Source organism: Mesoplodon mirus (genome assembly GCF_964341445.2).
Source record: "Mesoplodon mirus genome assembly, chromosome: 2".
NCBI lineage: Eukaryota > Metazoa > Chordata > Mammalia > Artiodactyla > Ziphiidae > Mesoplodon > Mesoplodon mirus.
Window position 1 is genome coordinate 97,714,143 of NC_138977.1, and position 72,089 is coordinate 97,786,231.

Consider the following 72,089-nt stretch of genomic DNA (forward strand, 5'->3'; position numbering starts at 1 on the left):
TCTTGAGCATTTCTAGGTTTTAGTTATTACACTATGGATTCTATGTATATTATCTCACTTTTTCACCAGAATGTTGTGTTACAGACTAAGTTGTGTTTCCCCCAAATTCATAGGTTGAAGTCTTAGCCACCAATGTGACTGTATTTTGATATAGGGCCATTAAAAAGATAGTTAAGGTTAAATGGCTTAAAAACTCCATCCATGTGGCAACATAGGAAGTACAGGAAGGTAAATATATCAATAAGGTTTGTTATAAAAGTAGGAAAGAAGTACTAAGGTGTTACAAACTTGAGAAAAATGAGAAAAGCACACATTTTGAGTAACAAGCAATGTAGGCAAGAGGGGAATAAACAGTGGACAGGGAAGAACTGACAAGCCAGCTTATGACACACAGATTTCTAGTTCTTAATATATATAACACTCCAGTTCACTGGTACCCTCCAATACAAAGAAGGCTCTGGGTTGGTCTGTTTTGGTGTAAAACCTTATTAAAGTTCTCTGGAAAACAAGAGCCATCTATCCCATGCCGTTACACTTTAACAACACAAAGGATTAACAGAAACATTGAAACTAAATTTTACCTTTAAATATGATAAGATTCTTAGGCGAGGTTCACATTTCCAATAATCTCTATAAGTAGAATTACTGTTTAGAAATTTGTTTTCCCTAAAGAAAATTTCCTCAGTTATATAATTGTTTAATATTTGAATTTGTTTTCTCATAAGGTACCCCTATATCCATATTAATTTATAATATTTCTTATTTTCATTCATCACTTATGCTATTACTTTTAAAAGATTTGGTGGATAGTATTAAGTTATAGTTTCCATGGCTTCCAAACATTAGTTGTCACCAACTAATGCAGAAGAAAAAAACAACTAATTTGTTTTCAAAATACCAAGAAAATTTAAGCTCAGATAGCCTATTCTGTGTTCTAAATGAAGAAGAAAAAATGTTAAACAAAATAGGTCTTTGTTCTTGGATGTCATTTTAAAAGAACTTCATGCAGTTTTACAAAGAACCCACTATGAATAAGCAGCTATTAATGAAGTTACACATGGGCTCAGCTGGAGACACCGAAGGGTTATATGTGCATGGATCCAGCCAGCCCAGTTAGAAATTATGTTCGATTTCTTTCAGACATCACAGCTGGTACAAAGTACTAATAAGGAAATCTATTATTTCAAGATGTGCACCAACAATCATAATTTTATTGTTTTACATTTTATCTGTAGTATAGGCAACCACTACAATGTTTGGTGAATAAACATGAACTATAACAGAAAATGAAGACACATGGCTAGTACAGTTTAAGAGGAAACATAGCTGGTTCTCATTTTGGATTTAGTTTTTTTTTCTATACACACTCTTTCAAGCTGTGTCACTAACAATTCAGTTCAGACCTATTGACCTGTAAATATAATTACATATTTGATCACTAAATTAACAAAGTAAATTAACTTTTAATGAGTGGTATTATTCATTATACCTTGAAAATATAAAAATCTTTACTAAAATCCATGTGTCATTCCACACTGACTTCTTGTTAAATGGGCATTTTGACCCAGATAATCATACGGTTGCCAAGGAATGCTGAAATTGCTGTATGCTATGAATCATTGTCTAAAATAAAATGAAAAAAAATATTATATAATTAACTCCATATGGCTTTTCCTTTGACTCATTTGATATAGGCCAAATTCTCACACTTTTCTCAATTAAACATCTTGAAATCTATTTAACAAACTTTTAAAAGTAACCTTGTAAATTTCATATAAGAATGTATAGAAATATGTAGTTAACATTCTGTGAATAATTAAAACTCATTTGTTAGTTGATGATTTATCTAGAAAGTCAAAAATACAGTTAATAATATTTCAAGTTCCAGAAAAAACAAAAAATAAGGGTTTATAATTTTTAGCATGTTTAATGAAACACAATGCAAATTGCCACAGAGCTTTAATATTATCTTGTATTTTAAAGGTATTTCAGTTAACTTATTTAACTTATTTAAAATTATCTGAAAATTAGATAACACTATTATTTTAAATACACCTGAGACTAGAAATGAGATGTGTTTGGTTTAATTTTAGTTCTGCCACCAAATAAATAAATCTGTATTTGTAAAATACTGATATTGCTGATTTATCAGCAATACCATTTATATCATTTATATCATTTTAGAATATAATACACTATCTGCTAAGAAATCTTTATCATAGTCTATTAATTACTCAAATCATATTTAGACTTTCTAAACAATTTTAGTTAACATATTTTGAGATGGGTAGGGAGATTCTGATTTTGTGAAGTTCCTTCCACATATATTATTCTGTTATTATATGATAAAAATGCCTCTAAGTTATTTCTGACCTGGAGGTTAAATAAGCATAAAATTTTAAATATATAATTTATTCTAGTGACTTCAAAACTTCTTAATCACAATCTGTAAGAATTACATTTTATATCATGAACCAATATATAAACATGCACTCACATACACACAATTATATATGTAAACTACACAGAAAAAAATGTCATGCCTGAAGTGTCCTCATATTCCTTCTAATTCTTTTCCTTTTTTTCAGCTTATTTAGATTTAATTGTTATAGAGCGGGGTATAAGGTTTAAGATGTACAGTATAATGGCTTATGTTTTCTTCTAATAGTTTTATGATTCCAGGATTTATATTTAAGTTTTTAATTCATTTCAAGTTAGTTTTTATGAGTGGTATAAGGGTCTAGTTTCAGTCTTTAAGATGTGAATATGAAATTTTCCCAGCACCATTTATTGAAGAGACTGTCTTTGCTATAATGAGTATTCTCAGCTCTCTTGTCAAATATTCATTGACCATATATGCATGGTTTTATTTCTGGGCTCTTGATTCAGTTCCATTGGTCTGTGTGTCTGATTTTTGCTAGTACCATACAGTTTTGATTACTATAGCATTATACTATAGCTTGATATCAGGAAGTGTGATGCTTCCTGCTTTGTTCTTCTTTCTCAGGATTGCTTTGGCTAGTCCTGATCTTTTGTGGGCCCATGTAAATTTTAGGATTGTGTTTCCTACTTCTGTAAAAAATGCTATCGGAATCTTAATAGGGGTTGCTTTGAAAACATAAATGGCTTTAGATAGCATTGAGATTTAACAATATTCTTCAAATCCGCAAATAATTTTCCATTTATTTGTGTCTCTTTGATTTCTTTCATCACTGTTTTGTAGTTTTTACTGTAAAGATCTTTCACCATCTTGGTTAAATTTATTCCTAAGTATTTTATAGTTTTTGATGCTACTGTCAATGGGGATTATTTTCTTTATTTCTTTTTCAGATAATTTATTGTTAGTGTACAGAAAAGCTCCTTTTTTTTAGGTTTAAAACCATATCCATATTTATTTATTTATTTATTTTGTTTATTTATTTTTCACACACACACGCTGTATTTTATTTTTACAAGAGATAAGTAAACTGACACCAAGCATTGTAAACGGATGACCACAACAAAAGCAACAATGATTGCAATTACCAAACATGAAACACACTCATACTATGTCATAATATTGACATTCAGTCCAGTAATCCTCTACTGTAAAAGCTCCTTTACTTTGCAGTGAAAATTTATTTATATATTTTTTGCCTCTGAGTCCTTGTGGAATTTCTTTTTTTCCCAGTACGTGGGCATCTCACTGTTGTGGCCTCCCCCGTTGCAGAGCACAGACTCTGGATGCGCAGGCTCAGTGGCCATGGCTCACGGTCCCAGCCGCTCCGTGGCATGTGGGATCTTCCCGGACCGGGGAACAAACCCATGTCCCCTGCATTGGCAGGGGGAACCTCAACCACTGTGCCACCAGGGAAGCCCCGAATTTTTTTTTTTATTATTCAAACAGAAAGTCACAAAAATTATAATCATCCTCATCAGTTCACTCAGTCCCATGTAATTAATTTTTTGTTTCATCTTAATCTTTGTTAGCACTTTTATGAATTCATCAGTTTCCCATTAGAGTTCTGAAGATGCTTATTCATTCAGTTCAGCAGTATATAGTCAGTTATCAGAAACCTGTACTTGTCAGAGACTTTTCAATGAATACCTTGAAGATTAAACCCTTTTATAGGAACATTCTTTTTTGCTTTATAACAAATTTAATCAGTTATACATATACATATGTTCCCATATCCTCTCCCTTTTGCGTCTCCCTCCCACCCTCCCTATCCCACCCCTCCAGGCAGTCACAAAGCACCGAGCTGATCTCCCTGTGCTATGTGGCTGCTTCCCACTAGCTATCTACCTTACGTTTGGTAGTGTATATATGTCCATGCCGCTTTTTCACTTTGTCACAGCTTACCCTTCCCCCTCCCCATATCCTCAAGTCCATTCTCTAGTAGGTCTGTGTCTTTATTCCTGTCTTACCCCTATGTTCTTCATGACATTTTTTTCTTAAATTCCATATATATGTGTCAGCATACAGTATGTGTCTTTCTTTTTCTGACTTACTTCACTCTGTATGACAGACTCTAGGTCCATCCACCTCATTACAAATAGCTCAATTTCATTTCTTTCTATGGCTGAGTAATATTCCATTGTATATATGTGCCACATCTTCTTTACCCATTCATCCGATGATGGACACTTAGGTAGTTTCCATCTCCAGGCTATTGTAAATAGGGCTGCTATGAACATTTTGGTACATGTCTCTTTTTGAATTATGGTTTTCTCAGGGTATATGCCCAGTAGTGGGATTGCTGGGTCATATGGTAGTTCTATTTGTAGTTTTTTAAGGAACCTCCATACCGTTCTCCATAGTGGCTGTACCAATTCACATTCCCACCAGCAGTGCAAGAGTGTTCCCTTTTCTCCACACCCTCTCCAGCATTTATTGTTTCTAGATTTTTTGATGATGACCATTCTGACTGGTGTGAAATGATATCTCATTGTAGTTTTGATTTGCATTTCTCTAATGAGTAAAGATGTTGAGCATCCTTTCATGTGTTTGTTGCCAGTCTGTATATCTTGTTTGAAGCAATGTCTATTTAGGTCTTCTGCCCGTTTTTGGATTGGGTTGTTTGTTTTTTTGTTATTGAGCTGCATGAGCTGCTTATAAATTTTGGAGATTAATCCTTTATCAGTTGCTTCATTTGCAAATATTTTCTCCCATTCTGAGGGTTGCCTTTTGGTCTTGTTTATGGTTTCCTTTGCTGTGCAAAAGCTTTTAAGTTTCATTAGGTCCCATGTATTTATTTTTGTCTTTATTTCCATTTCTCTAGGAGGTGGGTCAAAAAGGATGTTGCTGTGATTTATGTCATAGAGTGTTCTGCCTATGTTTTCCTCTAAGAGTTTGATAGTGTCTGGCCTTACATTTAGGTCTTTAATCCATTTTGAGCTTATTTTTGTGTATGGTGTTTGGGAGTGATCTAATCTCATACTTTTACATGTCCCTGTCCAGTTTTCCCAGCACCACTTATTGAAGACGCTGTCCTTTCTCCACTGTACATTCCTGCCTCCTTTATCAAAGATAAGGTGACCATATGTGCGTGGGTTTATCTCTGGGCATTCTATCCTGTTCCATTGATCTATCTTTCTGTTTTTGTGCCAGTACCATACTGTCTTGATTACTGTAGCTTTGTAGTATAGTCTGAAGTCAGGGAGCCTGATTCCTCCAGCTCCGTTTTTCGTTCTCAAGATTGCTTTGGCTATTCGGGGTCTTTTGTGTTTCCATACAAATTGTGAAATTTTTTGTCCTAGTTCTGTGAAAAATGCCAGTGGTAGTTTGATAGGGATTGCATTGAATCTGTAGATTGCTTTGGGTAGTAGAGTCATTTTCACAATGTTGATTCTTCCAATCCAAGAACATGGTACATCTCTCCATCTATTTGGATCATCTTTAATTTCTTTCATCAGTGTCTTATAATTTTCTGCATACAGGTCTTTTGTCTCCTTAGGTAGGTTTATTCCTAGATATTTTATTCTTTTTGTTGCAATGGTAAATGGGAGTGTTTCCTTGATTTCACTTTCAGATTTTTCATCATTAGTATATAGGAATGCCAGAGATTTCTGTGCATTAATTTTGTATCCTGCAACTTTACCAAATTCATTGATTAGCTCTAGCAGTTTTCTGGTAGCATCTTTAGGATTCTCTATGTATAGTATCATGTCATCTGGAAACAGTGACAGCTTTACTTCTTCTTTTCCGATTTGAATTCCTTTTATTTCCTTTTCTTCTCTGATTGCTGTGGCTAAAACTTCCAAAACTATGTTGAATAAGAGTAGTGAGATTGGGCAACCTTGTCTTGTTCCTGATCTTCGTGGAAATGGTTTCAGTTTTTCACCATTGTGGACGATGTTGGCTGTGGGTTTGTCATATATGGCCTTTATTATGTTGAGGAAAGTTCCCTCTATGCCTACTTTCTGCAGGGTTTTTATCATAAATGGGTGTTGAATTTTGTCGAAAGCTTTCTCTGCATCTATTGAGATGATCATATGGGTTTTCTCCTTCAATTTGTTAATATGGTTTATCACTTTGATTGATTTGCATATATTGAAGAATCCTTGCATTCCTGGAATAAACCCCACTTGATCATGGTGTATGATCCTTTTAATGTACTGTTGGATTCTGTTTGCTAGTATTTTGTTGAGGATTTTTGCATCTATGTTCATCAGTGATATTGGCCTGTAGTTTTCTTTCTTTGTGACATCCTTGTCTGGTTTTGGTATCAAGGTGACGGTGGCCTCATAGAACGAGTTTGGGAGTGTTCCTCCCTCTGCTATATTTTGGAAGAGTTTGAGAAGGATAGGTGTTAGCTCTTCTCTAAATGCTTCATAGAATTTGCCTGTGAAGCCATCTGGTCCTGGGCTTTTGTTTGTTGGAAGATTTTTTATCACAGTTTCAATTTCAGTGCTTGTGATTGGTCTGTTCATATTTTCTATTTCTTCCTGATTCAGTCTTGGCAGGTTGTGCATTTCTAAGAATTTGTCCATTTCTTCCAGGTTGTCCATTTTATTGGCATAGAGTTGCTTATAGTAATCTCTCATGATCTTTTGTATTTCTGCAGTGTCAGTTGTTACTTCTCCTTTTTCATTTCTAATTCTATTGATTTGAGTCTTCTCCCTTTTTTTCTTGATGAGTCTGGCTAATGGTTTATCAATTTTGTTTATCTTCTCAAAGAACCAGCTTTTAGTTTTATTGATCTTTGCTATCGTTTCCTTCATTTCTTTTTCATTTATTTCTGATCTGATTTTTATGATTTCTTTCCTTCTGCTAACTTTGGGATGTTTTTGTTCTTCTTTCTCTAATTGCTTTAGGTGCAAGGTTATGTTGTTTATTCGAGATGTTTCCTGTTTCTTAAGGTGGGATTGTATTGCTATAAACTTCCCTCTTAGAACTGCTTTTGCTGCATCCCATAGGTTTTGGGTCATCGTGTCTCCTTTGTCATTTGTTTCTAGGTATTTTTTAATTTCCTCTTTGATTTCTTCAGTGATCACTTTGTTATTAAGTAGTGTATGGTTTGCCTCCATGTGTTTGTATTTTTTACAGATCTTTTCCTGTAATTTATGTCTAGTCTCATAGCATTTTGGTCGGAAAAGATACTTGATACAATTTCAATTTTCTTAAATTTACCAAGGCTTGATTTGTGACCCAAGATATGATCTATCCTGGAGAATGTTCCATGAGCACTTGAGAAAACTGTGTATTCTGTTGTTTTTGGATGGAATGTCCTATAAATATCAATTAAGTCCATCTTGTTTAGTGTATCATTTAAAGCTTGTGTTTCCTTATTTACTTTCATTTTGGATGATCTGTCCATTGGTGAAAGTGGGGTGTTAAAGTCCCCTACTATGAGTGTGTTACTGTCGATTTCTCCTTTTATGGCTGTTAGTATTTGCCTTATGTATTGAGGTGCTCCTATGTTTGGTGCATAAATATTTACAATTGTTATATCTTCTTCTTTGATCGATCCCTTGATCATTATGTAGTGTCCTTCTTTGTGTCTTCTATTAGTCTTTATTTTAAAGTCTATTTTGTCTGATATGAGAATTGCTACTCCAGCTTTCTTTTGGTTTCCATTTGCATGGAATATCTTTTTCCATCCCCTTACTTTCAGTCTGTATGTGTCTCTAGATCTGAAGTGGGTCTCTTGTAGACAGCATATATATAGGTCTTGATTTTGTATCCATTCAGCCAATCTGTGTCTTTTGGTGGGAGCATTTAGTCCATTTACATTTATCCTTACATAAACCCTTTTATAGGAACATTTTTGCAAAAACATCGGAGTACACCCAGAACTGTCTGTAAATGACAAAAAACTTAATAATGGCCACGGTTAAAGATTTGATGAAAGTTCATAATAATGCAATTGACAAGGAAATTTAGTTATTTCAGAGATATATATTTTAAAGTAATAACTAGAATTATGACTTATAACATTATACCAGAACATATAAGATTTTTAGAAATTTCATGTAATGTCTGAAACATTTATTTTAACATATTTCTATACAAATAACCCCAAAAAGTTTAGTATTAATTGTTTGTTTTGTTTCTTTCTTTGTACTGCAGGTTCTTATCAGTCATCAATTTTATACACATCAGTGTATACATATCAATCCCAATCGCCCAATTCAGTGCACCACCATCCCCACCCCACTGCGGTTTTCCCCTCTTGGTGTCCTTACGTTTGTTCTCTACATCTGTGTCTCAACTTCTGCCCTGCAAACCGGTTCATCTGTACCATTTTTCTAGGTTCCATATACATGCGTTAATATATGATATTTGTTTTTCTCCTCTGCCTTACTTCACTCTGTATGACAGTCTCTAGATCCATCAATATCTCAACAAATGACTCAATTTCATTCCTTTTATGGCTGAGTAATATTCCATTGTATATATGTACCACATTTTCTTTGTCCATTCATCTGTCAATGGGCATTTAGGTTGCTTCCATTACCTGGCTATTGTAAATAGTGCTGCAATGAACATTGGGGTGCATGTGTCTTTTTGAATTATGGTTTTCTCAGGATATCTGCCCTGTAGTGGGATTGCTGGGTCATATGGTAATTCTATATTTAGTTTTTTAAGGAACCTCCATACTGTTCTCCATAGTGGCTGTATAAATTGACATTCCCACCAACAATGCAAGAGGGTTCCCTTTTCTCCACACCCTCTCCAGCATTTATTGTTTGTAGATTTTCTGATGATGCCCATTCTAACTATTGTGAGGTGATACCTCATTGTAGTTTTGATATGCATTTCTCTAAAAATTAGTGATGTTGAGCATCTTTTCATTTGCTTCTTGGCCATCTGTAGGTCTTCTTTGGAGAAATGTCTATTTATGTCTTCTGCCCATTTTGGGATTGGGTTGTTTATTTCTTTAATATTGAGCTGCATGTACTGTTTGTATATTTTGGAGATTAATCCTTTGTTGATTCGTTTGCAAATATTTTCTCCCATTCTGAGGGCTGTCTTTTCATCTTCTTTATGGTTTCCTTTGCTGTGCAATAGCTTTGAAGTTTCATTAGGTTCCATTTGTTTATTTTTGTTTTTATTTCCATTACTCTAGGAGGTGGATCAAAAAAGATCTTGCTGTGATTTATGTCAAAGAGTGTTCTTCCTATGTTTTCTTCTAATTTTATACTGTCTGGTCTTACATTTAGGTCTTCAATCCATTTTGTCTTTATTTTTGTGTATGGTGTTGGAGAGTGTTCTAATTTCATTCCTTTACATGTAGCTGTCCAGTTGTCCCAGCACCACTGATTGAAGAGACTGTCTTTTCTCCATTATATATGTTTGCCTCCTTTGTCATAGATTAGTTGACCATAGGTGTGTGGGTTTATCTCTGGGCTTTCTCTCTTGTTCCATTGATCTGTGTTTCTGTTTTTCTGGAGTACCATACTGTCTTGATTACTGTAGCTTTGTAGTATAGTCTGAAGTCAGGGAGTCTGATTCCTCCAGCTCCGTTTTTTTACCTCAAGACTGCTTTGGCTCTTCGGGGTCTTTTGTGTCTCCATACAAATTTTAAGATGATTTGTTCTAGTTCCATAAAAAATGCCATTGGTAATTTGATAGGGATTGCATTGACTCTGTAGATTGCTTTGGGTAGTATAGTCATTTTCACCATATTGATTCTTCCAATCTAAGAACATGGTATATCTCTCCATCTGCTGGTATCATCTTTAATTTCTTTCATCAGTGTCTTACAGTTTTCTGCATACAGCTCTTTTGTCTCACTAGGTAGGTTTATTCCTAGGTATTTTATTCTTTTTGTTGCAATGGTAAATGGGAGTGTTTCCATAATTTCTCTTAAAGATTTTTCATCATTAGTGTATAGGAATGCAAGAGATTTCTGTGCATTAATTTTGTATCCTGCCACTTTACCAAATTCATTGATTAGCTCTAATTGTTTTCTGGTGGCATTTTTAGGATTCTTTATGTATAGTATCATGTCATCTGCAAACAGTGATAGTTTTACTTCTTCTTTTCCAATTTGTATTCCTTTTATTTCTTTTTCTTCTCGGATTGTCATGGCTATGACTTCCAAAACTATGTTGAATAATCGTGGTGAGAGTGGACATCCTCGTCTCGTTCCTGATCTTAGAGGAACTGTTTTCAGTTTTTCACCATTGAGAATGATATTTGCTGTGGGTTTGACATATATGGCCTTTATGAGGTTGAGGTAGGTTCCCTCTGTGCCCACTTTCTGGAGAGTCTTTATCATAAATGGGTGTTGAATTTTGTCAAAAGCTTTTACTGCATCTATTGAGATGATCATATGGTTTTTATTCTTCAGTTTGTTAATATGGTGCATCACATTGATTGATTTGCATTTATTGAAGAATCCTTGCATCCCTGGGATAAATCCCACTTGATCGTGGTGTATAATCCTTTTAATGTGTTGTTGGATTCTGTTTGCTAGTATTTTGTTGAGAATTTTTGCATCTATATTCATCAGTGATATTCTTTAATTTTCTTTTTTTGTACTACGTTTGTCTGGTTTTGGTATTAGTGTGATGGTGACCTCATAGAATGAGTTTGAGAGTGCTCCTTCCTCTGCAATTTTTTGGAAGAGTTAGAGAAGGATGGATGTTACCTCTTCTCTAAATGTTTGATAGAATTCACCTCTGAAGCCATCTGGTCCTGGACCTTAGTTTGTTGGAAGATTTTTGATCACAGTTTCAATTTCATTACTTGTGATTGGTCTGTTCATATTGTCTGTTTTCTTCCTGGTTCAGTCTTGGAAGGTTATACCTTTGTAAGAATTTGTCCATTTCTTCCAGGTTGTCCATTTTAATGGCATAGAGTTGCTTGTAGTAGTCTCTTTGGATGCTTTGTATTTCTGCAATGGCTGTTGTAACTTCTCCATTTTCATTTCTAATTTTATTGATTTGAGTCCTCTCCCTCTTTTTCTTGATGAGTCTGGCTAATGGTTTATCAATTTTGTTTATCTTCTCAAAGAACCAGCTCTTCGTTTTATTGATCTTTGCTATTGTTTTCTTTGTTTCTATTTCATTTATTTCTGCTCTGATCTTTATGATTTATTTCCTCCTGCTAACTTTGGGTTTTGTTTGTTCTTCTTTCTCTAGTTCCTTTAGGTGTAAGGTTAGATTGTTTACTTGAGATTTTTCTTGTTTCTTGAGGTAGGCTTGTATAGCTATAAACGTCCCTCTTAGAACTGCTTTTGCTGCATCCTGTAGGTTTTGGATTGACATGTTTTCATTGTCTTTTGTCTCCAGGTGTTTTTTGATTTCCTCTTTGATTTCTTCAGTGATCTCTTGGTTATTTAGTAACGTATATTTTAGCCTCCATGTGTTTGTGATTTTTATGGTTTTTTTTCCTGTAATTCATTTCTAGTCTCAGAGTGTTTTGGTCAGAAAAGATGCTTGATATGATTTCAATTTTCTTAAGTTTACTGAGGCTTGATTTGTAACCCAAGATGTTATCTATCCTGGAGAATGTTCCATGCACAATTGCGAAGAAAATGTAATCTGTTTTTGGATGGAATGTCCTATAAATATCATTTAAATCTATCTGGTCTATTGTGTCATTTAAAGCTTCTATTTCCTTATTTATTTTCATTTTGAATGATCTGTCCATTGGTGTAAGTGAGGTGTTAAAGTCCCCCACTATTATTGTGTTACTATCGATTTCCTCTTTTAGAGCTGTTAGCAGTTGCCTTATGTATTGAGGTCCTCCTATGTTGGGTGCATATATATTTATAATTGCTATATCTTCTTCTTGGATTGATCCCTTGATCATTATGTATTGTCCTTCCTTGTGTCTTGTAACATTCTTTACTTTAAAGTCTATTTTTTCTGATATGAGTATTGCTATTCCAGCTTTCTTTTGATTTCCATTTGCATGGAATATCTTTTTCCATCCCCACACTTTCAGTTTGTATGTGTCCCTAGGTCTGAAGTGGGTCTCTTGTAGACAGCATATATATGGGTCTTGTTTTAGTATCCATTCAACAAGCCTGTGTCTTTTGGTTGGAGCATTTAATCCATTCACGTTTAAGGTAATCATCAATATGTATGTTCCTGTGACCATTTTTTAATTGTTTTGCATTTGTTTTTGTAGGTCCTTCTCTTCTGTTTCCCACTTAGAGAAGTTCCTTTAGCATTTGTTGTAGAGCTTGTTTGGTGGTGCTGAATTCTCTTAGCTTTTGCTTTTCTGTAAAGCTTTTGATTTCTCCAACGAATCTGAATGAGATCCTTGCAGGGTAGAGTAATCTTGGTTGTAGGTTCTTCCGTTTCATCACTTTAAGTATATCATGCCACTCTCTTCTGACTTGTAGAGTTTCTGCTGAGAAATCAGCTGTTAACCTTATGGGAGTTCCCTTGTATGTTATTTGCCATTTTTCCCTTGCTGCTTTCATTAATTTTTCTTTGTCTTTAATTTTTGCCAATTTGATTACTGTGTGTCTTGGCGTGTTTCTCCTTGGGTTTATCCTGTATGAGACTCGCTCTGCTTCCTGGACTTGGGTGGTATTTCCTTGCCCATGTTAGGGAAATTTTAAACTATAATCTCTTGAAATATTTTCTCTGTTCCCTTTCTCTCTCTTCTACTTCTGGGACCCCTATAATGTGAATGTTGTTGTGTTTAATGTGGTCCCAGAGGTCTCTTAGGCTGTCTTCATTTCTTTTCATTCTTTTTTCTTTCATCTCTTCCACAGCAGTGAATTCCACCATTCTATCTCCCAGGTCATGTATCCTTTTTTCTGCCTAAGTTTTTCTGCTATTGATTTCTTCTAGTGTAGTTTTCATTTCAGTTATTGTATTGTTCATCTCTGTTTGTTTGTTCTTTAATTCTTCTAGGTCTTTGCTAAACATTTCTTGCATCTTCTCAGTCTTTGCCTTCATTCTTTTTCCGAGGTCCTGGATCATCTTCACTATCATTATTCTGAATTCTTTTTCTGGAAGGTTGCCTATCTCCACTTCATTTAGTTGTTTTTCTGGTGTTTTATCTTGTTCCTTCATCTGGTACATAGCCTTCTGCCTTTTCATCTTGTCTATCTTTCTGTGCATGTGGTTTTTGTTCCACAGGCTGCAGGATTGTAGTTCTTCTTGCTTCTGCTGTCTGTCCTTGGTTGGATGAGGCTATCTGAGAGGATTGTGCAAGTCTCCTGATTGGAGGGACTGGTGGTGTGTAGAACTGGCTGTTGCTCTGGTGGGCCAAGCTCAGTAAAACTTTAATCTGCTTGACTGCTGATGGGTGGGGCTGGGTTCCCTCCCTGTTCATTGTTTTGGCCTGAGGCAACCCTACACTGGAGCCTAACTGCACTCTTTGGTGGGGCTAATGGTGGACTCTGGGAGCCTTCACGCCAAGGACTACTTCCCAGAACTTCTGCTACCAGTGTCCTTGTCCTCACGGTGAGCCACAGCTGCACGCTGCCTCTGCAGGAGACCCTCCAGCACTAGCAGGTAGATCTGGTTCAGTCTCCCCTGGGGTCACTGCTCCTTTCCCTGGGTCCTGATGCACCCACTAATTTGTGTGTGCCCTCCAAGAGTGGAGTCTCTGTTTCCTCCAGTCCTGGCAGAGTCCTGCAATCAAATCCCACTATCCTTCAAAGTCTAATTCTCTAGGAATTCCTCCTACCCTTGCCATACCCCCAGGTTGGGCAGCCTGATGTGGGGCTCAGAACCGTCACTCCATTTGGTTGACTTCTGTGGTATAAGTTTTCTCCAGTTGGTGAATCACCCACCCAGCAGTTATGGGATTTGATTTTATTGTGATTGCACCCCTCCTACCATCTCATTGTGGCTTCTCCTTTGTCTTTGGATGTGGTGTATCTTTTTTGGTGAGTTCCAGTGTCTTCCTGTCGATGATTGTCCAGCAGCTAGTTGTGATTTTCGTGTTCTTGCAAGGAGGAGTGAGTGCACGTCCTACTCTGCCATCCTGATTCCTCCTCCCATATCCAAATTTTTAAAAAGCTACTGGTTTTTATAAGTTATTTTGTATCTTGTAACTTTACTGAGTTTGATTATATTTAGCAGTTTTATGGAATCTTTAGGATTTTCTATATATAAAATCACATCATCTGCAAATAGAGACCATTTTACTTCTTCTTTTCTAATTTTGATACCTTTTATTTCTCTTTCTTAGTAATTGCTCTGGCTATGACTTCTGTACTATGTTGATTTGGAGTGGTAAATGTGGGGACACTTGTCTTGTTCCTGATCTTAGAGGAAAAGCTTTCAATCTTTCACTATTGAGTATGATGTTAGCTGTTCATTTGTCATATATGGCCTTTATTACATTGTGGTACATTCCTTCCATATCTAAATTGTTAAGAGTTTTTATCATTAACATAATTATTTTACTTTAAACATTTTCTGGATCTTCATCGTCTTGTTTTCTATATCATAGGCCAGCAGATACCTTTCAGGTTTATGTTTTTCAGTCTAACTAACTTTAATTTTTCCTTATTACTTTACCTCCATTCATATGCAATATCTCCAAATGAGTCATCATAACTGACCTAGAAAGAAATTAAGAGACTTCCATTTTCCTGTACAGAACATAATGAGCTTAGAAATCATCACCCCATCTTAACAACAAGTAAAAATCTGAAAAAAAAACCTTAAGAAATCAATACTTCTTAGATCCATCTGAGAAGTTAGGTCACAGGGTAAACCACTGGCCCCCAAATTAGAGAGAAAGATATGTGAATACAGAAAATCACAACCTACCAGCAAAGAAACCCACAAGCATAAGCATCTGGGACAACCAGTGCCAAGGTAGGAAAATCTAAACTGTAACTGACAAATTGCTGGAGGCTCAATGTGGACAATTCCAAAAGTTAAAAACTTTAGTGGGGGGGGGCTTCCCTGGTGGCTCAGTGGTTAAGAATCTGCCTTCCAATGCAGGGGACATGGGTACGAACCCTGGTCCAGGAAGATCCCACCTGCCACAGAGCAGCTGAGCCCATGCGCCACAACTACTGAGCCTGCACTCTAGAGCCCAGAAGCTACAACTACTGAGCCTGCATGCCACAACTACTGAAGCCCACACACCTAGAGCCCATGCTCTGCAACAAGAGAAGTCACCACGATGAGAAGCCCACGCACCACAATGAAGAGTAACCCCTGCTCGACACAACTAGAGAAAGTCAACGCTCAGCAGCAAAGACCCAACACAGCCAATGAATGAATGAATTTATTTAAAAAAAAAACTTCAGTGGGAATGAGTTCTTGGGGGTCTCCAAACTTTTGTGAGATTTACCTCTAGGATTTCTACCAGGTTTTCTTGGTGAAGATTGGAGAAAAATTCCCTTGTGATTCCAGCAGTAGGTGAGGAAAAGTAAACATTTTGAAATGCATCTGGGTGTGCTGTTCTTCTAACAGGACCTGCCTTGAGGAGGAACTATTTTGCCAGAACCTCACATATTGCAGTTTAATCAAAGTCTAACTGAACATGAAGGAAAAGAAAAACCCAATTCCAGACTCCTCTAGCAATCCTGTCCCACTTAATGATGAGTGTGGAGGAGGAAGGAGCAAGTGAGGGAGCAAACAGAGAGCCCTTGTGAAGTTCACAGCCCAGTGGCAGAGGCTCACTAAAAGACTAAGATTTAACCGTAGGAATACATAGTGCTTCCCTTCCCTCCATACCTGAACACCGTATTGCTAATGGGCTATTTACTGAGTTCCTTTACTGAGTACATCATTTCTGGCTTTTAACAAAAAATTACAAAACACACTAAAAGGCAAAAATCAAAGTTTAAGGAGACAGTGTAAACATTAGAACCAAATTCAGATATGGCAGGTATTTTTAAATTATCAGACTAAGAATTTAAAGCAACTATCATTAATGTGCTAAGGACTCTAATGGAAAAAGTAGCCACCGTGCAGGAACAAATGGGTAACATAAGCAGACAGATGGAAATTCTAAGAATCAAATAGGAATGCTAGAGATTAAAAAGAAAATAATATCACAAGGTTTTATCTAATATGGTAGTCTTAGAAATCATTAAAACAAAACTTTTGTATACTAAGATAAAACAGTATTTCAAGGAGAACTTGATAAGCTACATTTGAAAACAAAGAACCACAGATATTAATTATTAATTAAATATATTTCAATGTGTCAAATTATCAGACGCTGAGAAATATTACCAAAACATGCTTGAAAATGAAGGAAAGAGCAAAAATTTATAAAATAAAGTTGAAATAGCTAATGCAATAGCAAATATTGAATAGTTTCAAAGTAATTGTAAAGTGTGTCATAATTATTCACCTATATATCTATCCTTTCAAGATTATAGGTCATATTTCCAGAATTAATAGTAATGTGTCAGACTGTATCAGTTTTTCATATTCCTAATTTACAACTTAAGGAAAGATATGTTTTTGTAGATAAAATAAGAGAAGGAACAGAAGCATGAGGAAAGCATGATTCAGTGCAAAAGACATGAAAAAGTTTGATTACATTACTTTCAGTAAAATATTTTACTTCATAGAACAAAATGCAAAGCATGAAATAAACTCATCTTTAAAACAATAATGATGAAGTTTCTGCCCAGTGTCATTATAAGGATTCCTGGTTTAATCTAATTTAATCTTCACCATCATTATATGAGTGTTGGTTAATGGAGTGCCTACTCCAATTCTTTTGATTTTACAAATGAGTAAACAGAGTTTAGAGAGTTAATATCCTCTCTAAGGTCATAGATTAAGTAAGTGGAAGAGCTGGATACAAACTGAAGTCATCTGACTCCAGAGCCTGTACTACTTATAGGCTCTATTTATTAGTGCCTGAAATTACTGCAGTATACCTACATGATGGCTGAACTCCCTCAGCTTGTTAGTCTTCTCTGAAACTGTACAATTTAAGGAAGTTTTAGGAACTTCTCAGGCACCTAAGCTGTGGATTATCTAGCCATTGTTGGACTAGTGTTATTCCCTAACTGTTCTATTTACCCTGTCACTCCTTCTCTGATCCATCATCTACAATACCACAGGAATAACTTAACTGATTGTGTTACCCTTGCCTATAAATCTTCAGTGATTCCAATTGATATTTAGAATAAACAATACAGAATCAACTTGTTCTAATGAAAATAATTATATGCTTTGCAAGATTACACTGCTACAGCTATTACAGCTATATCCGGCCTTCATGGAAATAATTGATTATTTCATAAACTTAAATTGGAGGAAGTCCACTTGAGTGGAATACAGATTGATACATGATTCTTCACTACAGAAACTTCCACATCAATTTTCATTTGCTAGTCACATTTCTTCTTTGTGTTCCCAATATATAACTCATGGATGGGTGATGAATAAATTGGTGAATGAATTAAAATATGGCATATTTTAAATTTAAAAAAATTATATTAATCACTATTCAGATTATATGTGATATACCCATATGCACATTTATATCTTAATACTATGAGATGAAAATATAATCATTAACCAGTCTCTTCAAAAAGTATAAGTCTCTTTATAAAGTATAAGTAGAGAGTCTTCTTAAAATATTGCCATGGAAGAAGAAACAATTTAATTACAAAGTAGCAATTACTTTTTATTGAAAAAATATAGATTGAAATTTAAGTATATATAGAAGTTTCTCTTTTGGAGAGATTTTCTTATGGAAATGCAAATCTTTCTGAATATTGGTTTATTTAATGTTTAAAATTTTAGAATATTAGTTAAAAAGATTAAATGTAAGGGGGGGAACTTTAAAATCTTAGAGTAAAAGATGTTGAACTTGAACCTCAAAGGAACTGTAGATGAGAAACCTTCAGTCACGCTCAAGTGAGTGTTGCTTTAGTTACCAAAGCAGAGAACTGAAGCCAAAGAAGTAAGAATGAAGAACAATGTTAAAAGAGCAGAGAGATCTTGGACAACAGAAGCCAAAATGCTCCAGTCATATGTATTCTGTCTGGCAGAAAGTCAAACTCCAGTTGTGTCAGAGAGCCATAAGAAGAGGGTGAGAGAAAAGTTAAAGAAACAGACATTGGATTCATTCATTCATAAATACATTTGAAAATAATTCCTTTAAAACATACAGGCCCCAGCTGAAGACTGTGCCTATCAAAGGACAGTGGTACAGTGTGTGTGTGTACTGTAGGACAGAGAAAAACAAGAACAGTGGTCTCAGTAATGAACTATATACTCCATCATCTTCCTGAAATAACAGAATATTTTGATACTTACGGAGAAAAACAGTGTTGAGGTGAACATTTACTTGTCATCATTTTCAGCTGACATACTGATTTGTCATATGTTGAAATGATGACAAACTAGGAGTATATTAATGCAAAATAATATGCCATATATGCCATAATATGCCATATATGCCATAATATACACCATAATATGCCATAATATGCCAAGACATTAGGTTTACTCAAATTCTCCTGAAGCAATGTTTTCTGCAGCATTTAAAAAAATTGTTCCTGCTCAAGTTAATAAAATTTTGTTTAATACAATCCCACCTACCCTTTCATCATTCCTTAAATATGAACATCTCATCCTCTACATTCTGATTTAGACATCAGCTTGATTCCCCTACAGTAACTGTGGCCAAAAAAAAAAAAAAAGTCAGTTGCCTATTCAACATCTGTTTCCCCTTTTCCTTCCTTATAGATGCTGATTTAGTTGGCGTGGGAAAAAAATATGCCCTGTTCCAGGCGCTTAATTAATTGGTTTAAGCCAACTGTATTAATTTCATCCCTCCTTGAAATTCTAGGAGTAATCAAGTGAAAAATATTTGGACAATGAGCATAAAGGGCTTAGGAAAGATTTTTAAATCTCTAACATAAATGGAGAAAAGAAAGTCAAGCAGCATTTTCCTCCATCCACTTTTGTCAGGATGCAATGCTTGGAGTGCTACCAAGAACAGGGTGAAAATATAGAAGACCTTAGCCTCCTGTTGATATGTTGAGTTTCTGAACTAATCCTCTAAAATGTTTGTCTCACACATCACTGATAAGTGAAGTCTACATCATTTAAGTTACTTTCAGGGTAGTCTCTTACTTGAAGCTGAAAGCATGATAATTGGTATTACTTCAATATTCTTTAAAAACCAGGTGAATAGAAAGAGAAAACTTTTTATCAATATTAAAATGTTTATAGATACATTATTTGAGATTTATAATTGTTCATTCAATATATCATTACCATACAGGCTAAAAATATTACATTTCACTCTATTGCCCTATTATGCTATATTTTTACCCCATGGAAACAAGTTTTATTCTATTGTGTTGTAAGCATCATGAGATCAGAGAGTGGATGCTGTACTGCACTGACCAGATAATCCCTTACAGATTGAGACATACATTCCCTCAGCCGCTGGGAAAGTTATAGGCTATCAGTTCACAGCTAAGAATTTCCTTGGCCAGGAGAGCTGTCTCTTCCAAGAATATGCCCTGTCTTGAGGGCAGAACATCACTGAAGAATGATCCCAACTTCAGTGCTCCCTGTGGGATTGGCTGAATTCTCTGTTGTCTTTGTATCAAAGTTCAAATTTTGTCTTAGTTCAATCTTGCCTCCCTCTCTCTCTCACAGGTGTTTCTAAGAGCACACTGGAATAATCCACCTATTTGCAGATTCCGATTTCTGGGAAATCTGACCTACAACGTTTGGTGCCAGGAGTCATAGGAAGCAGATTCTAAACTGGCTTTTGGAAGCTGGATTTCCAGTCGAGTCAGCTCACTGGTAAGAGGAATACTGATAGCCCTTAGCATGTAGTCTTGGTGAAATTGTTGAAGCTCTCACTGGTGATAAACTGGGATTGTTATACGAATGTAAAGGAATACACTGGCAGATAGACTATCTCAGGTGTTTGTGAAGTTTGGGGAAGAAAAGGTACTTATAAGAACTATGGAAATGGGGGGATTATTTTGGAGGTGTGTGTGTATAGACAATAAAAGGTGATCACTCATCAACTTAAGGTGAAATGTGAGGGTGACATGGTTCCCTTGGGAGCTTATTAAAGAGACTACCATCTCCTGCAACCAAACAACAGAAAACTTAAGATCTTACCTAAAATTTTCTTATAAGGGTAGTATAGCTAATAGATTGAAATCAAGGTCCTGGTTAAGAATTAGACTCAGAAATTTGGAATAGAAGCATTAAGATTATCGTATTCAAAATTTTTGAAAGCCTAGGTCCCTCTGAACCCTCTGGGCTTACAGAAGTAATGCACTTCTCTCAGTTAAGTTAGTATCCCTTCCTTCCATGAAGATGATTCAGAGGCCCCTGCCTTAACTGACAATATGCCTCTCACCTTCAGGCTCTATCCTCATCTTTCATCCCGGCCACTTGACCAATAACTAGAACTAAGTGGCAATATAATTAGGTCAGGAAAATGTCAGGTCTGCTAAGAGAGAAGTGATTATAACCCAGAAGAGCTGTAGTACATGTACCAGCTGAGTAGAGAAAACATGCTTGAGAAAGGACCCTGAGGGTGCTGGATCAGGAGGGTGGTATATAAAGTTGGATAAATGACAATTTATCAATATGGGGGCACTCTACCACAATATGGACTTTAACACGCTGATAAGGCCCCAGGACACAGTGCTAATACAAAGCTAGGATGGCTTTTGGAAGCAGCAGTGATTGATGACCTGTGCAAAGCAGAAATGCCAGAACTGCCATGGTAGAGAATAAAGGAAGAGATCATGGGCTCAGAGAAGCTGACATGCCAGTATAGATGTACAGCATGAAGCTAGAAAATCCACAAACTAACATCAATAAGAGAATCCAGAGGACACTCCATTTATTACAGTGATAAGGAATGCTCTAGGGAGAACACACTAGCTGTACTGATAATCTCAATAGAGGCTGTCCTCTGTAGGCTAGGGATGAAAGTAGATGATGCTATTACAGAACTGGGTCCCCTAATAACAGAGGCCAAGTAGAGGCACAATAACTCAGCATAATTATCAGATGAGTGGCCGTGTCGGATGCCATCCAGGGTAGTCTGAGATACACAGCACAATGAAAATGATTACTAGAACAGAACAACCCTAGGAACAAAAGAGAAGGGCAACAAAGATGTTAATGTATAAGAAATCAAGGTTAAATATCAGGAGCTTAGAGCAGTTGATCCTCAAAAATTTGAAGACTCTAGCCAATCAGGCTTTGACTCTCTTGACTGAGAGACCAGATTCCCCAAGAACAAGGACCCTGCAAGACTGCAGCAAATGTACAAGGTAATAATCTTACATTCCTTCCCCAATGGGACCTATGGTCATTTATTCATACAAAGTGTGCATGGATAAAAAGGGAGCAGTGAATACTGTGACATTTGAAGGACTGTTGGGTACAGGGTCTGAGTTGAAATTGATACGCTGTGACCAGAATCGTCAGGAGAAGATAGGTTGTTATTATATTATCGGGCCAAGAAAGAATATGTTTGCCATGTTACTGATCCATAGGAGCTTCTATGGGTATTCTCCTGCTCAGATTTTATCATAAATTGACAAATATAGCAGGTACAGCATGAGAAATGCATAAGTGAGGGTGCAGAACTTTTAGGGATGAGGGTCTGGGTCACCCCACCAAGTAAGGCACCTAAGACCATCAGAGTTTCTAAACAAAGATGAGGAGACTCTAGGGCTTCCCTGGTGGCACAGTGGTTGAGATTCCACCTGCCGATGCAGGGGACACGGGATCATGCCCTGGTCCGGGAAGATCCCACATGCCGCACAGCGTCTGGGCCCGTGAGCCATGACCGCTGGGCCTGCGCGTCCGGAGCCTGTGCTCCGCAACGGGAGAGGCCACAACAGTGAGAGGCCCACGTACTGCAAAATAATAATAATAATAATAAATAAATTAAAAAGAGGAGGAGACTCTAGAATGAGCAGTAGAGTAGAGAAAAGATGAGTATCAGTTGTTGTCCTAAGACAAACTATGGTGGGTGGTTTATAGTTTGTCCCATTAACCTTTCTCCTGTTATTTTGCCCAGGAATTGGAACTAATCAGAATTCCAGAGTATCACTTCAAAGATGGAATCAGTTGAATATGTGAAGCAAATGGGTCTTTGTAGTGCAAAGGGTGAATTATGGTAGATGCTATAGTGTTCCTTCCAGATAACCCTTAGGACTGAGGCATTCATTTTCCAAAAACTGCCCTCAACCAAAGCGAACTGCCTCACCTGAGGTTTTCTCCTCTTCCCAGGGTCAGTCTTCATCTGTGTCCGGTAAACACAAGGGAATGAAATCTCAATCACTTTCCCTAAAGTAAGGGCATCTCAGATTCAGAGCTTCCTGTATAGCATTACCATCTCCTTCATCCCAAGTCTCTCGTGCTTCACTTTATAATAGGAGTTGATGCTGAGAATACGCCCTAATAAACAACAGGCATGCAAATCTCCATCTCAGAGTCTGTTCCCCAGGAAAAACTACTTAAGACGGGTTATTCATTTTTACTTTCAGAATTCTTAGAATAATTTTGGACATACTGTCATATAATTATGCTGAGGAAACTCTAAATACTAAAGTTAAAATGCACAATTCCTTTCAAAGTTACCCATTCAAACCATATTTAAGGAAGTCCAAATAGTATTTTCTTTTTTTTTTTTTTTTCCTTTCGGTACACGGGCCTCTCACTGTTGTGGCCTCTCCCGTTGCGGAGCACAGGCTCCAGACGTGCAGGCTCAGCGGCCATGGCTCAAGGGCCTAGCCGCTCCGTGGCATATGGGATCTTCCCGGACCAGGGCACAAACCCGTGTCCCCTGCATCTGCAGGCGGACTCTCAACCACTGCGCCACTAGGGAAGCCCGCAAATAGTATTTTCTTTGACACGGAATATAGCCAACATCTCTGATAATTATCAGAGAACAAGTATTTGAGTATACATTATAGTTAAAATTAGATGCCAGACATCTTTGGTTATACTTAAAGATTGACTCCTTTGTGAAAGGAAGTATGATGTACAGCCCAGGACAAGTATACCTACCCAGAATGACTTACCTTATAAAAAGTAAGGTAGAAAAGGGAAAGAGGATGAGATGTTGCTAGATACACTAGACTAAGAAGAACAAAGAAAGGATATACTCACAGCTTGGACTAAATTTAGCAGACAGAGGGAGTTATATGTCTTGAATTTTGCTTCCCTTGCCTCTGCCAAGGAGCACACCCCTTCAGCCTAGAAAAAGGAGGATAAACGTATAATCTGAACAGAAACTAAAGATGATTGAGGAAATAGTAAAATAAACTCACGTGTTCTTCAGTGAGTTCAATCTCCAACCACAGAAACAATCCTACCAGGTCACCACAAAGATTTGTAGTGAGACTATAAAGGCATTGGTAGTAATTTTTGAGTAATCATGGCTAGCTGGAAAGTGTGAAAGAAAAGGTATGGGAGAATGATATTTCAGTTTTTGAAAGGGCAAAAATAATAGAAGAATTTACAGACCAGTGAACCTGGAACCAGACCAAATCTTCAAATGGATTATTTAAAGAAGAGCCTGTAAATATTTGGAAAGGGAAGTAGACATGGTTAGATATTAGAATGCTAGACTGACATCAATTCCTATATTGATTCAGACATTAGAATGACAGATCAAGTGAACCCCATACACAGAGTAGTTCAGAATTTCAGCAAGACATTAACAAAGTCTCATGGGAATTATACACACAAGATAAAATCCATGAGCTAGATGATGGTGAAGTTCGAAATTTCATGTAAAAAGAACAATTCAGGTCAATTGGGAAGAAAAAGTCTAGAGCACTATGGCTCAAGCTGCATCCACTACAAAAACTTAGGACACACTTTTTATGTATTTACCACAATGATATACATGGCCCACATATCACCTTTAAGCATAGTAACAAATTGAGAAAGAGACAAAAAATTCAAAATCCAAAAGACTTCTATACATTATCAGGATAATATTAACCCAACAAAAGAGATTATACATAATTAGCCATATATTTAAATAACAACATTCCATCATGAGAACACTAGCTTACTGTTGCTGTTCATGTTAAAGAGATTGATGACTAGAAATATTAACTAAATCACTATGAAGAAGCGTCCCAAAAGGATAAGTCACAGGTCTGTCACATTGACAGTAGGATTATTATACAAATCAACACAAAGATAGTCCCAACTATGGACTTGTGAAAGTGAATCTTGAATTCTGTGTATGGTCCTAATTGTCATTAGTTAAGAGAAAAAGAAAGAGCCCCAGCATTTATTATATACCAAGCACTATGTTAAAGTCACCAGAGCAGCCAATGTTATTTCATTTAATTTTTATAATAATTAACTGAGGTAGATAAAATTATTTGAGTTTTACAGCTGAACAAACCAAATCTCAAGTTGTTTAATAAATTTGGCCAAGCAAACAAAGCTGTAAGTAAAGGGAGTAAGATTTAACCAAAGTCTGTCAAACTCTGAAACTTTCTAAATTAGAGTTCCTGATATGAAACTCTATGTCCTTAATAAAGAAACACAAACCCATGGAAGGTATAGCTTCTATAACCTATAATAACTGACCTCCTAGCACTTCTCTTACTTTCATTGTGATACTGTAAGAGTCATAATTCTCCTGCTTCGAGTTAGGATATTTTTTTTCCCCTACACAGCTTTCTTCTGTCTCCTACACAACTTCTCTCTGTCTCTTTCTCTCTCTGTCTCTCCACCCTCCCCATGAGTGTGAATAAATGCTAAAATATTATTTATAGGAAATAAAATTATGAGACAAATGCATATGTCCTCAACTGTTTTCATTTCATTCAGATTCATATCTACAAGTTAATGTATATAGTCATCACGATTCCTTAAGTAAGCTTATTCTATATATTTTCAATATCAAACAAATTGAAACATATTGATAAACTGCTATAGATTCCTTCATATTATTTAATTGCAAATATTTTTATCAAGTGATGTCTTGGGGATTCTTTCTGTAGCTTGTATGTTTACACACATATATACAAGTTATTTTACAGTTGTTTTTAAATTGCAATTTCTTGAGTTTTATCTGGATCACTGTAGTATAAAATCCAAGTGAAAGTGATGAGTGAGAATACTGCAAGCCCAAATGCCTAATCTCCAGGACAGACCTTTAGGTTAATAAAGACAATTGAGAACCATTTAAGTAGCTAGCCAGTAATGACCAAGGTAAACAGGTTGATTTTGAGTCTACTGGTTTTAAAAAAATGTATAATATCTATAACAGAAGACATTTATTTTTGACATGAGGTCTCTTGACTCATAAGACTGCAGGCTTCAGGAAGGTTACTACATTTATATTTAACCTCAGTTCACAATGCACTCCTGCAATCCTTAGAGGTTGTTCATTTAGGCCTTAAATACAAAGGCTACCACTCCTTCAATTCTGGCCTACTACCTAGCTTCAGGGTGCCTGGCCTACACTATTTCACCATGCTATTTACTGTCTTGCCCTTTGCATTTAACTGGATATTCCCTCACTGAAGACCCTGAGGCATTTTAATAGCAGCATATGTTGCCTGGCTGACTCAAGAGTAATACTTTTCAAAATTTGTATTTTAAGTTCTGCTGCTTGGTAAGAATAGCTTACAAAATGTTCATGTATTTACACAGTGTTTAGAAAAGGTTCTTTTACTTTGATGTGGTAGAGAATGTGATTCACCATTAAACTAGTACATATTAAGCTAGTACTAAAATATTTAAATCTTATATTAATAAGATTATAGCAACCAGCAGACTTATGATGTTTTATAGCTTGTAAGTTCTAACAGAGGCAGTGGCTTCATAAACCAGAAAATAACTCAGCTATCAAAATCCTAATCCTCAAGGGATGCATATTTGAAATAGAAAGTTTGTGTTATTCACTGTAGAAAAGAATTATTAAATGCCTAAGTATAGCATGAAAATGGAAAAATTTTCCAGACTTTAAGCATGTACTGTGTTTTTGTTGCTGTGGCCTATGATGTTTTATTTATTAATGATTTATATTTATGAACTAAAGTAAGATAACTGTAATCTGTTAAATATGAATTTAAGTATGTTTTCTTCAATTTGTGAGAAAATGGAGCCCAAGAAGCATCTCATATTGGTTTACTTTCAAAGAAAAAGACAAAAAAATACTATGAAAAATTGTAGTGTTTCTCTGTTGAAAATAGGTTTGATCATTTTTCAATCCTTAAATATTTCTTGTATTCTCGTGTAAATTGCTTTACTCGATATAAATAGTAATGCTAACTTATTACAATTTGTGTTATACTTAAATTGCTCAGCTAACTGTAGCCTCTGTGCTTATTAATGTATTTAGAAGTGCTGTCATTGACAGCACATAGGAACCATATATGGTACTTGCTTCCATTATACTCCTGGAGTATGTTAACAGCTGTTGTCAGCACAGGAACCAATACAAATGAAAATCTAGCTTGAGTTGTTTGAAAAGTGAAAATTATTACAGTGATATTAATGATGAATATACAAATTTAGAATTATGTATAACATTATATATATATATGGTTGCCACTTACTATTGATGAATGATACAAAAACCCAAAACTAATTCAAGTATCAATGATATGTCTCATCTATGTTGAGCTCTTAGTTCTAACAGAACCCCTGTGAGGTAGATATTTTTATTATCCATTTTACAGATTAAAAGTCTGAAATTAAGAATTTAAGGAAAATTCCCTTAATCAGCCAGTAGATAAATGAAGTAGTCAAGATGAAAAACAAGGTTGTTGACTTTAGCAGTCCTGTTCTTGAATACCCCCTCATTTTATTCTAAACAGAGCCTTTCTTCTTTAAGGATTCCTATATTTAATGAAATATTTTTTTAAGAACACAAAGAATATGTGTGTGTGTGTGTGTGTGTGTGTGTGTGTAATGAATAAAATAGCTACAGCAAGAAAAAAGCCTCATGAAGAATGATTTAAGTTCTGGGCAAAATAGGGTGATTTAGAGTGAGTCTATAAATAAAATAATATAGAATCAAATCTTCAAATAAAGCTATATCACAGTTTTCCCTCATACACTGATTCACAGAAAAGGTATTTATTTGGCACCTCATTAGATACTTTGGGAACAGATGAGGATTAGTCAGGTACCAGCCCTATCTTCAAAAATCTTACTATAATAAAAGAAATAATGTATTACACAAAGAATAAGAGTAGAATATAATAATGAAATGCAAAAGAAAAGTATAACTATCAATAAAACAAATGCAGTGGGAATTCTAACAGAGAGACATCTAATTGGGGGATGAAGAACAATTTCATTAGGGAAAGAGGAAAAGTATCATTTCAGCTAGCTGTGAATATGGGTATATCAAACTGGAAGGAAAAGAATGACCAAAGAGAATGAGGCAGTATTTCAGTTTAATAAGATGTATTAAGGGGCATAGGAGAAGGTAATTTTAAGGAGGTTTGGAGGCTGGGAGGCTGGTGTTTGAACTTCCCTCCCTTTTTAGTGGGAAATCCTATCAAGATATTTTTGCAGGAAACTAACATGTTCAGAACTGTAACTTTATGACAAGGATGGATTTTCCTCCAGTTTCCAATAGCATGTTTCTCTTTTCCATCTGAGACTTCACCAGAAGAGCCATTAATGTTCATGTTTCTAGCAACATTCTCTTTATGATAATATTATCATATTAATAGCAAATTAATATTCTCTAAGGTGGTAGAAACTTTTGTATAGTTCTCTTTATTTCTTTGAGTCCTCACCAGAATTACCTTTAATGTCTCTGTTTCTACCAACAGTCCCTTCAAGGCGGTCTAGATTTTAATGTGCTTCCTAGCACTTTCACCCTCTATCTGTTACCTTTAAGAGAACATATTCTCTTTGCGAATGAGAAATATCTCCATGCGTTTAATAAAGCCACTTCCACATTTGAGTATTTGGCACAGTAGCACTCAACTTCCCAGCACTAAAGTCTAAATTTGTTTCCTAAGACAAATTTGGTGAGTTAAAAAAACAGAATCTTTGTCTCACAGTTGTGGAACGTAGAAGTTCAAATCAAGTTGTCAGCAAGACCATGTTCTCTCTGAGGCTTGGGGTGGTGAGGGAGGCGAGAATTCTAATTTTGTTTCTCCCAGCTTCTGTTAATTATCAGCAATCATTGGCATTCCAATCTTTGTTTCCATTTTTTAAACTTTTTTATTGAAGTATAGTTAATTTACAATATTCCAAGTGTACAGCACAGTGATTCAGTTATACATATATATATCTATTCTTCTTCTGATTATTTTCCATTATAGGTTATTTCAAGATATTGAATATAATTCCCTGTGGTATACAGTAGGTCCCTGTTGTTTATTTTAGTTATAGTAGTGTGTATATGTTAATCCAAAACTCCCAATTTATTCCTTTCCCCCCTTTCCCCTTTGGTAAGTTTCATAATTTTCTTTTCTATGTCTGTGAGTCTGTTTCAGTTTTGTAAATAAGTTCATTTGTATCACTTTTCTTAGATTCCACATATAAGTGATATCATATATTTGTCTTTCTCTGTCTGACATACATCAGTTAGTATGATAATCTCTAGGTCCCCATCCATGTTACTACAAATAGCATTGTTTCTTACGGCTGAGTAATATTCCTTTGCATATACATACATATGTGTGTATATGTATATACATATATAAATATCATATCTTCTTTATCCATTCCTCTGTTTATGGACATTTAGGTTGCTTCCATTTCTTGGCTACTGTAAATAGTGTTGCTATGAACATTGGGGTGCATGTATCTTTTCAAATTATGGTTTTCTCCAGCTATATGCCCAGGAATGTGATTGTTGGATCATATGGTAACCCTATTTTTAGAGTTTTAAGGAACCTCCATACTGTTTTCCATAGTGGCTGCACCACTTTACATTCCCATGAGCAGTGTAGGAGGGTTCCTTTTTCTCCACACCCTCCCCAGCATTTATTATTTGTAGACTTCTTAATGATGGCCATTCTGACTGGTATGAGGTCATACCTCATTGTGGATTTGATTTTCATTTCTCTAATAATTATCAAAGTTGAGCATCTTTTCATGTGCCTGTTGGCCATCTGTATCTCTTTGGAGAAATGTTTACTTAGGTCTTCTGCCCATTTTTTGATTGGGTGGTTTGGTTTTTTTTTGATGTTGAGCTGTATGAGCTATTTGTATATTTTGGAAATTAATCTCTTGTTGGTAGCATTGTTTGCAAATATATTCTCCCAGTCCGTAGGTTGTTTTTTCATTTTGTTTATGGTTACCTTTGCTGTGCAAAAGATTGTAAGTTTAATTAGGTCCCATTTGTTTATTTTTGTTTTTGTTTCCAATACTCTAGGAGATGGAGCCAAAAAATATTGCTGTGATTTATGTCAAAGAGTGTCCTGCCTCTGTTTTCCTCTAGAAGTTATATAGTATCTGGCCTTACATTTAAGTCCTTAATCCATTTTGAGTTTATTTTCATTTATGGTGTTAGAGAATGTTCTAATTTCATTCTTTACATATAGCTCTCCAGTTTTCTTTTCACCACTTATTGAAGAGCCTGCCTTTTCTCCAGTGTATATTCTGGCCTCCGTTGTTGTAGATTAATTGACCATAGCTGTGCGGCTTTGTTTCTGGGCTTTCTATCTTGTTCCACTGATCTATGTTTCTGTTTTTTGTGCCAGTACTATTCTGTTTACTGTAGCTTTGTAGTATAGTCTAAAGTCAGGGAGAGTGATTCATTCATTCAGCTCAATTCTTCTTCCTCAAGATCATTTTGGCTATTCAGGGTCTTTTGTGTTTCCATACTAATTTAAAAATTTTTTGTTCCAGTTCTGTGAAAAATGACATTTCATTGAATCTGTAGATTGCCTTAGGTAGTATGGTCATTTTAGCAGTATTGATTCTTCCAGTCCAAGAACACAGTATATCTTTCCATCTGTTTGTGTCGTCTTCAATTTCTTTCATCAGCATCTTATAGTTTGTGGAGCACAGGTCTTTTGCCTCATTAGGTAGATTTATTCCTAGATATTTTATCCCTTTTTTTTTTTTTTTTTTTTTGCAGTACGCGGGCCTCTCACTGCTCTGGCTTCTCCCATTGTGGAGCACAGGCTCCAGACGTGCAGGCTCAGTGGCCATGGCTCATGGACCTAGCCACTCTGCGGCATGTGGGATCTTCCCAGACCGGGGCACGAACCCGTGCCCCCTGCATTGGCAGGCAGACTCAACCACTGCGCCACCAGGGAAGCCCGATATTTTATTCTTTTTGATGTGATGGTAAATGGGATTGTTTCCTAAATTTCTCTTTCTGATATTTCATTCTTTCTTTGTCTCAATTTTACATGGCCTTTTTCCGTGTGTGTTTGTGTCTCTGTGCCCAAATTTCCTTCCTCTTATAGGGACATGACTTATATTGGATTTATGGCTTATCCTGATCTTAACTTGATTACATTTGGCAAGACCCCATTTCCAAATAAGGTCACACTCACAAGTTCCAAATGAACTTAAAGTTTGCAGGGACACTCTTCAATTCAGTATAGAAGTTAATAAAACTGTCTTGAGAAACTTATGGAAATTCCTTTTGGAATAGCCTAACTCTAAAATTTTAACTTTCCCAGCAAAAGGATTTAGACAACTCTTGTCAACATTCATTAATCCTTTTCTAAAAAAAGACAGTTCAGGCTTTATGTAAGTCTTAAGTCATGTTTGGTTCTTCTTTTTTATGGAAGAGAGCCAAACATGAGGGTTTAGAGGGCCAGGTCCGGATTCTCTTACTTTGTAAAAGGAAAAAAAAAAAAACTATTTTAATGAATAAATTCTCAGAAAAATTGACATCAGCAACAAAAATCTAAATTCAGTCTGAGGTAGGAGGCCGTTCATGCCTCTGGGGGTATCAATTACCTTTTAAACACCAGCTTGATCAAACCAAACAAAGAATACAAAGCATCCCAATCTCTCTTCTTCTCAAGCCATTTTATTGCAGAGGTTGCTTGGCTTCAAGGATCTGTGCCCTGTGCCAAGGGTCTTTGTGTAAACATCAGGTTTTGTTATGGGTCTATATGACAACAGATCTCCTTCCTTTCCAGGTGATTGTGTTGGCACCCAAACATGAGCTGCCTTCATCAGTCACAAATCAAATTCCAATACCAACTGGACTGAACATTCACTAAAGAGAGACTTCCCGAAGGGAAAAGAATTGGCACATGATATGCCAGACAGGCTGCCAATACTCTCGTTTTATTTCTGTGCATCATTTTATGCTATTCCATTATAATGTGTGACTGGTCACTCAGAGATTACACTTCCCTTTCAGTACATTCTACCCAAAGCAAATCGAAGATGTCACACTATGTACATTATGAAACTTAGGTCTGCTGATGCAATAGCAAATTAACAAAAACATAAAGAACCATTTATAGTTACTAGGATGCCATTCATCCATTTAGGTATTTATTAATTCTTTTAATAATTGCATGTCTCCTGCATGCCAGGTATCGTCACATATGAAGAGATTACAAATCTGATTTCATTATTCTTAAAATTTAGTTTTAGAAAAATAACAAATTTTATTTTACAGGATTTTTAATTGTTTTAGTCTTGTACATAAAACACTAACATAATGGTTGATTTATCTACCTTGAATAAATAATTTGTCCAGACACATTCTGCATGCAAGGAGTTTCTGGAATGTTAGCACAGACAAACCTCTTGTGGTATACATTTTCGATTAAAACAATGCAGGAAACCCTCATACAATTAAAAATAATTCACCTTTGTCATAGTAACGTTAAGTATAATTTCAAACTTCAGGAGGGTCTACAACATTGCCTATTTTACTGGAAATGTCCACCAAGAGTAGATAAATCATCATCCTGCATCTTGAAAAATGAAATAGAATTGTCTTCCAAGTAACTTCAACCATTCATTCATTTTATTTTGCTTGTTATGCTATTATGGTGATTTTGTGTCATATGCCATGCTAATTTATTCCTGTACTTTAAAAAAATAAAAATAAATTAAACTGGTGAATAAACACACAATTTGCTAATTAGCATCATAACGATTATCATAATATGGCAAGGAAAATCAAAGAGAAGTAACATATAATCTTTATTTATTATCAATGTGAAGAAAGCATAATGGCACTAATCACCTGCAAGAAAATCCTCTATAGAGATGTCTGAATCTATCAGATCTTTGTTCCTGCTTCATTAACACCCATTAAGATCTGTGCTTAAACAATACTGTTGTCTTTCAGTATAGTTAAGGAAAAAAAAAACTTACAAAGAAAAAAGAGAAAAGGAGAAATAAAAATTTAAAAGACATCAATTCAAAAATTTCACCTTCCTTAATTTCATCAATTAACTTTCTACATAATGAAATTATAAATCCAAAATTCACTTTTTTGGTGACTTGAATTGTCACCTTTAAAATGTGGTCAGTGTGTTACACATCTATGTACAAATCCTTAGAGCTAAATCATTTTTGTTCACACACTTCTGAACAAATAACAGTGTAAATCTCTTCCATTTCAGTTCACAAAATGCTGCTGCTTTTCTCTTTTTTGTCTATGACAATTTATTGTAGGTTATATAGCAAGGACAAAACGAAAAGTAGAGGATACAAAATATGGACCCTAATTCAGAATAGGTGATTAACTTCTTCAGTTGAACGGAATATGAAAATGTAATTCCGGATTTTCTTTTTTCTTTTTGTAGTTGTACAAAAAAAGGAATTTTGATTGCGATTGACTCCTAAGAGTAAAATGAATCTGTATTGTTTTAATTTAGACTATTCATTACTCAGTTGCCATGATTTCCTCCAGTTATGTTTGTAGTACAAGATTTCATCCTTCAAAAATTTCTAAACAACAGAGTTTAAAAAAATATGTTTTGTGATTATTATATTTTAAATAGACATTCATTCAAAACAGTTCTTGTTTTTCATTAAAAGATCTCCAATTTATGTCTTCAAATGACTAGGTTTTTTAAATTTTTATTTACTTGAAAATTTTATTTTACTAAGCAAGCTGCTTAATATTAATGTTATGAAATAATAGATAAAAGGAGATAGAAAGTGAAATGTTTTCATATTAAATGATGTAATTTTTCTTAACATTTGCGTTTTCTTATTGCTTTATTTTTGTATATAATCATTGTCCATATATGCAGATAATTTTCTGTAATCCTCATCAGAGTTACAGTTTTTGCTATAGAGTTCATGTGTATTCTTTTAAAAATGAATTCCTATTTAGTTATGGTATTTGTTCTATAGTTATTATTTTATTTTTTTTATTATATTTAACTGTTATTTCTGGTGTGGAAAATTCACTTTTTCTATTTGCCTGATTTTCAACAAACTTACTAAACTTTTAACTATAAAGTTTTTCTGTAGTTTCATATATATATATAATCATATAATATGGAATATTAGTTTTCCTTATTTTCCTATGTTTATATTTTTCAGTTAATTTTCTTGTCTTACTGGGTTGGCTAAGACCTCCAGGAAATTATTGAATAAATATTCAAAAATTTATGAATAGAAATCAATGGTATTGGCTATTTTTGCCTATTTCTTGATTTTATAGGTAATTATTTTTATATTTCCTCATTGAACATAACATTTCCTATAAATGTCAGGCTGACATTGTTTATAAGGTTATGGAAGTTCTCTCCTTGTCCTAATTTGCTATTTTTCTCATGATTGGATGTTGAATTTTATCATAGGATTATTTTCTGAACCTATTCATTTAATCATTTTTCCTACCTTTTTAATGTCAATGTATAATACATTACAATGTAGTCAACATTTTTTTTTTCTAATTTTAAACCACCTTTGTATTCCTGGGCAACACCAATATGGCTAGAATGTAATTTCATTTCAAACCACTGATACAGTCTAATTGCTATTATTTTATTAAGGATTTTTGTGTCTATGTTTATGAACTTGTCTGCAATCTTCTGAATTTCCTTATCTGGTATAGTAGACAGCCTTTAAAATGGTCTCCTGTGAATCCCTGGCTCCTAGTAGTCACACATTTGTGTAACCCTTCTCTTTGGTTGTGGACAGAGTATTGCAGAAGGGATGGGATGCCACTTTCAATATCAGGTTCTAAAAATATTGTGACTTCTGTCTTGGTTACTGTCATGCATACTTCTCTCTCAGATACCTGTCTCTGGGAGAAGCAAGCTTCTATGAGGTGAGTGGCCCTATGAAGAGAACCATGAAGCAGGCAATGATGCCCTTCTCCAGTGATCAGCATGTACTCAACGCCTGCCAAGAGCCACAGGAGTGAACTTGGAAGTGGCTAGTTTTCCAGGTGAGTCCCGAGGTAACTGCAACCCCCTGCTGACATCTTGATTGCAGCCTAGAGAGAGATCCTGAGTCAGAACCTTACAGATAGGCATCTCTGAGATTCATGACCCACAGAAATAGATAATAAATGTTTATTATTCCAATCACTAAGATTTGGGGAATTTTTACATATGGTTTTAGAATTAAATATATACTAGCATTAAAGAATTTGAATTCCCTCTTTTTCTACTTCCTCTACTCTTTTTACTCTCTTGATGAGTTTGTAAAATATTAGAACTGTTTCTTGATTGTCTGATAGAGTATGATACACATTCTAAACTAGCTCAGATTTGTGTTTTCTTTGTTGGAAAATTTTTAATTTTTCATGATTTAATTTTAAATGTAGTGAGAGAAGGAAATGCAAAACCGAAGTGTGGATAAGCTAGTGACTTTTTAAAAATTCCACAAGAGTTTTGTTGTTGTTACTGTTGTTGATATTGTTGTTTCTGCCTTTTCAAATTTCATGTTTTATCTCCATCCAAAGCTAAGTACAAGATAGAAAAGTACCCAACCTATCTGTGTTTACTGGGTAAGTTTTATTCTGACTCACCTTTTTTTTTTTTTTCTTTTTCTCAGACTGTGGCATTTTCAGAATCATGACTTTATATGTGTGTGTTGAAGGTGCAGGGTGTGGAAAGGGAACTTTTATCTAGCTTTTCATCCTAAGAGTGAGGATAGTTTAACCACAACCACATCCAAAAAACTTAGTCTTCGGAAGCTATTAAGCTACTTGATTCTAAAGATGCAGTCCAAAAGTACTGGGGTTCATCACCATGTTATCTCCTTGGATTGATGTGTATGATTAATTCTAATCTTCTAAGTGATTCCCCTTTTTTTAAATTTCATCATTAATTACTTGATTAAAAATATGTGTGGTCTAATGTTTTTGTATATTTTATAACTAAACAGTCAGTGGATATCTAGAAATCATATTTCTGTAAAATAAATTTTCTTCCCTTGTTTTGTCTCTTATAAAATCCTACTTAAAATTTGTGGCCCAGCTATGTCTTTTTAAACCCACCTAAATTCTCTCAACTCCTCTTTGTTCTCAAGACACTTAGCACATCCCCAAATTTTAGTTACTAGTAACAAAGTATGGGAAATAGAGTGTATCATCAGAAATAGGTTAAATAAGAGAGAAGCATTTTTAATCACTAAAAATGCCATATTACCCAGTTGAAGCTACAATTCACTTGTCCAGGTACTAATAACAAAATGAAAAAAAAAAATTAGGGTAGTCTGATGAAGACCAGACATTAGGCTTTTTTGTAGTTCATTATTAATCAACTGGATCCAAAAATAAGTTTATGAATTTGGCATAATTATAAGTTCAAAATTTTAAATATATTTCAAATTGTTTATAAAGTACAGATTTTGAGGGGCAATATTTTAACATTTGACTAATGTTAGGATTTCAAAAAGAATTCAGCAATTTATAAATACACTGGATAACGAATTCCAAATCTTAGTCCCAAGAGGAGAAGGAATTTTTGCCTAATATTCTCAAAATTTTGCAGAGAATATTTTATAAAGAGAATACTTTATAAATGTGAAACAGTTGGAGAATACTAATTACCAAATCCAAATAATCAAAATCTTCCTTTTGGTCCATATATATCAAAAACATATGAGAATCTAAGAGAAAACATCTATTAAGTAATCATCAAGGGAATGTTTAATCTCATTAGTCCAAAAGGAAACATAAATGCTGAGCTGAATATATATCAGCATAAATGCAAATCTGAAGGCATATTTGAGAAATGTATAATGCAAATATTCTAAAGCCATAATAATGAAAAGATAATTTTTTGTAAATAATTAATTGAAAATAAAACATAAAGGCTATTATTAAATAGTTTGCTAAATATTTATATTAAAAGCATGTTACATATGTACTATTCTTTTCTAGCTACACAATCTTTTCTTTTTGCGAATCATTCTGTATTCCACTAACAAACTATGCCTGGCTTTATCTTCAAAGTCAAACCCATGATATTAATATTTTCTATTTACCTGCTTATTTACTTTGCCAATTTTACATTGAGTGAGGACATGAACTTTAGTTATGTAGTTTAGTGCCATAAGTTTGTACCTGGCACAAAACCTAACATATAAAAAAATTTGCACCAAAGACAATAAACTAAACTCATTTTATGTAGGGTACACATGTGTGGAAATAAAAAACAACCAAATGAGTACAGGCGAAGGTTATTTATTCAGAGCTTGTTCTAGCAAAGGAGTCAACCATAATCGCTTGCATTTTGACAGAATCTCAAAGGCAGACAGAGGAATGGGGGAGCTTTGTGGTGGAAAAGAGGGAAGACTTCAAGTAGGCCCTGATTGGAGGCTGTTGGCATGAAGAAGGTGTAGACAAGCTTCCTGAAGGGTGCATCCTCTGTGTTTGGGTAGGAGTGCATATTTAGCTTTCTCTGGTTGGTACTAAAATGGAAATAGGACAAATATTAGGAAAGCAATCAATTACTAGTCAGGTCCTGGCCACTTGGAGCCAACTGTTACAGGGGTTCTTGTTTGTCTATATAGATTATTTTTTAGAGATAGTGGTATGACTTCCTTTAAGTTTGACTTATAGATAATAAGATGGCTTCCTGGACTAGTTACTGTAGATAATGAGCTGGTTTCCTGGGCAAGTAACTGAAGATTGTGGGTCAGAGTCCTATTTTTATATATAATCTGGCCATCATCTGTTTTTATACCTAGTCTCTCACAAGCATCTAATTAAGAACATAAAGATTTTAACAGTTATTGTCCTGATATATAATACTTTACCAAAAAAAAAAAACCTTTTAAAAAATCTTATATCTATAGAAAAACATAGAAATGCAATAAAAATAAAGCATGAAGTCCCTCAGTGACAATATTTGATCTAACTTCAGCTGCTATATACAAGCAATTTCAAAATTCTATTTTGGACCTGTATAAGATCATGAATCTTCAAAAACTTCTAAAAGTAGACCAGAATAGATAGGTTTCAGACATAAAAATGGGAACAGTAACTATACCTGAAAGGAAGAAAAAGATACTGGACTGGCATTCATCTGTGTTAAGCTAGATATTAAAACATATAGATAAACCTTGATGTGGAATATATTGGTTTATTATGAATCACTGGTAAGTGGTTCACATGACTTTATCAGACTCTAGGACAGCAGGAAAAGCTGGTTTAGCACAGCTTTTTGTGATTACCAAATCATAGAGGTTAGCTTGAAAAATGCTGGTTCTGTTACTCTTGTTTAGATACCAGTGAGCAAGAAAATCTTTTTCATAAAACTCTGCATCTGGTTTGTGTGTCACAGATAGTTTAAAAAATTAATATGTAAATTGTGTTAAAATAAAAAACATCCCAGATAAGAAGAAGTGGATTTGGTAACAATGGCCACAGAAGTCTAAAAATCTCTTCCTTGTCAATATTGTGGTATAAATACATCTTGGCAAAAGAGCAAAAAGTGAATTAATTTCAACTCTATAGAAAAACAATTAGCAAATTTCAAATGGTATTTCATTTCGCCCAATTTTCAGAGAAAATTTTTTTAAAACTTTGCCTTGATTGTAGTTTATATTCATATAATATATATGCAATTTAAATCACAAGAGGCAGTAATAACAATCCCTCCATCCTCTAATGAAGACCCCAAATACATTTGGCTAACCAGAAATAAAACAGGAAATTTTTGTTTCAATGCACTCTACTTATCTTGATTTATTTTCTTTTCCCTTGAGATGTGCCTCTTCAGTTCATGCTAACTCATGTCTTCCCAGAATGTCCCAGCATAGACTTATCCTTCAGCAAAACTCTTCTGTGTAGCCCTAAATCATACATACCTTTCCTAAGATTTCCCCCCATCAAAATATACAAACTTCCACTTTTTCATTCAGAGTATGGTTACTTTGTTAATATTATTCAAGTTCAGGAAGGGAACATTTTTAGGGGCAAACATAATTCAAGATGCTGGCTCCATAATAAGAATGAACATAATTCCTGCTGTCCTGGAATCTGAGAAAGTCATTTGAGCTACTTATCACTGATTCATAATAAGCCAATGTATTCCATGTCAGAGTTTATCTGTATGTTTTTAAAATACACTTGTAATTAGTCTAATATTTATCAACTTTATACAATGTGCCAGCTGCTTTATTAGGTGCCTTGAAAAATTATCTCATTTATTGTTTATATCTGGAGGAATAGTGATCTCCACTTAGCAGATGATAAAACAGAGTGTCTAAAGGTTAATTGCTTTGTAAAGTTTGCACAGGCAGTAAGCAGTAAAACTGTTACTCAGTCCAGTTCTTTTCTGATCTTCTGATTCCAATGTCAACATTCTTTATACCCTCCCTACTGGCTTGTGCTATAACACAAAAAAGTGAGATAACTTATGAAGCTCAAACATGGCCTGGAAGGAAAATATGTTAAGAATAGAACTATACTTCCTACAATCTTCCCATAAATTTTATTGCCTTCCAGATATAGTTGAAACTCTAAACACTGTAGTACATCAACATCCATTTTTACTTTTTTGGAAGTTAAACCTATAAAGTTATAAGTGTTTCTCAAGTTCCAAAAGCTACTCTACACACAGATGCAAAACTAGGATTCTGTTCTCCTGACATACTTTGCTCTGAAAGCTACGAGGCCATTATGAAGTCATACCTGTGGTAGGATGATTCTCATCTTAGGAAGAAGTGTGTCTGTGTCATTGTAAATGCTCATTTTTTAATATAATGCCCTCTAAATTAACATAAGTGTGACAGGCTGTTAGATCCAGGCACAATTCATGTGCCTTGAAATACATCTTCTTAAGTGCTTGCTTATATATTTAATAATAACCATTTACATGTTTAAGTATTCACAACTTGAAGAATTCCTGAGAAGCAGGAGAAGGCCTGAAAACTTGAATGCAGTGATTACAAAACAAAGATTTTGTTTGACTCTTTACTAAATAAATGCTCCAATGTAAGCAACTTTACATAATGAAAAAGTAGAGCATTCTTATTCCAAGCAAAAGATGAGGCAGCAAGGTTTTAGCTTAGAATTAATCAAAAGGTTCCTTAATTTCAATAAAATCTGTCCCTCTTTTGTTATATTTAGTATTTTAATAAGGAATTAATGATCAAAATTAAATTATTTTAAGGTTGGTTAAGCAGAGGGACTTAATAAGAGTAAATTTTGCTCTTGGTAGAAGGATAATAAATTCAAAGCTATATCTCTTGTCATAGTGCAGTTTCAAAGGGTTATTGAATATTTCATGACTAGAGATCCCAATGTCCTCTCCATAGAGAATCATTAAAAAGTATATCATGGGCTTCCCTGGTGGCGCAGTGGTTGAGAGTCCGCCTGCCGATGCAGGGGACACGGGTTCATGCCCCAGTCTGGGAAGATCCCACATGCCACGGAGCAGCTGGGCCCGTGAGCCATGGCCGCTGAGCCTGCGTTTCCAGAGCCTGTGCTCCACAACAGGAGAGGCCACAACAGTGAGAGGCCCACATACCGCAAAAAAAAAAAAAAAAAAAAAAGCAAGAAACAGATTCTTCCAAAAACCTTTCTGATTTCCAAAAAGAAATCAGTCCTATGATATGTTGGAATAACAACTTGACTTCAGCCTAGTGAAACTAATTTCAGACTTCTGGCTTCCAGAACTGTAAAAGAAAAGATCTGTGTTGTTGTACGCCACCAAGCTATGGTAATTTGTTACAGCACCAATACAGTGGGAAACTCATAAAGAGTGTGACTTACAAGTTTGTAATTTGCATGTGTTTCAGCAATATAATTAATTAATTTTCCTGCTTGCTTCTTTTTCTTTACCTCCAAATCTCCAAGGGATGCTTCCTTCTTCTAAATTAGCCCCTTATGATACAGAAGTGATGCCTTCCTAGTACTGTTCCCTTGGGCCCCACAACCTTTCAACTTTCTTCCTTTTGATTTCTCAAGAGCTACTATTCTGATATATCAGACATCAGATTTCTTCTCAGTATTTATCATTCAGTGTGTGATCTGTCTTTCCAAAAGCAATTGTACCTGTGATCCATCACACCTACATGTGGGATCTGGAGTTGTTTCTGGTAGATTGGGATATTTATTTTTCACATGTACAGGTAGTTTGAAGTTCACAGTGTTCTCCATCTCATAGTTATGTTGAATATATGAGTTATTGTTTTATTGGTGGGAGTGGGTAGAGAGATTTAAATTTAGTGTATTACCACTATTCTGTGATAAACCAGAAATCCAAGCAGTGCCCACTGACTCCTTGATATGAATGACGATGATTTTGCTGTCTTCAACACTTTGTATCATTAAATGAGGATTTCACATATATATTACTATGTTTCTATTGACTATCCCTATAATTGTTAATGATATTCTTGAACCTCTGTCAATATACGAAAAGTTCTTTTTGGATCTACACTTTGTCAGATAATGTTATCTGCCCATATTTTCTCAGCTATGCATCTGATTTCACTTTTACATTGTCATGGTGATAATCATTTACCTTTTGTTCTCCAATAACTTACTTTTTCTTAAGTTTGCTCTAAAATTTATCTCCCAGTAATTTATGTTCATATCATTATGATTTTATGACTCTTACTCAATATCAAATTGTGAGTTAAAATTATATTTCTGTATCCATTAGAAAAATATAAGCCTGTCCCTCTAAAAGAACCTTGTACCTAGGATCAAAGCCAATTGGAAGTTTTGTTATTCTAAGTGATGCCATATTTTAGAAAATTAGTGATTCTTGTACATAGTTTTTCTAAATCCTTTGTTTTTCTTATTACACCTAGTTAACACAAAATACACCTAATTCGTTTCTTAGTTTTCCTGGGATATATTCCAAAATAGTTCCCTAAGAAAAGGTACATGTCAGGTGAAAGGACTAAGTCCACAATGTTTTGTGAATTGTAGATGAGAATTCCTTTTTCCTTAGGATTTTTAAAAATATCATTGCAGTGCCAAAGAAATCAGTTTTACGTCATATTTAAATTTGAATCTGCTAAAACCACCATTTGTTTTTCTTAAATATCCCAATAGGATAAAAACTAGACACAAGAGACTGATATTTTCCACTAATAGAAAAGCCTAAACTCTTTTTATAGACCCAAGTAAGATTAACACAGTTCATTAACTTATTTTCCTATAAGAATCTATAGATTAAATGAACAATGTTTTGCATTAAGACCCTTTTTGCACTTGCCTAATATATTAATAGCAACCTGTTTTTACCATGCTCCTGAGATTATAGAATTTAAGTATCTGTATCTTACCAGTATAACAATATTTTATGTCCAAGGCCAAATACATTTAAGACAATTAATGTAAAATCAAAGAATTCGGCTAATATTTAGGATTTCCTTTGTCTTTAAACATCTAGTGGCCCTAATAGGAAGACATATACCAGTCTGTTCTTTGTTGTTATCCAGAAAATTTGTTTAATTTCATTTAGCTTAACGTTATTTGGTTTGGTTTCTCTGGAAGCTTTCAGAACCTCTTCTTAATTTTTGGTGTTATGAAATTTCCTGTTGATATAACTAAATGTAGGTATGTATTCTGTTACTATGCTCGCACTAATTTAGATTTTTAAAAATTGAATATATGCATTCAACTTTGAGAAATCCCCTTCTTTAGTTACCTTCCCGCTACTTGCAAAGAAAACTGGGGTTTTTTTTTTCTGATAATGGCCCTCTTGGATTGACGCACCATGTCCTTTATCTTCTCCCATTATCTATCTCTGTGTTTTGTTTTTTTATTCTATATTCTGGGATATTTCTAAAATATATTTTTCTTTCTTTATTTTGATTTTTCAACTTGGCTGTCTTCTTTTAAATGTGGAAAAGCTGTTATCTCCTTAAATTTATTTTTTAATATAGCAGTTCTTATATTTATGAAAATAATTATGCTTGAATTTCTCTGAATATGTTAATTTAACTAAAAAATAACCATAATTTTTTTTCAATTTTTTGAACAGTTTCTTCTGGAGTTCCTTTCATTTTTCTATTTATTTCCATTGTCTTTTATATTAGTCTTTGTTTTTATATGCCTGGGGATCCTCAATTTTCCATTATGAAAGACTGGCCTATTGTTGGGTGTGTAGGAATCACTTTCTTTAAAGTTATCGACCTGATTGGAGTGCTGTATACACAAAAGGCATGCCAATCTCACAGGTCTTATTTTAGAATAGGCTTCCTATCAGGCAGCAATTTGCATCCCTTCAGACTCACACCAAATTTGCTTTGCTATTTTGTTTTCTTTTTTTAATATCTCATTCCCCTAAAATATTTTTATCCTCAGTTTCCCTTCCTACTCATTTACTGTATTTTTTAAAATCTGGAACAGCAATATATACATTAAAAGCTTTACCATTCTCCAATTTGCTTTAATATTTTGACATATATCTCTCTTTTCTGCCTGCTTCTCTCTTCTAAACTCCACAGACCTAAGAGCATCTTGGGGGTTCCAATGCCACACTTTTTTGTTCCTCTGCCACCACCCACTTGGCAGCCATTTCTTTTCTGCTTAACCTCAATCATTCCCTAAGTTTTTCTTCCTACAGAAATGTGCTGAAATATCTCATCCACTATTCACTATTGAATAGCCTACCAACTTCCCCTTCTCTTTGCAGAAATTGAATCATTTTCATAATTTTTTAAACTTTTTATTTTAGTAGAATTAGAGGAAAAACTGAAGCTAAGTACATGCGCCTAGTTCGCCATTTTGATGTTAAACATGCCTTTTGAAACTGTGTGGCTAGGGGTTACTGACTGATCTTATAGGACCCCCAGAAGATGCAAAATTTAAAAAAATAAGTATTTGGAGAAACAGTTAACCTATATGCAATGAGGAGAAATACTCAAATTCCTTTCTCAGTAAGATTTATATGGCTTCAGCTCTGATGATGATGCTGTCATTCCAGAGATCACATAGCAGGAGTCTGCCTTGAACCAATATCACCCAGCACCTTTCTACATAGCTTGCAGTGTCAAGATTCAGATTCCTTGTCTCTCCCAAGATTGCACTGTGTGATTCTAAGAAGTAGATGCTGACTTTAGCCGCTATCACAGATCACCATAATTCTCCCCCAGGCTGCAAAACAAGCATCTATACGTTAAAAATGCAAAAAGCTTCAAAATGAATCTGTTATTTCCAAACATCTAGAAATTCTGAGGCATCCCTTGAAAACTACATCTGCTACTTCTCTATCATTAACATTATTGTCCCTGTATCTTCTAATTCCCTGTCATCTTCCCCAAACAACCTTATACACAGGAGTAAAACATTTACATCACTAAGTCTTAATTTGAAGTTTTCTATTTTTAAAATAGATATACAGAGGTATGCATAGTGCAGTAGAATTTTGCAAAGGAGGATTATCAGTTAGGGTGATATTAAAATAAATAGAAATGGTTAGCTGTTTCAATTTGTTTCAGTGGGGAATTCCTGTTAGAGTGCACCACTAAAACTTCTTTACTGTAAGACAGAAATAATAGCCTGTTTCTTTTGTCTTCTCAAGACCTGAAAGCAATAAACCACCTAATTCTTAAATATGAAGGGTTGCTCCATGTACACTGAGTATAAAATTTTAATTATGTTATTGTTTAAGTGCTTGTCAATGATGGAAATGTTGTGAAGGAAAATTACTCTGGGTAAATTTTCTGAGAGTATTCATTAGTTTTCTTGTAGTTTATTTCTCCATCTATATGTATACTATAGTTGAATATTGTTGATAAATCTGTGGAAAGACAATATTCTTGTTTTAAGTATGATGGAATAAAATTCTTTCTTCATTATAAAAATATGTATACAACAATTGTAATGTTTAAACTATTAGAACACTGAAATATGCATACATTAAAACCAAATGTTATGCATAGTATCTTCCCTGGAATATTGAACTTTTCCTAAATAGTACTTCATTATAAAAACTATCCATTTCAAAGTAAAAAAAAATATGTTCAGACTATCACTGAAATATAAGTGCTCTGTCAGAAATGTATTACATAACAAAAACATATTTTTATATCTTAAAACAAACAAAAAACTAAACCCTGGAATCGTTCACATATTTTGGCAGTAAGTCGTGTGTATATATTTACCAAAATATTAAACTAAACATCCGTTTTACGTCATTTTTTTCCACAAAGAGAAGGCTCTTTGAAAAGAATATTCTCACAGATAGACCACTTAAATTGTCAAAATATCATGCATATATATTATAAACTTCCAAACATAGCATTTCCTGAGTAAAAACATACTGGCTTCAACTATGAAAATGTTGTCCCCCAATCTTCACAAGTGGATGTTCCCCCGAGCAACTTTTTTTTCATATTATGAGATAAAATACCTTAATCTAGAAAATTAATCTAGTACTTCTGTGCATTAAGATAAAAAGTACATGTTCTAGACTGAGTCATAACCTATTAAAGTCATAACTATTAAAGTATATTTAAAAAAAGAATTTCAAATATGCTCTAAACATCCTGTTCTTTAAGTAGAAAAGCTTTGTGCTTTCATATGTAAAGTAATCATTTGCCTTAGCAATGATTTTTTCTTATTGAGATATAATTGACATGTAAAATCGTATTAGTTTCAGTTGTACAACCTACGACTTGATATTTGTATATATTGCAAAACCTATCACCATGATATGACTAATTTACATCCATTACCACACAGTTACATTTTTTTTCTTGTGGTGAGAACTTTTAAGATATGCTCTCTTAGCAACTTTGAAATGTACAATACAGGATTGTTAACTATAGTCACCATGCTGTGCATTACAGCCCCATGAATAATTTACTTTATAAGCAGAAGCTTGTACATTTTGGTCCCCTTCACCCATTTAGTCCACCGCCCACTGTGTTCCTCTGGAAACCACCAATCTGTACTCTGTATCTATGAGTTTAAAGTTTGTTTTGTTTGCTGTTGTTTATTTTTTAAGATTTCACATATAAGTGAGATCATACAGCATCTGTGTTTCTCTGTTCAATCTATTTCACCTACCATAATGCCCTCAAGGTCCACCCATGATGTCATAAGTGGCAAGATTTCTCTTTTTTATGGCTGAATAATATTCCATTGTGGGGTTTGTGTGTGTGTGTGTGTGTGTGTGTGTGTGTGTGTGTATCCCATCTTGTTTATCCATTCATGCATTGATGGACACTTAGGCTGTTTCCATGTCTTGATTACTATAAATAATGCTGCAGTAAACAAGGGGTTTCATGTAACTTTTGGAGTTAGTGTTGTTTTTTCCTTTGGATAAATACCCAGACATAGAATTGCTAAATCACACAGTCATTCTGTTATAGTTTTTTGAGGAAACTCCATACTGTTTTCCATGGTGGCTGCGCCAATTTACAGTCTTGCCACCAGTGCATAAAGGTTTTCTTTTCTCCACACCATCTCCAAAATTTATCTGTTGTCCTATTGACAGTAGCCATTCTAATAAGTGTGAGGTGATATCTCATTGCGGTTCTGATTTGCATTTCCCTGATGACTAGTGATGTTGTGCATCTTCTCATGTACCTGTTAGCCATCTGTATTTCTTCTTTAGAAAACTGTCTATTCAGAACCTCTGCCCAATTTTAACCAGATCATTTGATTTTGCTATTGAGTTGTGTGCATTCTTTATATTATATATTTTGGATATTAACTTGTTATCAGATATATGATTTGCAAATATTTTCTTCCATTCATTGACAGTGTTTTTATTTTGTTGATGGTTTTCTTTGCTGTGCAGAAACTAGTTAGTTTAAGATAGTCCCACTTGTTTATTTTTGCTTTTGTTGCCATTGCTTTTGGTATCAAATCCAAAAACTTGTCACCAAGTCAATGTCAAGGAGCTTAACATCCATGTTTTCTTCTAGGAGTTTTATGATTTCAGGTCTTACATTCAATTCTTCAATTCATTTTGATTTACTTTTTGTGTATGGTGTAAGATCACGGTCCAGTTTCATTCTTTTATATGTGACTGTCCTAACACCGTTTATTGAAGAGACTGTCCTTTCACCATTGTGCATCCTTGGCTCTATTGTCATAAATTAATTGACCAGATATATGTGAGGTTTTTTCCTGAGCTCTCTATTCTCTTCTATTGACCGATCTGTATATATTTATGCTAATACCATACTGTTTGATTACTGTAACTTTGTAATACAGTTTGAGATCAAGAAGCATGATGCCTTCAGCTTTCTGCTCTTTTTTGCCCTCATAAAGTTCATGCCTTATGGGTGAAGGGTAAGTTAGACAGGTGGAGTTTTAGCCAAGATGTAGAATTGTCTAGAATGAGGCCATTATTTTCCAAATATGCTTCCTAGTCATGTGGTTTTAACCTCTGGCAAGCTATTGAACTTCCCTTTACCTTAGATTATTTTTTATTTACTTATTTATTGATCTATTTATTTATTTATTTATTTTCGGCTGCATTGGGTCTTGGTTGCTGCACAAGGGCTTTCTCTAGTTGCAGTGAGCAGGGGCTACTCTTCATTGTGGTGTGCAGGTTTCTCATTGTGGTGACTTCTCTTTGTTGCAGAGCACAGACTCTAGGCACACAGGCTTCAGTGGTTGTGGTTCACGGGCTCTAGAGCACAGGCTCAGTAGTTGTGGCACACAGTCTTAGTTGCTCTGTAGCATGTGGGATCTTCCCAGTCCAGGGCTCAAACCCGTGTCCCCTGTATTGGCAGGCAGATTCTTAACTACTGCACTACCTGGGAAGTCCCTACCTTAGATTCTTAATCTATAAGAGAGAATTATAATAATAGTATTTATTTCATAATAAAGTTGACAAAGGATTAAATGAATTAATATTTAGAAGGTACTTAGTATTGTGTCTGGCACATAGAACACACTAAAAAGTGTTTGCCATTTCAAAAGGTCTTAGACATAAGGAATCCTAAGAAGTTAGGAGGCCAGGTTATTTACAATTTTTAAAAAAATCTTTGTATGAGCTAACTGTGAATTATAACATTCTACAGAGCTTTGACATATATTACCTCATTTAATCCTTCCTGCCATTTATTATTCATCCCATTTTATTATGAAGTAAAGAGGTCTCCCCAAGGTCATGTGGCCAATGCATGTCACTTATGAAGAACAGCAGCAGGTGAGTGTTTCTTTTTTTTTTTTTTACCTTTTATTGATCTTATTTTTTAAGTTCTATCTATATTCATAGTTGATTGCCTTTTTAAATTTTAAATTTTTATACAATTTTTAAAGGTTACTTTCCATTTGCAGTTATTATAAAATATTGGCTATATTCCCCATGTTGTACAATACATCCTTGAGACTCCCTTACACCCAATAGTTTGTACCTTCCGCTTCCCCACCCCTATGTTGCCCCCGCTACTTGTAGCCACTAATTTGTTCTCTATATCTGTGAGTCTGCTTCTTTTGTATTCATTAGTCAGATTCCACATATAAGCAATACCATACTGTATTTCTCTTTCTCTGCCTAACTTATTTCACTTGGCATAATGCCCTTCAAGTCAATCCATGTTGCTAAAAATGGCAAAATTTCATTCTTTTTTATGGTCAAGTAGTATTCCATTGTATATACATACCCCATCTTCTTTATCCATTCATCTATTGATGGACACTTAGGTTGTTTCTATGTCTTGGCAATTGTAAATAATGCTTCTATGAACATTGGGGTGCATGTAGCTTTTTGAATTAGTGGGGGGATTTTTTTGGATATATATCTAGGACTGGAATTGCTGGGTCATATGGTAGTTCAACTTTTGTTTTTTTGAGAAACCTCTGTAGTGTTTTCCACAGTGGCTGCACCAATTTACATCCCACCAGAAGTGTGTAAGTGTTCCCTTTTCTCCACATCCTCATCAACATTTATTATTTGTAAACTTTTTGATGATAGCCATTCTGACCCATGTGAGGTGACATCTCATTTTGGTTTTGATTTGAATTTCCCTTATGATTAGAAATGTTGAGCATATCTTCATGTGCCTGTTGGCCCTCTGTATTTTCTCTTTGGAAATACCAATTCAACTCTTCTGCTCATTTCTAATTGTTTTTTTTTTTTGATGTTGAGTTGTATGAGCTGTTTATATATTTTGGATATTAATCCCTTATCAGTCACATAATTTACAAGTATTTTCTCCTATTCAGTAGTTTGTCTTATCATTTTGTTTATGGTTTCCTTTGCTGTGAAAAACCTTTAAAGTTTAATTAGGTCCCTTTTGTTTACTTTGGCTTTTATTTCTTTTACTTTAGGAGACAGATCCAAAAAAAAATATTGCTGTGATTTATGTAAAAGAGTGTTCTGCCTTTGTTTTCCTCTAGGAGTTGTACAGTATAAGGTCTTACATTTGGGTCTTTAATCCATTTTGAGTTTATTTTCATGTATGGTATTAGACTATGTTCTAGTTTCATTCTTTTACATGTAGCTGTCCAGTTGTCCAAGTACAATTTATCGAACACACTGTCTTTTCTCCACTGTATATTCTTGCCTCCTTTGTTGTAGATTAATTGACCATAAGTGGGTGGGTTTATTTCCAGGCTCTCTATCCTGTTACATCAACCTATGTGTCTGTTTTTTGTGCCAGTACCATCCTACTAGAACTCATCAATTTGGTAAAGTTGCAGGATACAAATTAATATACAGAAATCTGTTGCATTTCTATATATTAACAATGGAATATCAGAAAGATAAATTAAGGAAACAACCCCATTTACCATCACATCAAAAAGAATACAATACCTAGAAATAAAAATACATAAGGAGGCAAAGACCTGTACTCTGAAAACTATAAGATGAAGATGAAAGAAATTTAAGATAAAGCAAACAGATGGAAAGATATACGATGTTCTTAGATTGGAAGAATCAACATTGTAAAAATGACCATACTACACAAGCCAATTTACAGATTAAATGCAATCCCTATCAAAATACCAATGATATTTTTTGCAGAGCTAGAACAAAAACTTTTTTTTTTAATTTGTATGGAAACACAGAAAGCCCTGAATAGCCAAAACAAACTTGAGAAAGAACAGAATTGGAGGAATAATGCTCCCTGCCTTCAGACTATACTATACAGCTACAGTATTCAAAACAGTATGGTACTGTTCTCTTTCTTATGATTACCCTGGCTATTCAGGGTCTTTTGTGATTCCATAAAAAATTTAGGGTTGTTTGTTCTATTTTTGAAAAATACCATTGGAATTCTGGTAAGAATTGCATTGAATCTGTATTGATTTTGGTAGTATGGACATTTTAACAGTATTAATTATTCCAACCCATGAGCATGGAATATCTTTCCATTTTTTTGTGACTTCAATTTTTCATCAATGTCTTATAGTTTAGGGTTCAGGTATTGTACCTCCTTTGTTAAATGTATTCCTAGGAAGTTTTTTGATGCAATTGTCAATGGGAAATTTTTCTTAAGTTTTCTTTTTGATAGTTCATTATTAGTGTATAGAAACATAAGTGATTTATAGAAATTGATTTTGAATCCTACAACTGCACTGAATTTGGTTATTAGTTCCAACAGAGTTTTGGTCAAATCCTTAAAGATTTCTATATATAGTATCATGTCATCTGCAAATAGTGACAGTTTTACTTCTTCATTTCCAATTTGGTTGCCTTTATTTCTTTCTCTTGCTTAATTGCTCTGGCTAGGACTTCCAAAACTATGTTGAATAAAAGTGGCAATAGTGGATATTTTTTTTCTTGTTTATTATCTTAGATGAAAAATTTTCAGATCTTCACCATTGAGTATGATGTTAGCTATAGGCTTGTTACATATGGCCTTTATTATGTTGAGGTATATTCCCTCTAAAACTGCTTTCTTGAGAGTTTTTATCATAAATGGATATTAAGTTTTGTCAGATTTTTTTTGTCTGCATCTATTTAGATGATCATATGATTTTTGTACTTTAGTAATATGGTATATCACATTGATTTGTGGATATTGAGCCATCCTTTCATGCCTGGAATAAAGGTCATTTGGTCATGGTATACGTGACTTTAATGTATTGTTGAATTTGTTATACTAACATTTTTTGAGGATTTTTGCATCTATGTTCCTAAGGGATAATGACCTGTAATTTTCTTTTCCTGTGGTGTCCTTGTCTAGTTTTAGTATCAGGGTAATGATGTCTCATAAATTGTGTTTGGAAGTGTTCACTCCTATTCTCTTTTTTTGAAAGAATTTGAGAAGGATTGTTTTTAATTGTCTTTGAATGTTTGGTAAAATTCACGAGTGAAGTCATCTGGTCCTGGACTTTCGTATGTTGAGAGGTTTTTGATTACTGATACAATCTCCTTACCAGTAATCAGTCTATTCAGATTTTCCACTTCTTCATGATTTGGTCTTGGTAGACATTATATTTCTAGGAACTTATCTATTTCCTCTAACTTGTCCAATTTGTTAGTGTTTAACTGTTTATAGTATTCTGTGATTCTTTCTATTTCTGTGGTATTGATTGTAAGTCTCTTTCATTTCTGATGTTGAGTCTTCTCTCTCGTTTGCTTGGTGATTCTAGCTAAGGGTTTGTCAGTTTGGTTTATCTTTTAAAAAAAACAGTTCTTGGTTTCTTTGATATTTTCTGTTGGTCTCTTTTATTTTTATTTCTACTCTGACCTTTGTTATCTTCTTTCTTCTACTAACTTTGGTCTTTGTTTCTTCTTCTTTTTCTATTTCCTTGAGGTATGAAATTAGGTTTTTTGAGATCTTTTTTGTTTCTTGATGCAGGGATTTATTACTATGAACTTCCCCCTTAGAACTGTTTTTGCTGCATCCTGTAAGTTTGAGTATGATGTGTTCCCATTTTTTAGGTATTTTTGATTTCTCTTTTGCTGTTTTCTTTGAACCACTGATTGGTCAGTAGCATGTTGCTTAATCTCCACATATTTGTTAATTTGCTAGTTTTCTTGTATTTCTAGCTTCATACCATTGTGGTTAGAAAAGATACGTAATATGATTTCAGTCTTCTTAAATTTATTAAGACTTGTTTTCTGGCTAGCATGTGATCTGGAGAATGCTTCATGTGCACTTGAGAAGTATGTGTATTCGTTTGCTTTTGGATGGGCTGTTCTGTGTAAGTCTGTTAAGTCTATCTGGCCTAACATGTCATTTAAGGCCAATATTTCCTTAATGATTTTCTTTCTGGATGATATATCCATTGATCGTTATTAATTTTCCCTTCTATTATTGTATTGCTGTCTCTTTCTCCCTTTAGGTCTATTAATATTTTCCCTATGTATTTAGGTGTTCCTATGTTGAGTACAGAAATATTTACAAATATTATATCCTCCAGTTGGATTGATTCCTTTATCATTATGTAATGACCTTCTTTATCTCCTATTACAATCTTTATCTTAAAGTTTATTTTGTCTGATATAAGTATTACTACACGAGCTCTCTTTTGGTTTCCATTTGTTTGGAATATCATTTTCCGTTTCTTAGCTTTCAGCCTGTGTGTGTCTTTAGGTTTGAAGTGAGTGTCTTGTAGGCAGCACATAGATGTCTTGTTTTTTGTTGTTGTTGTTTTTTAATCTATGAGCCATTCTTTGTCTCTTGATTGAAGAATACAGTCCATTTACATTTAAAGTAATTACTGATGAGTGTGAACTTACTGCCATTTTGTTAATTATTTCCTGGCTGTTTTGTAATTCTTCTGTTCCTTTCTTCTTCTATTGTTCTCTTCCTTTGTGATTTGATGATTTTCTGTAGTGATATGTTTAGATTCCTTCCTTTATTTTCTTTTATATATCTAATATAGGTTTTTGCTTTGTGATTACCAGGAAGTTTACATAAAACTACTGATAACAGTAATTTTAAGTCAATAACCACTTAGTATGAACACATTCTAAAGCACTACATTTTTACTCCCCCAGCCCCTCAAGTTTTATGTTTTTGATACCACAATTTACATATTTTTTTATCTTGTGTATCCATTAACGATTATTGTAGTTATAGTTACTGTTACTACTTTTGTTAACCTTCATAGTAGTTTATAAATAATTAACCCACCAAGTTTACATTATTCTGATATTTACTATATACTTACATCTTTCAGTGAGATTTATGCTTTTATGTGTTTTCCTGTTACTAATTAGTATCCTTTCATTTCAGCTTAAAAAAATTCCTTTAACATCTCTCCTTTTTAATTAATTATTTTTATTGGAGTAAAATTGCTTTAGAACGTTGTGTTAGTTTCTGCTGTACAATGAAGATAATCAGCTATATGTATACCTATATCCCCTCCGTTTTGGACCTCCCTCCCAGCCCCAGCCCCATCCCACCCATCTAGGTCGTCACAGAGCACTGAGCTGAGTTCCCTGTGCTATACAGCAGGTTCCCACTAGCTATCTATTTTACACATGGTAGTGTATTTATGTCAAACCTAATCTCCCAATTAGTCCCACCCTACCCTACCCTCCCCCACAGTGTCCACGTGTCTGTTCTCTATGTATACATTTCTATTCGTGCCCTACAAATAGGTTCATCTATACCATTTTTCTAAATTCCATATATATACATTAATATATGATATTTGTTTTTCTCTTTTTGACTTACTTCACTCTGTATGACAGAATCTAGGTCCATCCACATCTCTACAAATGACCCAGTTTTGTTCCTTTTTATGGATGAGTAATATTCCATTGTATACATGTACCACAGCTTTTTTATCCATTCATCTATCATTGGATATTTAGTTGTTTCCATGTCCTGGCTATTATAAATAGTGCTGCAATGAATATTGGGGTACATGTGTCCTTTTGAATTATGGTTTTCTTAGGGTATATACCCAGTAGTGGGATTGCTGGGTCATATGGTAGTTCTATTTAGTTTTTTAAGGAACCTCCATACTGTTCTCCATAGTGGCTGTATCAATTTACATTCCCACAAACAGTGCAGGAGGGTTCCCTTTTCTCCACACCCTCTCCAGCATTTATTGTTTCTAGATTTTTTGATAATGGCCATTCTAACCAATGTGAGGTGATACCTCATTGTAGTTTTGATTTGCATTTATCTAATAATTAGTGATGTTGAGCATCTTTTCATGTGCCTCTTAGCCATCTGTATGTCTTCTTTGGTGAAATCTATTTAGGTCTTCTGCCTATTTTTGGATTGGGTTGCTTGTTTTTTTTTTTTTTTTTTATATTGAGCTCCATGAGCGCTTTCTATATTTTGGAGACTAATATTTTGTCTGTTGCTTCATTTGCAAATATTTTCTCCCATTCTGAGGGCTGTCTTTTCATCTTGTTTATGGTTTCTTTTGCTGTGCAAAAGATTTTAAGTTTCATTAGGTCTCATTTGTTTATTTTTGTTTTTATTTTCATTAGTCCAGGAGGTGGGTCAGAAAAGATCTTGCTGTGGTTTTTGTCAAAGAATTTTTTTCCTATGTTTTCCTCTAAGAGTTTTATATTGTCTGGCATTACATTTAGGTCTTTAATCCATCTGGAGTTTATTTTTGTGTACCGTGTTAGGGAGTGTGCTAATTTCATTCTTTTACATGTACCTGTCCAGTTTTCCTAGCACCACATATTGAAGAGGCTCTCTTTTCTCCATTGTATTTTCTTGCCTCCTTTGTCATAAATTGGGTGACCATATGTGCATGGGTTTATCTCTGGGCATTATATCCTGTACCATTGATCTATATTTCTGTTTTTGAGCCAATACCATATTGTCTTGATTACTGTGGCTTTGTAGTATAGTCTGAAGTCAGGGAGCCTGATTCCTCCATCTCCGTTTTTCTTTCTCAAGATTGCTTTTGCTATTTGGGGTCTTTTGTGTTTCCATGCAAATTGTAAAATTTTTTGTTCTAATTCTGTGAAGAATGCCATTGGTAGTTGGATAGGGATTGACTGTAGATTGCTATGTGTAGTATAGTCATTTCACAATATTGATTCTTCCAATCCAAGAACATGGTATATTTCTCCATCTGTTTATGTCATCTTTGACTTCTTTCATTAGTGTTTCATAGTTTTCTGAGTAGAAGTCTTTTGCCTCCTTAGGTAAGTTTATCCCTAAGTATTTTATTCTTTTTTTTGCTATGGTAAATGGGATTGCTTCCTTAAATTCTCTTCCTGATTTTTTGTTGTTAGTGAATATGAATGCCAGAGATTTCTGTGCACTAATTTTGTATCCTGCAACCTTACCAAATTCATTGATTAGTTCTAGTAGTTTTCTGGTCACATCTTTAGGATTTTCTATGTATAGTACCATGTCATCTGCAAAGAATGACAGTTTTATTTTTCTTTTCCAATTTGGATTCCTTTTATTTCTTTTGTTTTTTCTCTGATTGACATGGGTAGGGCTTCCCAAACTTTGTTGAACAAAAGTGGTGTGAGTGGACATCCTTGTCTTGTTCCTGATCTTAGAAGTAATGCTTCCAGCTTTTCACCATTGAGTATGATACTAGATGTAGGTTTGTCATATATGGGCTTTACTATGTTGAGGTAGGTTCCCTTCTATGCCCGTTTTCTGCAGAGTGTTTATCATACATGGGCACTGAATTTTTCTAAAGCTTTTTCTGCATCTGTTGAGATGATCATATGGTTTTTATTGGTGTATAGTTGTTTGTAGTAGTCTCATAATCCTTTGTATTTCTGTGGTGTCAGTTGTGATTTCTCTGGTGTCAGTTGTGATTTCTCCTTTTTCATTTCTAATTTTATTGATTTGTATTTTCTCCCTTTTTTTCTTGAGTCTGGCTAAATGTTTATCACTTTTGTTTTTCTTCTCAAAGAACCAACTTTTAGTTTTACTGATCTTTGGGATTGTTTTCTTTGTTTCTATTTCATTTATTTCTGCATTGATCTTTATGATTTCTTTCCTTCTACTGAGTTTGGGTTTTCTTTGTTCTTCTCTCTTTAATTGCTTTAGGTGTAAGGTTAGATTGTTTATTTGAGATTTTTCTTTTTTCCTGACATGAGATTGAATTGCTATAAACTTCCCTCTGAGAACTGCTTTTGCTGCATCCCATAGGTTTTGAGTCGTTGTGTTTTTGTTGTCATTTCTTTCCAAGTATTTTTTAATTTCTTCCTTGGTTTCTTCAGTGATCTCTTGGTTATTTAGTAGCACACTGTTTGGCCTCTATGTATTTGGGTTTTTTAGGGTTTTTTTCTGTAATTAATATCTAGTCTCATAGCACTGTGGTCAGAAAAGGTGCCTGATACAATTTCAGTTTTCTTAAATTTTCTGAGGCTTGATTTGTGACCCAAGATGTGATCTATCCTGGAGAATGTTCCATGTGCACTTGAGAAGAAAATGTATTCTGCCACTTTCAGGTGGAATGTCCTGTAAATATCAATTAAATCTATCTGGTGTATTGTGTCATTTAAAGTTTGTGTTTCCTTATTTATTTTCTGTTTGGATGATCTGTCCATTGATGTAAATGTGGTGTTAAAGTTCCCTACTATTATTGTGTTACTGTTGATTTCCCCTTTAATGGTTGTTAGCATTTGCCTTATGTATTGAGGTGATCCTATAATGGGTGCATAAATATTTATAATTGCTATATCTTCTTCTTGGATTGATCCCTTGATCATTATGTAGTATCCTTCCTTATCTATTGTAACAATTTTTTATTTTAAAGTCTATTTCATCTGATATGAGTATTACTACTCCAGTTTTCTTTTGATTTCCATTTGCATGGAATATCTTTTTCCATCCCTTCCCTTTCACTCTGTATGTGTCCCTAGATCTGAAGTTGGTCTCTTGTAAACAGTATACATATCAGTCCTGTTTTTGTATCCATTCAGCCAGTCTGTCTCTTTTTGGTTGGAGCATTTAATCAATTTACATTCAAGGCTATTATTGATATGTATGTTCCTATTCCCATTTTATTAATTGTTTTGGGTTTGTTTTTGTGGATCTATTTCTTCTTTTCTGTTTCCTGCCTAGAGAAGTTCCTTTAGCATTTGTTGTAAAGCTGGTTTGGTGGGGTTGAATTCTCTTAGCTTTTGCTTGTGTGTAAATCTTTTGATTTATCTGTTGAATCTGAATGAGATCCTTATGGGGTAGAGTAATCTTGGTTGTAGATTTTTCTCTTTCATCACTTTAAATATATCCTGCCACTCCCTTCTGGCCTTCAGAGCTTCTGCTGAAAAATAAGCTGATAACCTTATGGGGATTCCTTTGTATGTTATTTTTTGCTTTTCTCTTGCTACTTTTAATAGTTTTTCTTTGAATGTAATATTTGTTACTTTAATTAATAAGTGTCTTGCTGTGTTTCTCCTATGGTTTATCCTGTATGGGACTCTCTGCACTTCCTGGACTTGGGTGACTATTTCCTTCCCATGTTACGGAAGTTTTCCACTATAATCTCTTCAGATATTTTCTCAGACTATTTCTTTTTCTCTTCTTGTGCTGGGACCCCTACAATTTGAATGTTGGTGTGTTTAGTGTTGTCCTAGAGGTCTCTGAGATTGTCCTCAATTATTTTCATCTTTACTATCATTATTCTGAATTCTTTTTCAGGTAGACTGCCTATTTCCTATTCATTTGTTAGGTCTGGTGGGTTTTTATTTTGCTCCATCTGCTGTGTGTTTTTCTGTCTTCTCATTTTGCTTATCTTACTGTGTTTGGGGTCTCCTTTTTGCAGGCTGCACGTTCATACTTCCCGTTGTTTTCAGTGTCTTTCCCCAGTGGCTAACGTTGTTTCAGTGGGTTGTGTAGGCTTCCCGGTGGAGGGGACTAGTGCCTGTGTTCTGGTGGATGAGGCTGGAACTTGTCTTTCTCGTGGGCCAGTTCACGTGTGGTGGTGTATTTTGGGGTGTCTGTGGCCTTATTATTATTTTAGGCAGCTTCTCTGCTAATGGGTGGGGTTATGTTCCTGTCTTGCTAGTTGTTTGGAATAGGGTGTCCAGCACTGTAGCTTGCTGGTCGTTGAGTGAAGCTGGCTGTTGGTGTTGAGATGGAGATCTCTGGGAGATTTTAGCCATTTGATATTACGTGGAGCTGGGAGGTCTCTTGTGGACCAGTGTCCTGAAGTTGGCTCTCCCACTTCAGAGGCACAGGACTGACTCCTGGCTGCAGCACCAAGAGCCTTTCATCCACTTTGCTCAGAATAAAAGGAAGAAAAAGTAGAAAGAAAGAAAGAGAAAGAGAGAGAGAGGGAGAGAGAGGGAGGGAGGGAAGGAGGGAAGGAGGGAGGAAGGGAGGAGATAAAATAAAGTAAGATAAAATAAAATAAAGTTATTAAAATAAAAAATAATTATTAAGAATAAAATGTTTTTTAAAAGTAAAAACAAACAAAAAAACCAAAAAAATGGACAAATGGTGAAAGCAAAGCTATACAGAAAAAATGTCACACAGAAGCATATACATACACACTCACAAAAAGGAAAAGGGGAAAAAATAATATATCTTGCTCTCAAAGTCCACCTCCTCAATTTGGGATGATTCGTTGTCTATTCAGTTATTCCATAGATGCAGGGTACCTCAAGTTGATTGTGGAGATTTAATCCTCTGCTTCTGAGGCTGCTGGGAGAGATTTACCTTTCTATTATTTGTTCGCACAGATCCTGGGGTTCAGCTTTGGATTTGGCCCTGCCTCTGCACGTAGGTCACCTGAGGGCGTCTGTTCTTTGTTCAGACAGGACAGGGTTATAGGAGCAGCTGATTCAGGGGCTCTGGCTCACTCAGGCCGGGGGAGGGAGGGGTACGGAATGTGGGGCGAGCCTGCGGCAGCAGAGACTAGCATGACATTGCAGCAGCCTGAGGCGTGCTGTGTGTTCTCCCGGGGAAGTTGTTCCTGGATCACGGGACCCTGGCAGTGGCGGGCTGCACAGGCTCCCTGGAGGGGAGTTGTGGATAGTGACCTAGGCTTGCACACAGGCTTCTTGGTGGTGGCAGCAGCAGCCTTAGCATCTCATGCCCATCTCTGGGGCCCGTGCTGTTAGCCGTGGCTCGCGCCCATCTCTGGAGCTCCTTTAAGCAGCAATCTTAATCCCCTCTCCTCCTGCACCAGGAAACAAAGAGGGAAGAAAATGTCTCTTGCCTCTTAGGCATCTCCAGACTTTTTACCGGACTCCCTCCCGGCTACCCGTGACCCCTCTAGGCTGTGTTCAAGCTGCCAGTCCTCTCCCTGTGATCCAACCGAAGCCCGAGCCTCAGCTCCCAGCCCTCACCTGCCCTGGCGGATGAGCAGACAAGCCTCTCAGGCTGGTGAATGCTGGTTGGCACTGATCCTCTGTGCGGGAATCTCTCTGCTTTTCCCTCTGCACCCCTGTTGCTGCACTCTCCTCCGTGGCTCTGAAGCTTCCCCCCTCTGCCACCCGCAGTCTCCACTGGTGAAGGGGCTTCCTAGTGTGTGGAAACCATTCCTCCTTCACAGCTCCCTCCCACTGGTGCAGGTCCCATCCCTATTCTTTTGTCTGTTTTTTTCTTTTTTCTTTTGGCCTATCCAGGTACGTGGAGAGTTTCTTGCCTTTTGGGAGGTCTGAGGTCTTCTGCCAGTGTTCAGTGGGTGTTCTATAGGAGCAGTTCCACGTGTAGATGTCTTTCTGATGTATCTGTGGAGAGGAAGGTGATCTCCGCATCTTACTCTTCTGCCAGCTTCCTCAACTCCCCCTCAATTATTTTCATGCTTCTTTCTTTTTTCTGCTCCTCAGCAGTTATTTTCACGATTCTATCTTCCAGCTCACTTATTCGTTCTTCTGCCTCAGTTATTCTGCTACTGATTCCTTCTAGTGTATTTTTCATTTCAGTTATTGTGTTGTTCATCTCTGTTTTTTCTTTAGTTCTTCTAGATCTTTGTTAATCATTTCATGTATTTTCTCAATCCTTACCTCCATTCTATTTCCGAGATTCTGGATCATCAGTACTATCATTTCTCTGAATTCTTCTTCAGATAGGTTGCCTATTTCCTCTTCATTTATTTGGTCTTACAGGTTTTTACCTTGCTCCTTTACCTGTGATATATTTTTTGTCATCTCATTATTATTATTATTATTTTGATGTGTGTGGTTTTTATCCTGTCTTACTGGTTGTTTGGCCTGAGTCTTCCAGCACTGGAGTTTATAGGCTGTTGGGTAGAGCTGTGTCTTGGTGCCACAATGAGGACTTCCAGGCGACCTCACTCCAATGAATATTCCCTGGGGTCTCAGGTTCTCTGTTAGTTGAGTGGTTCATATTAAGAGGTCACACCACATGAGCTCTGGCCCAACCCTCAGCTCAGGATCCCACATGCTTCACGGGGTGGCAAAAAAGAAAGACAAAAATAAAAGGACCAGAACAATAACAAAGAGTACAAAATAAAATAATGTTAGAAACCTAACAGATATTTTAGAAAGAATAAAAAATAAAAATATAGATGAAACAACAACCAGAAGATAAAACAGAACAACAATAGTGAAAAAGAGGAGAAAAAAAAAAAAGCTGGAAAAGGCCTTGGCTGTGGGGGGTGGGGCAGAGGCAGCATTTATGTGGTGGTGGGGGGCCTATTCTTAGGACCCACAGGGCTGGAAAAGGCCCTGAGGCGTGGGGGATGGAGCTTAGTCTCAACACAACAGGAGGAGGGGCCCAGGAATGCCTCTGGCCTTGGAGGGCAGAGGACCAGGTCCAGGACCCCAACAGGCTCACTGCATCCGAGTGGGCAGAGGAAACACTAGGCATGTTCCTCCCTGTTCCTCTGATCCCGGAGGACCCTTTCCTGTTGGCCTCTCTTCTGCTTACTCTCCCTCCCTCCTATGTTCCTAGGACTCACACGGCTGGAGGAGGCCCCAGAAGTCAGGGGACCAGACCCAGAAGCCCAACAGGCTTCCCAGCTGAGTGGGTAGGGGAAACACCATCCATGCCTCCCCTGATCCTGGAGTGCCCCTCCCCATCTGCCTCTCCTCTTCTCCCCCCACCTCCCTTTTACATGCCTAGGACCAATGCAGCCTAGATGGGGCCTAGGAGGGCAGGGGACCTGGCCTGGGAGTGCAGGCTTCCCAGGGCCCGATTGGGTAGGGGAAATGCTAGGAGCTCTCCCCTCTAATCCTCTGAGCCCCCAAGGGTCCCTCCAGGCGTGGCAACTCCTCCCCCCTCCCAGCCACCCCTCAGGGGTGCCAGTTGTGTCTGGCCTCCATTTCTCCTCTCCCCACACTCCCCCCACATCCTACCCAGTCGCTTGGTGGTTCCTCCCATCTCCTTGGGCATTGAAGTTCCCCACCAGCATATGGCAGGCACCCTAGTTGTGGGGAGATGCAAACTCTGTGTCCTCCCCCACCACCATCTTGACTCTGCCCCCCAACATTTCTTAAAAGGCTGGTCTGTGGTGATAAATTCCTTTAGCTTTTCCTTCTCTGGAAAACTCTCAATTCTGACAAATAACTATGCCAGGTAGAGCATTTTTGATTGGCAGGGTTTTTTTCTTCCAACACTTTGAATACATCATTCCACTTCCTTTTGGCCTACAGTGTTTCTGCTGAAAAATCTACTGATGGTCCTTTGGAAGTTCCCTTTTATATAACAAGTTTTTTGTTTTTGTTTTGTTTTTTAATGTCTCGCTTCTTTCAAGATTCTCTCCTTGTCCTTAACATTTGACATCTTAATCATAATGTGTCTTGGTGTAAGTCTCTTTGGGTTCATCATCTTTTCAACTCTTTGTTCTTCCGGGACCTGGATGTCAGGTTCTTTCCCACGTTAGGGAGGTTTCCAGCCATTATTTCATCAATTGTTTTCTGCCTCGTTATCTCATTCTTCTCCTTCTTGGACTCTTATAATGTGAATGTTGATTTGTTTGTTTTCCCACAAGTCTCTTAAGCTATATTCACGTTTTTCATTCTTTTTTTCTTTCTGCTGCTGTGAATGAATGAGTTCCACTGCCCTGTCTCAAGTTCACTGATGCTTTCTTCAGCTTCATCTAGTCTACTGTTGAATTTTTTTTAATAAATTTATTTTATTTTATTTATTTTTGGCTGCATTGGGTCTTTGTTGCTGTGCATGGGCTTTCTCTAGCTGCGGAGAGTAGGGGCCACTCTTCATTGCAGTGCATGGGCCTCTCATTTCAGTGACTTCTCTTGCTGTGGACTATGGGCTCTAGAGCACAGGCTCAGCGGTTGTGGCCCATGGGCCCAATTGCTCCATGGCATGTGGATCTTCCCAGACCAGGGCTTGAACTCGTGTCCCCTGCATTAGCAGGCAGATTCTTAACCATTGCACCACCAGGGAAGCCCCTCTTGAAGTTTTAAATTGTATTTTTCATTTCAGTTATTGTATTCTTCAGCTCTGTGACTTCTCTTTGGTACTTTCTTGTATTTTCTCTCTTTGTTGAAATTCTTACTTAGTTTATCCATTCTTCTTCTGAGTTAAGTGAGCATTTTTATGACCATTATTTTGAATCCCTTTATCAGGTAAAACATTTATCTCTATTGCATTCAGGATTTTTTCCTGAAGTTTTATCTCATTCTTCTGTTGGGAACATATTCCCATTTCCTCATTTTCCTTAACTCTCAGTGTTGGTTTCCATGCATAATGCAAAACAGCCACCTCTCTCAGTCTTGGAGGAGTAAGCTCACTTAGGGGATGAACCTTATTTTTCAACCCTACTCTAGCACTTCATTGTCTCTCAAACCTTGGTGATTTTCTAAGTAGCCTTTACTTTTAATGACTCTCAGTATTTCAGGATGTGTTAAAACCTTTTAGTGTCCCAAAGGGGACAATCTTGGTTATCACCTAGATTCAGGCTGATTGGAAGCCAGACCCTCAGGCAGCAAATAAACCTTCTTCAAATGAAGACTTAGAGATGAACATTTCTGTCTGCTCCCTCTGCACTGAGCCGAGGGTTGATAACCAGTTAATCACTTTCTTTCTTTGCTATAGTCCCATTTAACTAGTTAGCACAAACCTTGCTGGCCAACAGAGCCAGGCAATAAAGGCGTGTCACCTGGGTAGCAGCTGCAAAAGCCAGGGTACCAGACATAACAATTAGGGTATTAGGCATGTGCACTTAGTTCATGAGACTTGTGAGTCTCATGAACAGAAGCCCCACTGGCTTTCAAAGCTAGATGTATTGAGGGATCATCGCTCAAGTGCAGGTGTTAAAACATGGGATGCCAGATGTGGGGTTTAAACCTTTGCTTCTCAGGGAGATGCTCAGGCTTGTGAGTTCCCTAGAGACTTGATTTGCCATGCTGGGGGTGGAGTTTATGGCAAAATTGTGTCTCAGCCTATCTGCTTTGATGTGGGTTTCTTTTCATTCACCTGATATGTAGGAGTTGCTTAGCTATTTGGGGGGATTTTTTCCCAGAGGAAATTGTTTTCTATGTAGCTGAAGTTGCAGTGTGTCTATGGGGGAGAATCCTCCTCCATCAGCATCTTGAACCGAACCTCCTTGCAATGATTTATTAAATATTAGCAGTCATATATTAAATATCTACTAGAGTAGTAATTCTTCATTTTTAGTATAGAATTTGATCACAAAATAAATTTATAAAATGTATGAGTTACATATAATATTTATTAAACCATATCTTTTTACCTAATTAAAGGCATTTTTTAAACATTTTGTGGGTGTCCAAATATGTTTTCTCTATCTAAATAGATATAAATTTAAGAGAAAGATGTTACTGTATAACCCTTATCTGCACCTTCACGTTTCTACCATGGTATTTCCAATAAATAATTTACAAAGATGTTTTCCTATACCAGCCATATTAACTAGTTAGATGGACTATATTATTTTAATATACTAATAATACAATCTTATTGTGTTCTCTAGAAAAAATGATTCTGAACTGGTAGTAGTGAGAAAGTAGGGATATCCTACATCCATCTTAAATTTTAATAATGCAACTATGCAAATGTATACAAAATTTTCACACATTTTCTGGGATTCATAGATACTGATCTCTAAGGATGTGTTTGAAAAATGTTATCAGGCAATGCACTGTTTACCTGAGAGAGAGAAGAAAGACCATAACAGCTGTATGAATTTCCCAGATGCTATGAATAACAAACATTTCAGAAGTGAATAATAGAAGACAGTAGGCCTTGCCTTCCTCAGATAATTTAATAACATACTGCAGGCCTTCTAGGGGAAGGGTGCAAAATAGGAGTTATCTTCCCTGAATTACCTAGAATATATAGCCTCCATGGAATTTTACATTTTCTTCTTTAATCATTTATTAAATGATCTCAATTTGAAAAGATTTGTACAAGTTGATGTAAAATAGCTTTAGTGTACTTCCATTCATCAAAGCTGAATAAAGTAGTCAATCTCATTGTAACTGGACTTTTGACAAGTGAAAAGAATCATGAAAATTGACTACAGTGAAGATCAGAATGTGAACTGTGAACAAGAACACAAAGACATGAAGACAGTTGAAAAATTAACAAAATATTTATCAATGTTGATAATACAAAGCTGTCCTTGTAGCTAATATTTCAACCTTGAGAAATTAAATTATAATCTATTAATGTCTTATGAATAAGATGGATGGTGATCTTGATACCAAATCTAATAGAAGCCTAGTTTGGCAAAACAATTACTATCCAAGATAGTCAAGTTTAAAAGCAATGGCTTCTAGTACAGGAAATAGCTCAAAATCCATGAGAAATAGTCTATGAGAGTGCTAAGTTAGGAACCATTTTCAAGAAGTAAAGGACTGATTAACTGTGTGTACCATGTGACCCTAATATTTTCCTATTTCTATCAAATGTAATAATCTTTGCAGCTTTCTGCTGAAATGAATAAAGATTATTTACCACAAGAAGAAACTCACATAAAGAAAGGAATAAGAAAAATGTACAACCTTAGCTCTTTTTCTGTGCTTGATGTTTTACTGTAAGTTTATTCTGCGCTATAATTTTAGGGAATGACAGTACATTAGCTCACATAAAATACTATAGCATTTTCTCTTGAAGAGTAAAGTGTGGACAAATGCCTCCTTGAGTAAAACATCCTGGGTAATACCCACTTCCACTCATCAATTATTGTCTATATTGGGGCAATTATTAAAAAAGTATTCTGTTTGGCTGAACTTATTGTACATCATAGGTACACATGAAAAACAGGAAACAATGTGTGTAAAAGTGTTTCATAACTTTAAAGTGCCATACAAATTTATTTCTTAGAAACAGTAACTGGGGATGACTTATCTCACCCTCCCACATATTACCATGTTTTTTCTGTTTTTTTTAATTTTTGGCTGTGTCAGGTCTTAGTCGTGGCATGTGGGATCTTCATTGAGGCATGCGGGATCTTTTGTTGCAGCACATGGGCTCTTTGTTGCGGTGCTTGGGCTTCTCCCTAGTTGTGGCATGTGGGTTTTCTCTTCTCTAGTTGTGGTGTACAGGCTCCAGAGCACGTGGGCTCTGTAGTTTGTAGCATGCAGGCTCTAGTTGAGGCATTTGAGCTCAGTAGTTGTGACCCTTGTGTTAGTTGCCCCACAGAATGTGGGATCTTAGTTCCCTGACCAGGGGTTGAATCCACTTCCCCAACATTGAAAGGCAGATTCTTTACCATTGGACCACCAGGGAAGTCCCCTATTACCATCTGTTTTTAAAAATATTTTCATACACTCTTTCTTGCCTTAAATTGAGAAACAAATTTTGGCATTCTGTAATGTTTCCAGTAAGAATTTTTATAAATGTTTAAATTGTTTAATAATACATAACACTCTTCTAGCATATTATCCCACTACTGATAGACAAAATTATGACATAAATCATTTGATTCTTCTTAGTCACTGTTCAAAATATTCACAAGTTCTTCTTTTTATTGGCAGTTTAAATAAATATGGCAAAGTTGAGGAAAGTGGTATGTTTTAAAAACTCCATTCACTAAGAATGTTAATTAGAAAGGATAATGGAAAATGTGAATAATTCATAAGTGTCTAATGATTTTGTGGGTGTAGATAATATAATTACTAAAGATGCTTTGTTTTGTAGAAAAAAGAGGACAGATTCATAATGAGGTGCCAATATTACATTCTTAGATGTTCTATCATTAGCATTATTAATAACAGAGCCTTGTATTTATATAGCAGTAGCATTACCTTCATGTTCACTTTAAAGATTTTTTTTAAAGAAAGAAAGAAAGAAATCTGCCACTGTACTTTCTGTCTCTGGGCTTCAGGCTACTGCAACACTGCTTAAATGATGTAAAAGTAGTAAGGAGGAAATTTTGCTCATAGATGTTAGTGTATCCCAGAGTTTCTAAGAAAGCACTGAGCCCTTTATCAGTCAGGATTCTCTAAAGAAACAAAAGCAATAGGATATAGATATACAAATACAGATATATACATAGAGAAATATATAGATTTATTTTAAGGAATTGCCTCACAGTTGTGGAAATGGGTAAATTCAAAATCTGTAGGTCAGGCTGGCAGGCTAGAAATTCCAGTAAGAGTTGACATTGAGGTCTTGAATCCAAAATCCACAGAACAGATTAGGAGGCTAGAAAGTCAGCCAAGCTTTCTATGTTACAGTATTGAGAAAGAATTCCCTCTTCTCCAGGAAGCCTCAATTTTTTTTCTTAAGGCCTTTAACTAATTGAAAGAAGCCCACTCACATTATCAAGGTTAATTTGATTTACTTAAAGAAAAGTGATTATAAATGTTAATCACATTGACAAAATACTTTTACAGAAGCATCTAGCTAGTGCTTGACCAAATAGCAGGGCACCATAGCCTAGCCAAGTTGACACACAAAACTAACCATCACAAGTTGTGATGTTAAGTATTTGACTTTTACTCTGTAATCTTAATTAAGAGATAAATGGAAGATATTATTTAGGGACCAATAAGGCAAGAAAGTAATATATAAAATTTCTTACCTAAAAATGTAAATGATGTTGACTAGAACCAACTGAACTAGTTGTGACAGGTGTTAAGACATCCTTGATGATTATTTTTAAAATGATTTGACGTCAATGAATTTGGACAAGATATGACAGGAATCTACTGCTTAAAGGAAATTCTTCTCTAACTTTTTATTCAGCTTTCCATGATAGCTTAAGATAGGTGTGCAAGTAATAACACTATGCAAAGAAAGCAATTATACATACCTGTAGTGATGTGTTACCATTTTCCTTTTAGTTTTTTTAGGATATAATTGATATACAGTATTATAAAAGTTTAAGGTATGCAGCATAATGATTTGACATAAATACATCATGAAATGATCACTACAATACGTTTAGTGAACAACTATCATCTCATACAGATAAGAAAAAATAATTTTTGCTTGTGATGAGAACACAGGATTTTCTCTCAACAATTTTCATATATAATACACAGCAGCGTTAATTATATTTATCATGTTGTACATCACATCTCTCATATTGTACTTACTAATATTACAACTGGAAATTTGTACCTTTTGATTAACTTGATCCACTTCATACTCCTCCCACCCCCATTCTTTTTGTTTTAAATTTTTATTTCATATTGGAGTATAGCTGATTAACAATGTTGCGTTAGTTTCAGGTGTATAGTAAACTGATACAGTTATACATATGCTTTTATCCATTTTCAAGTTTTTTTCATTTAGGTTAATACAGAATATTGAGAAGAGTTCCTGTGCAATATAGTAATTCCTTGTTGGTTATCTATTTTACATATAGCAGTGTGTATATATCAAACATATGTAAAATAGATAACCAATCCCAAACTTGCAACCTATCACTTTCCCCCTGGTAATCATAAGTTCACTCTGTAAGTCTGTGAGTCTGTTTCTGTTTGTAAATATGTTCTTTTGTATCCATTTTTTTTAGATTCCACATATAAGCAGTATCATATGATATTTGTCCTTCTCTGTCTGACTTACTTCACTTAGTATGATAATCTCCAGGTCTATCCATGTTGCTGCAAGTGGCATTCTTTCATTCTTTTTAATGGCTGAGTAATATTCCATTGTATATATGCAACATCTTCTTTATCCATTAATTTGTCAATGGACATTTAGGTTGCTTCCTTTTCTTGGCTATTGTAAACAGCACTGCAATGAACATTGAGGTGCATGTATCCTTTTGAAACATGTTTTTTTCTGGATATATGCCCAGGAGTGGGATTGCTGGATCATATGGAAGCTCTATTTTTAGTTTTTTAAGGAACCTCCATACAGTTTTCCATAGTGGCTGTATCAATTTACATTCCCACCAACAGTGCATGAGGGTTCCCTTTTCTCCACATCCTCTCCAGCATTTATTTTTTGTAGACTTCCTGATGATGGCATTCTGACTGGTGTGAGGTGATACATCATTGTAGTTTTGATTTGCATTTCTCTAATAATTAGCCATGTAAGCATCTTTTCATGTGCCTCTTGACCACCTGTATGTCTTCTTTGGAGAAATGTCTATTTTGGTCTTTCCCCATTTTTAAATTGGGTTGTTTGTTTTTTTAATATTGAGCCTCATGAGCTGTTTGTAAGTTTTGGAGATTAATCCCTTGTTGGTAACATCGTTTGAAAACATTTTCTCCCATTCTGTGGGTTGTCTTTTCATTTGGTTTATGGTTTCCTTTGTTGTGCAGAAGTTTTTCGGTCCCATTTGTTTGATTTTGTTTTCATTTCCAATTACTGTAGGAGACAGATCAAAAATGATATTGCTGTAATTTATGTCATAGAGTATTCAGCCTATGTTTTCCTTTAAGAGTTTTACAGTATCCAGTCTTACATTTAGGCTTTAATCCATTTTGAGTTTACTTTTGTGTATGGTGTTAGAAAGTGTTCTAATTTCACTTTTTTACATGTAGCTGTCCAGTTCTCCAAGCCCCATTTATTGAAGAGACTGTCTTTCCTCCATTGTATAGTCTTGCCACCTTTGTCATAGATTAATTGACCACAGTGCGTAGGTTTATTTATGGGCTTTCTGTCCTGTTCTGTTGACCTATATTTCTGTTTTTGTGCCAGTAACATACTCTCTTGATGACTGTAGCTTTGTAGTATAGTTTGAAGTCAGAGAGCCTGATTCCTCCAGCTCCGTTTTTCTTTCTCAAGATTGCTTTGGCTATTTGGCATCTTTTGTGTCTCCATACAAATTTTAAGATTTTTTTGTTCTAGTACTGTGAAAAATGTCTTTGATAACTTGATAGACATTGCATTGAATCTATAGATCGCCTTGGGTAGAAGAGTCATTTTGGCAATATTGATTCTTCCAATCCAAGAACATTGTATATTTTTCCAACTGTTTGTGTCATCTTAAATTTCTTTTGAAAACATTGCCATTAGTATTTTAATAGTGTCTTATAGTTTTCAGAGTGCAGGTCTTTTGTCTCCTTAGATAGGCTTATTCCTAGGTATTTTATTCTTTCTGATGCTATAATAAATGGGATTGTTTCTTTCTCTTTCAGATTTCTGTGTATAATTTTGAATTCTGCAACATTACTGAATTCATTGATGAGTCTAGTAGTTTCTGGTAGCAACTTTAGGATTTTCTATGTATAGTGTCATGTCATCTGCAAACAGTGAGAGTTTAACTTTTTCTTTTCCAATTTGGATTCATTTTATTTCTTTTTCTTTTTCTCTGATTGCCATGGCTAGGATTTCCAAAACTATGTTGAACAAAAGTGGTGAGAGTGGACATCCTTGTCTTGTTCCTGATCTTAGAGGAAATGCTTTCAGCTTTTCACCATTGAGTATGATGCTAGATGTAGGTTTGCCATATATAGCCTTTATTATGTTGAGGTATATTCCCTCTGTGCCCACTTTCTGGAGAGTTTTTATCATAAATGGGTGCTGAATTTTATCAAAAAAAATTTTCTGCATCTATGGAGATGATCATATGGTTTTTATTCTTTAATTTGTTGATGTGGTGTATTACATGATTGATTTGTGAATATTGAAAAATCCTTGCATCCCTGGGATAAATCCCACTTGATCATGGTGTATGATCCTTTTTATGTATTGTTGGATTCAGTATGCTAGTATTTTGTTGAGGAATTCTGTGTCTATGTTCATCAGTGACATTGGCCTGTAATTGTCTTTTTTTGTCATATCTTTGTCTGTTTTTAATATCAGGTTGATGGTGGCCTTATAGAATGAGTTTGGCAGTGTTCCTTCCTCTGAAATTTTTTGGAATAGTTTCAGAAGCATAGGTGTTAACTCTTCTCTAAATGTTTGATAGAATTCACCTGTGAAGCCATCTGATCATGGAATTTTGCTTGTTGGGAGTTTTTTAAATCATGTTTCTGATAACCACAATTCTGACCTCTTTTTCTGAGTTAGTGAATTTGTTTCTGAAATATAATTGACCTACAGCTGTATGTTAGTTCCTGGTGTACAACACAATGATTCAGTATTTCTATACATTTCAAAATTATCACCACAAAATGTCTAATTACCACCTGTCACCATACAAAGATATTACATTATTGACTATATTCCCCACACAATACATTTCATACCTGTCATTAATTTATTTTGTAACTGGAATTTTGTACCTCTTAATCTCACTCACCTATTTCTCTCATCCCTCCACCTGACTCCTCTCTGGAAACCACCTGTTTGTTCTCTGTATCTATGACTCTGTTTCTGTTTTGTTGTATTTATTTTTTTTTAATTCCACATATAGATGGATTCATACAGTATTTCTCTTTCTCTTTCTGACTTATTTCACTTAGCATAATACCTCTAGGTCCATCCATGTTGTCATAAATGGCAAGATTTCATTCTTTTTCATGGCTCGGTAATATTCCATTGTTTATATGCCATATCTTTATCCATTAATCTATCCAGTGGTACTTCAGTTGCTTTTATATTTTGTGTATTTTAAGTAATGCTGCAAATAACAAAGGGGTGCATATATCTTTTTGAATTATGGTGTTCATTTTCTTCAGATAAATACACATAATCGGAATTGCTGAATCATATTATAGTTCCATTTTTAAATTTTTAGGTACCTCCATATTATTTTCTATAGTGGCTGCACTAAATTACACTCCCACAAATAGTGCACAAGGGTTCCTTTTCCTCCATATCCTTGACAACACTTGTTTTTTATTGTCTTTTTGATAATAGCCTTTCTGAAGATGTGAGGTGGTATCTCACTGTGGTTTTGACTTGTATTTCCATGATTATTAGTGATGTTAAGCATCTTTTCATGTGCCTGTTGGCCATCTGTATATCTTTGGAAAATGTCTATTCTGGCCCTCTGCTGAATTTTTAATTGGGTTGTTTGGTATTTTGATGTTGAGTTGTATGAGTTCTTCATATATTTTTTATATTAACCCCTTATTGCATATATTGTTAACAAATCTTCACCCATTCAGTAGGCTGCCTTTTCATCTTGTTAATAGTTTCTTTCACTGTGCAAGAGCTTTTTAGTTTGATATAATCCCATTTGTTTATTTTTGTATTTCTTACCTTGCCTGAGAAGACATATCTAACAAAATATTTCTAAGACCTATGTCAAAGAGTAACAACCTGTTTTCTTCTAGAAGTTTTATGGTTTCAGTATTTACATTTAAGTCTCTAATCCATTTTGAGTTTATTTTTTTATATGGTATGAGAAAGAAGTGCAGTTTATTTCTTGTGCATGTAGCTGACCAGTTTCCCAACACCATTGGTTGAAGAGGCTATCTTTTCTCCATTATATATTCTTGCCTCCTTTGTTGTACATTGACTATATAAGTGTGGGTTCAGTTCTGGTCTCTCTGGTCTGTTCCACTGATACATGTGTGTGTTTTTGTACTAGCACCATACTGTTTTGCTTGCTGTAGCTTTATAGTATAGAGTTTGAAATGAGAGTGCATGATATCTCCAGCTGTGTTCTTCTTTCTCAAAATTGTTTTGGCTATTTGTGGCCTTTTATGTTGCCATACAAATTTTATAATTCTTTGTTCTATGGAAAAGGCCATTGGTATTTTAATAGGGATTGCATCCAATCTGTAGATTTCCTTGGGTAATATTGCCATTTGAATAATACTAATTTTTCCAACCCATGAACACAGTATAGCTTTCCATTTGTTACTGTTGTCTTCAATTGCTTTCTTAGTATCTCAGTTTTCTGAATACACATATCTTACCTCCTTAGTTAGACTTATTCCTAGGTATTTTTTTTCATTCTAATAGGATTATAAATGGGATTCTCTTCTTAATTTCTCTTTCTGATAGTTTGTTGCTAGTGTATACATATGCAATTAATTTCTGTATATTAATTTTGTATCCTGCAACTTTACAGGATTCATTGTTGTTACATTCTAATAGTTTTATGGTGATGTCTTTAGGATTTTCTATTTATAATATCATGTCATCTGCAAACAGTAATAGTTTTACTTCTTTCTTTACAGTTTGGATTCCTTTTATCTCTCTTTGTTTGGTTCCTGTGTCTAGTATTTCCATTACTGTGTTGAATAAAAGTGGTGAGAGTGAGCATCCTGGCATTTTCCTGATCTTAGCAGAAATGCTTTCAGCTTTTCACCGATGAGAATGGTATTAGTTGTGGGCTTGTCATATATAGCCTTTATTTTATGTTGCTGTATGTTCCCTTTATA